This window comes from Pan troglodytes, chromosome 19 (genome assembly GCF_028858775.2).
Source record: "Pan troglodytes isolate AG18354 chromosome 19, NHGRI_mPanTro3-v2.0_pri, whole genome shotgun sequence".
NCBI lineage: Eukaryota > Metazoa > Chordata > Mammalia > Primates > Hominidae > Pan > Pan troglodytes.
In genome coordinates this window covers 45,706,126-45,778,214 of record NC_072417.2, presented here as the reverse complement: position 1 = coordinate 45,778,214, position 72,089 = coordinate 45,706,126, and the positions used below count along the sequence as shown (strand labels likewise).

Below are 72,089 nucleotides of genomic sequence, written 5' to 3'. Positions count from 1 at the left end.
CCTCCTGCAAGCACTGGGGATGCTGCCTCCCACCTGCCTTAGAACACTGCTCCTCCTCCCTCTCTGCAGGGGGCATTTTGTAGGCCTCAGTCGCTGGGCTTGCTGTCCTCTCACCTGCCTCTCAGCACGGGGCTCAGAGCACACATTCTTCACCTTTGCAAGAAGCTTCTCTACGCATCCCTGCCCCCAGGCGTGCTGAGTGCATTCACCTATTGTCTTATTTATAATCAGTACAGAGTTGCTCCCTACTGTGTAGATGAGGAAATGGAGACCTAGAAAGGGAAGGAAAGACCAACACTTTGAGCACCTGCAATGTGCCTGAGGCAATGTACCAATTAGCTCTGCTTCACAGCAGCCCAAGAGGGAGGTATTATTCTTTCTCTGTGTAAATGTGGGTGTTGAGGCTCAGAGAAGGGCAGCGACTTGTCCAAGGTCACATAGCAAGCAACCGTCAGTGGCTGAGGGCAAACCCAGGTCTTTCTGACTTCAGAGTGTGGGATTTAGAACAAACATTTGCAACGTGAGGTTGACAGATCCATCTCCCAGTGCTGTTCCAAGGACCAGATGGGGTCATAAGTGTGTGAGTACCTGACATGGTGCCCAAGGACTGGGAGTAGAAGCAGAATCCCATCCACCTCCACCTAATCATACAGAGAAAAGAGGCAGAAGCCCAGGGAAGGCAGTGCTGTGCCCAAGCTGTCAGCAAGCAGTAGGCAGAGCCCAGGCCCTTGCTTTCCCATGCCCACCCCTTCCCAGTTCAGGGCAAGGCCACCTCTCCAGGGCCTTTCCCTCCCCTAGAGAGGAAACTCCCCAAGTTCCTCTGACCAGGCAGGAGAGCGAATGAGAGCAGAATATTCCACTTCGGCACACACACCTGGAGCCTGAGGCTGAAAGCTGGAATCCCAGACTTTGACACTCAAGAAGGCACCTCCACACTCTTTCAGCACCTCCACCTGGGACCTTCATGAGCACCTTGCTTCCCTCCCAGGGGAGAGGGGGTGTCCCAGAGACACTGGGGCCCTTAGAAGGCACTATGAGTTGGCAGTGACTGCAGCAGCGTGGTGGGATCGGGGGTGGTGTAGGAAGAAGGGGAAGCAGATCACAGCACTCAGGATGGCCAGAGCTGAAGACATCAGAGTCTCCTGCCCTTGCTCTGCAAAAAAAACCCCACAGCATATTCCCCTCCCACTCCACACCTCCCAAGGTCAGCAGTCAGCCCCAGAGGAGGAGCAGCGAGGCCTCAGGAGGACGGCAGCCACTGCTGGCAAGGCGTTGGTGTTCTCTTGTTGAACTGCACAGGTTGTCAGCATCAGACAGGGTCGCTCTGTGACCATGATGGGTCAAGACAAAGCAAGGTCACTTGGTAGCTATCATGGCTCAGCTCATGCAAAACATGGACAAAAATGACCTCACACCCCCTCCCCTGTGTCTATGTCATGACCACTACCTCTTTGTCAATTGCAGCATTAGCTTCGGTCTTGTCTTCTTCCTTCCTTCTAGGTAAGATTGGGGAAGATGCCAGGTGATAGAATCCACCCTGCCTCTGACAGCATCCAATCTGGAGCAAAGGCTTCTTTCAACCCTCCCCCAAGCTCCCAATACAAGCCCAAATTCTGGAACAAGTCTTTTCCAACACCTCCTTCAGAGAAACTCCCTGGCTCCAGGCAGGGCTTGCTCCCCTCACTGCAGCAGGAAGCCCAGCTTGCGAACTGCAGGTGTGCTCCAGGTGGTCGCTGGATGCAGGGTATTGACAGATGGATCCCATCAATACCCCCACTGCATAACCATGTAAGCATATCATCCCCCACTTGCACATGAGGAAACAGAGGTCCACAGGGTGGGGAAGGGAAGACATAATTTGTCCTTCAAATGCGATACCAGTGAGATGTGAGAGGCAGCACCCCTCATAACTCAGCGAGGCAGTGGGCACACCAGGACCCTCCCAGGCAGATCGGGTGTGTGGTCGCCCCCATTGCATAGCATGGGCGGGATTTGGGGGACCACACATGGGTCTCGCCACCTCTCCACTGGCCCGACCTCCCTGCAGACCCCCCGGAAAGGGTTAGCATCTGCTTGCTGGCTGGCGTGGCCGCCAGAGGTCTTTGCTTATGTCTAATGTCCCTGTAGTTGTTCACAGGATGGGAGCTGCTCCTGAGATTCAGCACCACACAGGCACTGCACAGCACTGTGCCATGGTGGTGGGCACTCGCTTTCCAGATAGGGCCCATGTTGCCAGCAGGCATGATGCATCATTTACCCTATCCTGAGTGCAATAGGTGGTTTTATAGAAAAAAACTTGGGCCAGGAGCGGTGGCTCACACCTGTAATCCCAGCACTTTAGGAGGCCAAGGCAGGCGGATCACAAGGTCAGGAGCTCAAGACCAGCCTGGCTAATATAGTGAAACCTTGTCTCTATGAAAAATACAAAAATTAGCCAGATGTGGTGGTGGGCGCCTGTAGTCCCAGCTACTTGGGAGGCTGAGGCAGGAGAATCGCTTGAACCCAGGAGGCAGAGATTGCGGTGAGACAAGATCAGGCCACTGCACTCCAGCCTAGGCAACAGAGCAAGACTCCATCTCAAAAAAAAAAAAAAAAAAAAAAAGAAAAGAAAAGGAAAAGTATTTGTAGATGAATGAAGGTGACTCCTTTGAATATTGGAGATGATTTTATTGTAGCCATTGGTCTGGCACTCATTCTGATGGGGTGACATGTGCCCCTGCCTTAGTCAGCAGAACACAGGAGTGTGCTACACCTCCCCTCATCTGAAGATTCAGCCCACGAGCAGGAACGCCTGTCTTTGTGTCATACCAACAGAGAGGATGTGTCTGGTTTCACCATTCACTGCAGAGGCAGAAATTACCCAGAAAGAAGAGACAGTCTGTTCCCGGGAGTGTGTCCTTTTGACCTAGCATGGGGGTCATCTCCCTTCCTTGGCCAGGACCCCCAACCTGAACACAGAGGCAGAGAACATGTGAAGGGCTCCCATTCCCAGGCGGTCCAGGGTGCAAGCTCTGAGCCTGTGGTCCTTGTCACTGCCCTTTTATCCACAGCATGGCTGCCACCATCCTGGGCTGGGGCACAGAGGGGCTTTGCAGAGATCAGCATAACAAAAGCAACACTGAGATGCTGCAATAGGAAACCGTGATACCTTCGTGGGCTGCCAAGGCAGCCTAAGCTATTTGTTGCTGCACTCAGTGTCCCCAGACAGCTGTGTGGCTGTCACTGCCTCTGGTGTGTCCATTTTACTTCTCTTCTCCTGCCTGAGCTTCTGCTCTGAACTCTGTCTCTAACTTACAAGAAATCAAGCTCACTGGATTCTGAGCTCTTCGGGGTCAGGGACTGTGTCAGTAGTTCATGTCTCTTTCTAGAGATCACAGCTTAGTATCTGGCACAGAGCAGATACTCAGCCAATGCCAAATGATTCATTTGCCAGAAAGCTGAATTTCATCCATAATCCTAGTCAATGCAAATACATTCTGCCGGTGGGGTGTGTTTGTCCTCTGAAGGCTTTTTCCCAGGCATTGTAAATACATACAGGCCATTTAGAAATTTGAATGTCAAAGAGTAAAGGAGCTTAGAAAGTAAACATTGGAGAAGTGTGGGAGGGTGGTATTATTTGCAAAACATTCCTGGGTCCTTGTGAGTTCTTTACACCCTCGATGAGCACCAATTCTGGGCCAGGCCAGACACCCAGCTGGACCCAGGAGATACTGAGGTGAGTAAAGCCAAAATGCCTCCCTTCAGCAGGAGTTAGGCAGTCACACCAAAGTGATAAAGGCACAAAACCCAGAGGCAGCAGAGGAACAAGGACTACCTTGTTCCTGGACTGTGTGACCTCAGGGAGAGCTTTCAGAGGAGGACATCTGTGCAGGGCTTGGAAGGATGAACACAAATTTACCTAGCAGAAAAGGGAGCCAAGGAAATCCTGATGGAGAACAGCTTGGGTGAGAGTGTGAGCCACAGGATTGAGGGGCACAGGCATGGAACTGGAGGAGCAGAAAGAATGAGGGGGGATAAAGTTGGGAGGTCAGCAGAGGTCAGTCACAGAAGGTTTTGAATCCTGGTGAGGCAGCAGTGGGTGCTGCACAAGGGACATGGGCCTGGAGGAGATGCAGTTAGCTCTGAGTGAAGACGGAGCACGCCATCCACTAGGGAACCACAAGATGCAAGAGAAATAAGAACCCCGAGAAGACTGCGCAAAGGATGAGGGGCCCAGGGGTAGCACCAAGAAGGTCCCTGTCAGAGGCCAGCTTTGAACGGAGACAGAAAAGACTCTTGAGGGCCTCAGCTGCTGCAAACCTCCTCAGCAAATCATATTTTACCTTCAAATATTTGCTAAAGAATACTAACTACTGGAAGAGCAATGGTCCATTGATAATAATTATTCCCTCACTGTACATTTTTTACAATTCTCAAAATGCTTTCGGTCCAATGTCTCATTGGAACCCCCATAAAATCCCATTTTACAAATAGGGAAACGAGGCCCTGTGATGTCACACCGAGGTTTGCAGCAGTTCCAGGATAGAAAATAGGGAGCACTTTCATCTCAGCCCTGGGTATAAATCTCAAAGTTCCTTTTCTGGGAGGGGGTCCTTGAGGCCATCCAGCAGCCCATAGTCCAAGTCTTCTTCTTCCTCTTGGGCTTCTCCACACCTGTGTCCAAAGCCTCCTTCTCCTCCTTTGTTCTCAGGTACCACTACCGGTTGTTGAGCAGGGAGACCTCCTGCTGCTGCCCATCCTAGGGTGCATCGTCCAACATGGGTGCATTGTGGTTCAGCCAGCACCTACACCACCTGCAGCCAGGGCTCCTGTGGTGGGCCTGAGGTTCCTCCCTATCAAATGGAGATGTGCTGGGGTCGCTGCCTTTGCTGAAGCCCATGTCCAGGTCATCTTGGGGGTGGCCAAGGGTACAGGGCCCTGGGGACATGCCAGAGGGCTACAGGGGCAAAAACCAAGAGGATGAGGGGATCTCTGAGTCAGACCACCTGGATCCACATCCCAGAGACTAGCTGCAAGGCCTGGGGAAGACTGGTTTACCTCTCTGGGCATCAGTTTCCTCCCCTGTAAAGTGGGAGGTATAACAGATTCACTCCTACAGTTGTCTCTGAGCTTTACAGCCAGTAATGTGTGCAAAGTACTTCGCACAATGCCTGGCACATGGTAGGTGATAATAAACAGGGTTACTATGATATCATCATCTGAGCTAGGTCACTCATGCACTTCTCCAGTGCCTCAGGGTTCCCCTCCATCCCTCACAGGGTAGCAGCAAGTGAAAGGGATGCCCCTGGCCTTGAGGAGCTCACATCTTCTCATTTCCCAGGGGTCTCCATCCAGTGCCCACACATGCCTGGCATGCAGTAGGTGCCTCATCCACATCTGGTGAAAGAGTGGAAAGCAGGTCATTGTCATGTATTGTTTGGCACAGAATCTGCAGTAGGGGACAGATAAGTGAGTGACTGTAGTTGTGCCCACCAGTTCCTGTCCCTGAACTTTCAGGGATCAAGAGGCCTTAGCAAGTCTAGTACCAGGGAGTGGGCACTGTGTGGTGGAGCAGGAGGCAGGTCCTAAGAAAGGTAGTGGGGTGAGGAGAGGAGCTCTGCCTTTGTGGTCTAGGAGATCCTCCACCAGGACTTCACCAAAGGCCCTGGGCAGGTCATCCCTCCTCCCAGAATCTCTCTATGCTCTTCTGTATAATGGGGCTAGCCTGGAAGAGATACTTGCACAACCATGTTCAGAGCAGCATCATCCACAATAACCAAAAGGTGGAAGCAACCCAAGTATCCATGGATGGATGGACGGATCAACAAAATGCTTTCTATGCATATAGTGGAATAGTGTTCAGCCTTGAAAAGGAAGGAGATTCTGACACCTGCTGCGTCAAGAATGAACCTTGAGGACATTAGGCTGAGCAAAACAAGCCAGACCAAAAAGACAAATGCTGTATTATTCCACTTTTCCAAGGCACCTAGAGTAGTCAAATCCATAGAGACAGACAGGAGAATGGTGGCTACCAGGTCCCGGGGAGGGTGGTGATTGGGGAGTTGTTTTTAAATGAGTTACAGAATTGTAGTTTTACAAGATGAAAAGCATTCTGGAAATTGGTTGCACAACATTGCGAATGTATTTAATGCCACTGAAATGTAAACTTAAACATAGTTAGATAGTAAATTTTAGTTTATTTTACCACAATTTTTAAAATGGGGTAGTTATGCCTGTCACCTTGTGTTGCTGTAGGATTTCATGAGATAACATATAAGGAACCACCCAACATGTTGCCTGGCACATAGTAACTGCTCAATAAATCACAACTGGATGCTATTGAAGATACAGTTACCTGAGTTCTCTGAAGCTTTCTCTCTTCAGCTGAAAATCCTCCCAAAATATATGAGATGAAACCCTACTGTATTATACAGGGTTCAAAAATAGCACTCCCCCTTTTCCCTTCCCACAGAGTGCAGTGAATAGAAGACACTTCTCTGCACCCCAAAAGCTCCATGCTGATTGCAAGAAGGAAATGCTGGATGGAGGGGTTCCTGGAACTACTGTGAGGGGTGAGCTTTCCCCAGATGTCTAGAAATGAGGCAGGGGCCTGACATCTTCCACCCCCACTAAGGTTGCCTTGCAGTTCCCAGCTGGCTCTATACTTCCTAGAAACTGCCATTTTTCTGCCTCCATTACCTCATAGCCCAGTCAGCACTATCATCATCACCACCATGATCGCCATCACCATCTTTACAATCACGAACACTATCATCGTCGCCATCACCATTCTTACCCTCGCCATTCTCACCATCATCAACACCAGCATCTTCACCATAACTATCACTATCGTTGTCACCACCTTCACCATCACCATCCTCACCATAATAATTATTGTCACCCTCCCCATCCTCATAATCACCATCATTATCACCATTACCATCACTATCATCATCACTATCACCATTCTCACCATCATCATCCTCATCATCATCACCATTATCCTCACCATAAATATCACTATTATCATCACCACCTTCGCCATCACCATCCTTACCATCACCATCACAATCACCACCATCACCATTCTCACCATCACCATGTTCACCTTTACCATTCTCACCATCATCATCACCTTCATCATCCTCAACATAACTATCACTTCATTATCACCACCTCCACCTTCACCATCACCATCCTCACCATCATCATCACCACCATCACAATGATCCTTGCAACATGGAACCATGCATTCTGGGTAGGAGGGATCTTGGGTCAGGGCATCTAACACATCTTGTAGGATAGAAACCCAGCCCCTCAGGGTCTCACAGTTGGTGAAGTGACTGATTCTTGTGAGGTCATGTTCCTCTGGGTGATGTGGGATGTCACAAGACCAATAAATATGGGCTGAAGCCCATGGCATCACTTCTTTTTTTGTAAAATAAGCTCCATCATCAGTAGTAATTGTATGATAGCAGAGAATAAGAACTCAGCAAATGTAAATAATTTGATGCTATGAGAAGCATATGAAGTGGAGTCCATATTCCGATATGCATCTATTCCAGTGAGGGCAATTCTTTACCACTTCCATGAAGGAAGGGAAAAAATATTATTACAACATTACCAGAAATCTGTCTGGTCTAGGCAAGGTAGTTCCTCTTTCCAGGGTCTCAGCATTGCTCATTGTCGGCAGTCAGGGCACTCATCTGGGCAGTAGGCAGCACTGCTGCAGGGAAGTTCATGTTATTGGAAACATGTAGCATCTTCTCCTGCTATCATCGCCACATTGTCCATGAACCCACTGGGCAAATCATGAGGAATCTGGGAAAAGTTCTCATAACCAGAATATAATCATCCACATCAGGATATCAGCATTCACCCAACACTACGGTCCAATCAACAGATGCTATAATCTCATCCAAATTTTCTCAGGTGTGCCCTAAATACATTTTTTTTGAACTTTGTAATCCAGGATCCAATCCAGGATTTCCCATTGCATTAATTGTCATGTCTCTTAAGCTCCTTCAACTTCAAACAGTTCCTCTGTTTTGCCCTATTTTTCATAACCTTTAGAGTTTTAAAGAGCATAAGCATTTAAGAAGGATGTGTTCACCTTTTTCCATCTGATGTGTTTCCACATCCAGACTTAGGTCATGTATCTTTCACAAGAAAACCACAGAAATAATGCTGTGGTCTTCCTAGGACATCACAGCAGGAGGCACATGATCAAGTTTGTGCCAGATTTCTCCACTGCAAAGTCATCATTCTTCCAATTGTAATTGATAAGTATTTCATATGAAGATATTAATTATGCATACACATGAATGTATTTTATATGTAAAATACATAAAAATATTATTTCAATGTCTAACCAATATAAAAGTTATTAATTAGATATGTTTAATTTTATTTCCTACTAAGTCTTCAAAATCTGGTGTGTGTTTTACCCTGACAGCACATCTCGGTCCAGCCTAGCCACATTTCAAATGCTCAATATTCACATGGCTGTGGCTACCATATTTGTCAGGGCAGCACTAAAGCACTAAAGAACTTCTTCCTTGGAGAAGTTCTAAGCTTTCAAAAAGTTTGGCAAATACATTTTATAAAATTCTTCAGAATCCATAAATAGGCAATGACACATTTAGTAAGCCATAGAATCCAACATGACATTAAAAATGAATCCCTCGACAAAAAAGAAGGTAGGCAAAATGTTCTTCAGACCAAATGGACAAATCAGTTATGATTACCTAACATGCCCATTATTATTTATTAACATCCTTCATTAATACCCCCAAACCCCATCAACAGGTAAATGAATAAATGCATTGAGGCCTATCTGAACAATGTCCCAATGTAAGTAAGAATGGTAATTCTTACTTCTTTTGCAAGCAGAAAAGACTCAGTATTAGCAAAGACTATTCAGATAGTTTGTTCTTATGCCAGTAGTTGTAATTTCCTGGAGGTCTATGTGACATCAATTATGTACTTCAATACCTCTCACAAGTACTTTTCCTGTTTGGCCATTTTCTGCTATCCATGCTCCCATTTTCTCTATTCTTTTATTTCTAGCCTAGACTTTTCTTTCATCCTATAATTCTTTATCCTAAAAATATTAATTTAAGGATAACATCACAAAATAGTATATTTCTTCAGATGATACTCCAAATTGATACCTAATATACAGAAATGACTATCATGGACATAACCCACAACATGTGAAATATATGGCTCATTCTACTGACATTATAAAGGAAAGTTAATGACAACTGAATTTCCAGTCATTGTTCACCCAACCAGTTGCTTATAAAATGGCAAGGAATTGTAGGTATGTACACAGTGGCTATTTTTTGGTGGAGTGTTCAGCACCTCTCCTCTTGAGAGCCCCCCTTTTCTTCGGGGACCATTTCAATGAGCACCAACTGGGCCTGACCCAACCTACCAGCCCCAGCCCTAGAGGTGATCATGATGCCCAGCTCTGGCAAAAGACTCTACCCTTGGATCATAGCAACTGTTTCAGTACTTTTTTTTTTGGAATCATCAGGAAGGACTCTTGCTTTTTCTACCACTGTGGTCTGTGAGGAAAAAGTAAAGTGGGTTATTTGTAGCACTATCTCTTGCTACAGAGAGAGAAGAGAGTCATCTTCAGAAGGAAAAAGTGAGGCTAAAACAAAAGGAAAAGTGTCAAGAGAAAGAAGGAGAACATTTCTTGATGATTTTATATAAGCCCCTGGGTCCAGCTATGCATGACAGCGACTTGGGTTAAAGCTCTGTCACTTATAGGATCATTGACTTAAATATAAAATAAAGCATTAAAAGCTATGAAGTTTTAGATGAAAATACAGAAAAAAAATCTTTGTAATATTCAATTAATCAAAAAGTCTTAGATGAAGCCCCAAAAACCAAATGCACAAGAACAATTAATAAATTGGACCCCATCAAAATTAAGAGCATCTGCTATTTGAAAGATAATGTTATGAGAACAAAAAAGAAAACTCAAGGGGAAAATACTGGCAAATCTCATGTCTAATAAGGGATTTGAATCCAGAGTATATAAAGAAACTATTAAAATTTAATAATGAGAAAATAAGCAAAGAAAAAAACAAAAAAGGGAGAAGCAAAAAAAAATGTGAACATACACTTTACCAAATATATACAGATGGCATGTAAGTATATAAAGAGATACTACATATTATTAGGCATTATGGAACCACAATAAAATACTATTGTACACACGTGAAAATGTCTAAAATTTTAAAAGAAAGCCCATACAAAGTGTTGGCAAGAGTGTGGAATTCTTATATAGTGCTGATAAAAATATAAAATGGTACAACCATTTTGGCAAACATTTTGACAGTCTCTTAAAACTAAACCTAAACCTATTAGCTATTACACTCCTAATATTTACTCAAAGTTAGAAGAACTTATGTACATGAATGTTCATTGCAAATGTATTTGTATAAGTCCAAAACCGGAAGCAATGCAAAAACCCATCAACAGGCAAATGGATATATTAAGTTGTGATCGATCTGCACAATAGAATACTCCTCAGTAATAAAATTAATGACCTCTTGATGCCTGCAATATAGCTGAATCTCAAAATAATTATGCTGTGTGAAAGATGCCAGACACCTCCAAAAAAGGGTCCGTACTACACTTCATTTATATAAATGTCTAGACAAGGCAAACTATTTTATAGTGACAGATTGGTGATTGCCAGGGAGAGTGGTAAGGTAGGAAGATACAGAAAGTTTGGGATTATAAAAGGGCAAGGGGAAACTTTTATGAGTGCTGGATATGTTCATTATTTTTATTTTGGTGATGGATTTGCAAGTACATATAATAACACACAATGGAAGTAGAAACAGTTTTTTTGTTTCTTTCTTAAAAAAGCACAATTTACTTACTAATGGGATGTGTGTGCCTGTTGGCACACAGCACAACTTTTCAAATCTTAAAATCAGACTGGATCTCAACCACTGGACCTTATTCCTCTTCCACACTGACTTTAGCACAATACTTGCTTTCTTCGCGGTAATTAACAACACCCACCTTAAAGGTAAAGAAATGCACTTCTAACTACTTTTGAAACTATAAACTGCCTCAGCTAGTAGTTCTTAAGGTCTCCAGCAAATGTTGCTTTGTTTCCCTCGAAAATATACAGCCTGGGCAACATGGCAAAACCCCGTCTCTACTAAAATTACAAAACTTAGCCAGGCATGGTGGTGCATGCCTGTTGTCCCAGCTACTCAGGGAGGCAGAGGCTGCAGTGAGCCTAGACCTCACACTCCACTCCAGTCTGGGGGACAGAGTGAGACCCCCATCTCGAATATACACACACACATACACAGACTCACACGCTATCCGCTGGTGCCCCTGTCAGTTAAACACAGCATCTCAGGGCACCTTAGCATACAGTGTGAGAGCCGTGGTTCTAAACACTTCAATTAGAAGTGAAACATCTCTGGCTGGATTTTTAGAATATTTACTTTTTAATGTTTTATATTATATTTATTTTTTATGTTTTAATTAATTTATCTGAATACAAGATTCCAGACATTTGGAAGTAAAACAATGGAAAACATGCCTGCAAACACTAATCAGCACAAAGCTCATGTTGCTATGTTATTATTGACAGTTTAGACTTAAGCAAAGAAATATTGCTAAGATAAAAAAGATTTTACAATGTCAGTCACTAGAAAAGTATGCCAATTTTAAATATGTATAAATATAAAATATCCCTTCAAATTATTTACTACAGAAACTGATATAACTAAAAGAAAAATGGACTAATCTACAATATAGATTTTAACATACCTTTCAATTACCGATGGAACCAACAGAAAAAAAATCCATAAGAGAAAGGGAGATTTGATGAACACAATGAACAAACTTGACATAAACTGACATATACAGAACGCGACACTCAACGACTACTGAATACACATCCTTTTCCAGTGCACGTATCATATTTACCAACATAGATTATACGTTGGAATTTAAAGGGACTCATCACAGAGTATTCAGTCATGGGATTTTGCCTAAACTTGTCTGGCCTTCAACAGGGTTCAAATACAGTTAAATTCTTGTTTTATCTAAAGAGTCCTATCCTTTTTTTTGGAAATTTTACCGCAACAATCTAAATTTGCATAACAACTGAACCCAGCCCTTGGAACTTGAAGTTTATTCTAGCCAAAGGCAGATTAAACTGTCTAAGTAGTAATGTCCTTCAAATTGTTGTCCCCTGCTCCAGTAACGGAGTATAGCTCCAAGAAGCTAACAGACTATTTGTCCTTCAGAGTATACATTCTATGTTACATCAAAACGTGGTATAAAGCCTTGAAATCAGCAGCAGAGAGAAAATGAGATCAACAACCATCTAGCCATGACCTCACTACTTAGTAATTACGCTTTTAGCTGTCTCCTTTACTTGATTCCTAACTGCTTATTTCTGGCAGGGTAGCACTAATCTCTGACCAAGCTGACCTTTTAAGAAACGAGCAGAACGAAAAGGCTCTACCACCAGTGATCAGTTTAACAAGCTGCAACACTAGTCACTGGCTGCAACTCTAGTCACTGGCTGCAACTCTAGTCACTGGCTGCAACTCATATTGTGGGTTTTAAGAGCTCAGAATTAACATGGAAATACTATTGACTCGAAAAGAAACCCAGAAATCTCTGGGAATCCAGCAAAGATAGAAAGGGTCCTCTCAATAGTCACCACTCACACTTTGCTTTGTTTTGGTAACTATTTTATTACATACGGAGAATATCAAAAAAGTATGCCTTTTCCTCATTGTTAATGCTAACCCTAAAATGGTAAGGCTCTTGCAGGTTGAAACCCCCAGGCTCTCACTGGCCCTTCAACAGAAGGCAGTGAAGTCACCTGCAAGAGCGATCACCCAAAAGCTTCCAGGCTGGACGAGTTTGGACTCAGTTCTTGCAGTTCCCAAATTCACAGTTCTCTTGGGACATGGTTATTTACGGAGCTCCTGAAGATGAGAAATTCCACCCAGGAAATTCTGTTTATAAAAGATTATTCACATCTAATTATCTCAGGAGACATTAACACAGCAATGTTGAAAATTTCCCATTGTTAATCCATGGAGAAAAACTGGACAAATATTTTTTAAAATATGAAAAGCTTCATATAATACAAATTATACTTCCACATGTGATTCAATTTCTATTCATTAATGCCAGAGAAGTTAATAATTATGAATTTCCAGTGGTTAAAAAAAAACATTCATCATTGGAGAGGTGCAGAAGGTTTAAAAGAGATAAGAATTAGTTTTTGGCTTTGGGGCGTTTTATGCTTTCCAAAAGGTTTTGCTCTTTTTTTTTTTTTTTTTTTTTGCGCATAGCTTTCTCTCTCTCTCTCTCTCTCTCTCTCTCTCTCTCTCTTTCTTTCTGATTTCAGTTTCTTTTGATTTCTCCTGCTTAGAAATGGTGAGAGAACTTTGGATGTGGAATGTGGAGTAGGAGGAACACGAAGTGGGGATCTGCACTTGGGGTGGTCAGCACTGCGGATGCCCAGCAAAGGCACTGCCTGGTCCACATCCCGGAGTGGTCTCTGCGCCCGAGTCGACATCGCAGCTGATGGTGAAACTTTTGGTGTGGCAGAAGAGTGTCCACAAACTTTGGAAGGTATCCGTTGCCTCCTCCATAGCCGTGTATCCCTGCCGAGGGCGATCATCTCGGGGAGCCGAAAGTCCGGCTCATGGGCCAGGGCTGGCTGGCTGGAGCCACTTGCGCGGCGCAGCCCTGGCGGAGGTTCAGGCGGCCCCGGTGTCGCAAGCGGCTGTGAGTGATGCCTCCTTGGTGCCGGAGGGGTCCCAGGAAGTCTGCAGACCAGGGCTGACCAGCGGGCAGCATGGTGGCCGCGATGGAAGGTGACGGGGTTCGCAGCGCCAGGGGACCCAGCAGAGCCAGAGCCCGGGCATCCCGCATCTCCAGCAGCACCGCGGGAAGGCCTGGCGCTGGTGACGTGGCGGCCAGTGCACAAGGCCCACGACCCAGTCCCAGAGGCCAGCCCATCGTCAGCTAACTTCAGGAACCCCGGGCCAGCTGAGGCCCTGGGCCCCACGGGCAAGACAAAGGGCAGAGGGTCCGCAGGCGGGGCCGAGAGCAGGCAGTGCAGGCCTGGCTCCACAACCGCGGAGCTCGCAGGGCGCAGCAGGCACCGGGCAGCAACCAGGGCTTCCAGAGGAGGCTGTGCACCCCCGCAAAGGCTCCTGCCCGGCGTCCAGCCTATCCGCGGGGACTCCACGTGCACCCCCTCCTCATTGTCCTTGTCTAGGGCCGCAGCAAGGTCCTCGCTCCCATGGCGTGACTCCGGTGACGCAGGAGCCTGGGCTGAGCAGGTGGAGTAGGGTGAGCACCGCCAAGAACCCAGCGAGAGTGGCGCCCCAGGGCGGCACAGGAGGCCTCATTTAACGTATAAATCATCTCAAAGATTTTATGGCATCTTCTTTCTTTTGACATCTTATAATATCTATAATGTCTATTATATCTTGTGATATAATTATTAACACCACTTCATTGTGATTATTATGATTATTTTTATACCAACACATCTTCGATTATTAATATTCCCAGTTGCTAGAGAAAAATGAAAACGACTAGTTTTGAAAGCCTTACTTCTGCCAATGGAAGCACATTCCAGCATGTCGCCAACGCAATCCACTTTCCACCACTTTCACAAGAAACGTTACTGCACAATTTTACTATCCTACCCTTATATACTTTTTGTGTGTGTGTGTACTTGTATGTATGTATGTTACATATGTAATATATATATATATATAAAGTATGCCAGAGATGAACAAGTATTAGAAAATCAAATGCACACAGGTCATGTCAGTGCTATGTATAATGTGGTGTACTAAGTATAGATGTTCAACAGTGTGGGATCCAGGCCAGAACAAGACTCCTAGTCTTAAGCAATTCTTTCTAGGTTCAGTCTCTGGAAATAATGCTTTGTATCAAATGTGCGAGAAAATTAATGGGTTTTAAAGACTATTCTATGTCAACTATAACATTTCATTTGGGGATTTCTGTCCCTTATAATATCTACTTCATTTTGGATGGATTCCTTGAGGCCTGGTTTATTTTTCTTTTCCTTTCTATACATCGCTGCTCAGAGTGATGAATGGAGTTGTATTTTGAATAAAATATCTAAGCATCCTTTTGTGAGCAAGGAGCATGATGGTTGGTACTTAGACCTACCATTTCTCGTTACAGTGGTTATGGTTACAGTGGGGCTGGGGTGTTTACCTGGAGCCTGGACGTCCACTGGGACATGATACTCACTGGGATTTTTTTGTGTCAACCTGGTCTATGATGTCCACCTGGGGACTGGGTATCCACCTAAGGCCTGATGTTTACCTGGAGCCAGATGTGCACCTGAGGCCTGATGTCTATCTGTGGCTTATGTTCACCTGGGGACCGATGCACATCTGAAGCATAGGTATTCACCTGGGGCCTGATATCCACCTGTAGTATGGGTGTCAACCTTGGGGCTGATGTTCAGCTGGCGTCCACTGTCTACCTGGGGCCTGGTGTACACATGGGGCCTGGGCATCCACCTGAGACTTGATGTTTAATATGGTCTGGAGTTTTCTTGGGGCCTGTTCTCCCCTGGAGCCTGGGTGTATACCTGGAGCCTGATGTCCCAGGTGGACACCTGGGTCCCAGGTGATCTTCAAGCCCTAGGTGAAAACTCCAGGCTCTAAGTGGACAACCAGGCCCCAGGCTGATGTTTACTGGGGCCAGATGTCTACCAGGCCCCAGGTGAAAACTCCAGGCTCCAAGTGGACAACATGGCTCCAGGTTCCAGGTAGACACTGGAATCCAAATCAACACCAGGCCCCAGATGGACACCCAGGCCTGTGGTGGACATCAGACTTCAGAAGGTCATCTGGCTCGAGGTGGACATCAAGCCCCAGGTGGATACCTAGTCCCCAGGTGGATATCAGGCCCCACTTTGACACCAGTCCCTGGGTAGATACCTAGGCCTCAGGTGGATATCCAGTCTCTAGCTAAGCATCAGGCTCCAGGGGGACCCAGGCCCCAGCTGACTGGGGACTAGTGTTCATATGGGGCTACATGTCCATCTGGGCCCTAGGTGTCAACTTGTAGCCTGATGTCAACCTGGGAGCTGGCGTTCACCAGAGGACTAAAGTCTTCCTGGTGGCTGATGTCCAACTTGGGATTTTGTGTCCACCTGGAGACTGATGTCCACTTGGGACCAGATGTCCAACTGGAGCAAGATGTCCACCTGTAGCCTAGAACTTCACCTAAGGCCTGATGTTCCCCAGGGCCTACAGGGCCTATGTATCTACCTAGGGACTTGTGTCCAGGTGGGGCCTGAGTTCCATCTGGGGTCTGGAATTAACCTGGGACCTGATGTCCACCTGAGGCCTTGGTGTTCCTCTGGAGTCTGATATCTATCTGGGGCCTAGGTGTCCTCCTATGGTCTGATGTCCACTTGTAGGCTGGTGTCCACCTGGGGCCTGGGTGTCCACCTAGGAACCTGATGTATACCTGAAGTCCAGTATCTACCTGGGTACTGATGTCTACCAGGAAAGTGATATAAACCTGGGGCCTGATAGCCACCTGGGCCCTGAGTGTCCACATATGTTCTGATTTCTGCTTTTGGCCTGAGTGTAGGGCCTGAGTGCCACCTGGGTCCTGATATTCACCAGGAACCTAGGTATTCACTTGGGGCTTGATGTTCACCTGGGGCCTAATGTCCACGTGAGACCTGGTATTCAGCTAGAGCCTGGGCATCCACCTGTGGCCTGATGTTCAGTTGGTGACTGGGAATTCCACTAAGGCTTGATGTCCGTCCACCTGGGGCATAGGTGACCACTTGTGGCCTAGTGTTCCCCTGAAGCCTAGGTGTCAACCCAGGGCATAATGTCTTCTTGGGGCCTGCTGTCCACCTGCAGACTGGTGTCTGCATAGGGCCTGGTATCCACCCGGGGTCTGGTGTCTGCGTGGGGCCTAGTGTCCACCTGAAGACTGAGTATAGACCTCAGACCTGATGTATGCCTGGGGCCTATTTATCCACCTGGGGGCTAGCATTCATCTGGGGCCTCATGTCCACTTAAGCCCTGGGTGTCAACCTGGTGCCTAATGGCCACCAGGGATCTATGTACTCACTTGGGGCCTGGTGCTCCCACAGGGCCTAGGTATACACCTGGGGAATGATGTGCAGGTGGAGGTGGATGTCTTCCTGGGTGCTGCTGTTCACCTGGGGACAAGGGTCTCCTTGGGGACCGGTGTTTATCGGGAGCCTCATATGCACCTTGAACCTGCTGTCTACCTAGGGCCTGATGTCCATGTTAAGGCTGGGTGTCCACCTGGGACCTGGTTGTCCACTTGGGGCCTAATGTCCACCTAAGACCTAGTGTTCACCTAGGGCCTGGGTGTCCACCTGGAGCCTGATGTTCAGCTGGAGATGCATCCACCCAAGACCTAGGTACCACCCAGGGTCTGGTGTCGAGCTGGGGCCTTATGTCCACCGGGGGACTAGATATCTACCCGAGGCTTGATGTCCACCTGGAGCCCGATATCCACCTCAGAGCTGGGTGTCCACTCAGGTTCTGGTATCCACCCGGAGCCTGGTGTTCATCTGGGGCCCAGTGCCCACCTGGAACCTGGGTATCACCATGGGGCCTGGGTGTCCACTTGGAGCGTGATGTGCACCTGGGACCTGAGTTTCCACCTAGGGCCTGATGAGCACCTGAGACCCAGGTGTCCACCTGGGGTCTGATGTCTACCTGAAGCCTAGGTAACCACCTAGGGCATGGTGTTACCTGTGCCTTGATTTCCACCTGAGCCTGGTGTACACCTGGGGCCTGGGTGTCCATCTGAGGCCTGATGTACACCTCAAGTCCAGTGTCCACTTGTGGCCTGATGTCAACTTGGAAGCTGATATCCACCAGGGGACTGATGTTCTCCTGGGGCCTGATATCCAACTGGGATCAGATGTTCACCTAAGGCCTGGAGTTAATCTGGGGCCTGATGGTCACCAGGGTCCCAGGTGTCCACCTAGGGCCTAGTGTCCAACTAGGGCCTGATGTCCACCTGGAGTCTAGTATCCGCCTTGGCCTTGATGCTACTTGAGGCCTGGGTGTCTTCCTAGAACCTGAGTCCCCAATTGGGCCCTGATGTCCACCTGAGGCCTGGTGTCCTTACAGGGTCTGATATCTACCTAAGGCCTGGGTATCCTCCTGCAGCCTGATGCTCACCTGTAGGCTGGTGTCCATATGGGGCCTGGGTGTCTACCTGTGAGCCTGATGTACACCTGGAGTCCAGTGTCCCCTTGGTTACTAATACGTACCAGGAAAATGGTATATACCTGGGGCCTGATATACACCTGGAGCCTGCATGTCCACTTGAGCCCTGATGTCCACCTGGGGCCTATATTCACCCACTACCCAAAGTCAAGTTGGGAAAAGGGCCCAGAATAGGTGAGGAGCACAAGTCAAAACCTCTCAGTCCTGCTTGTATTTCTCCAAGAGTGATCTGGAGACCAACTGCATCAGAACTGTGGGGTGAGGTCACAGCCCCTGCCTGTGAGAAGTACAGATTCCTCTTCCTGGACCAGAATCCCTGGGAACTGGACCCAGGAATTTCCCAAGATCTCTGGGGGACTCTGAGACAGCCCAAAGTATGGGAACTGCAGATTTCCTCCTGAAAAGGGAGCACTGTCTCAAGGGGTCCAGGTCACCCAGCTCTACCTTGTAGCCACCAGACCAGTCTGAGCCTTGGAGAATGCTGCTCTTTCCTCCTGGAATGCCCTTCCCAGCGTTCCTTGCCTGGTAACTCTCACACATCCCTCAAGACCCAACTCAAGGGCCACCTCCTCCTGTCTTCACTCTCTGAACTTTCTCCTGTGTTTCCACTCTCCTCTTCACCAAGTGATGTTGACATTTCTATGGGACCATCTCTCTCTAGACAAGAAACGCCTACAGTTGCAGCCCCCTGTAGTGCAATTTGTGTCAGTCTGGGGAGAGTGGATTTGGAGCCCAACCATCGTTGAGGAAAATCCGTCTGATGGACATGGCGGGTTCCAGGCCAGACGCAGGGATCAGCGAGGGGTGATGTGACAGTGAGCACAGACCCTGGGTGGTGGTGACAGTGGCTGTCATGGGGAGGAAAGGAATGGAAAAGGGACCTCATGGGAGCAGAAAGACAGGCCTTAGCTGCAGATGGGCCAGGACCCCGCAAGGAATCCAGAACCCGCATCCTAATCCCAGCTCCGCTGTAAGTCCACAGCGGAACCCTGGCAATGACTTTCCCCTTTCTGAGCCTCATTTTACTCATCAGTAAAATGGTGACGATAACTCCAACTTCACCAAGGAGATGCAAGGCTCAATGAGATGATGGATCTGAAAATGCCTTATGTTTCATGGCACAAAGGAGAGGGATTCCTGACATGCGACAAGCACAGGGAGAGAGGAAGGATGGGGTCTGTAAATGGCCAGGTGGCAGCCCACCCCTCCACACACACAAACACCCACCATGTCACCCACACTGGTGATTTTCCCAGGAGCTCCCCTGGCCTGGAATTAGCACTGTCAGGTGGGCAGGGAGGACTGTCGTGCCATTACAGGGGTGAGGATACAGGCTGTGGATGGTCCCACAGGGAATAAGGAGCAGGGTCTAGCTCCCCATGGCAGGCAGGGAAGATTGAAGTTGCTCCCTGGGAAGAGGAAGGGAGGCATTGACTGGCACTCCGTGATTTAGATGAGAAGCCCTGGCTCAGCCCGGTGACTTGAGCTTCCTGATGTAGAAGGTGAAGGATGCAGAGGAGACAGAGGGCAGGAGGAAGAAGATAAGGAAGAGAGCAGCAAACTGGAGTCACTACAGGACACTAGCTGCTCCAGGCTGCTCTGTCCCATTCTAAGAAAAAAGGAAAAGTGGGAGAGGGGCTCACAGATCATGTCCAGATTTCTCACTGGCATGGATGCTGCTATGGAAACATCCCTGATGGTCCAGGTTTGTGGTGGGAGAGATTGCAACACTCTGCTTCCTGGAAATCTGTGTTTACAGCCAACACAGTTGCTGCCCGAGACAGCCCCACCTGAAAACCCCAGAGCTGCCCCAGCTTGCCAGGCTTCCCCTCCTCTTATTATCACCCCATGCTGCTGAGAACCTGCCTGGCAGGCTGCCCAGCCAAGGCCGGGGCCTAATCTCAAGTGAAACTGACATGTCCTTGTGAGGACTGAGGAACATCCTCTCTCCCCACAGAGCCTCACTCAGGTTCTCATCTACTTCCTTGGGGTCTGCCCCACCTCCCTCAGGAGTTTGGAACCACATACTGTTCTGGAGGGGACCTCTCACTGCTGCAGAACCTGTCCTCCAGGATACCCACAAGTGTTCATCTCGGTCGTTGCCAATTAACTTACCATATGGTAGTGAACTACCTTCTGGGGCCCCAATATTTTGTTTATTTTTTAAAAATAAAATTAGTACCATTGTTTATTTTCTGAATGTACAGAAATATTTGTCTGATTATTATTTACATGCCCTTTGGGAAAACTTTCTAAAATAAAAAAAGAAGGAGAATCCTACCACACAGAGATAATCACTTTAATTATTTTTCTATTCATACTTGCACATACAGGTATATATGGGATCATGCTCTGTATCTGTTGGGAATGCATTAATCTGAAAGTTCAGTCACTTAAACAAAGACAGGTTCATTTTTCTTACATAGTTAGGGTATCTATGGTTCCTGGCTATGGTTCACTGGTTCAACAGTGTTAGGCCCAGCATCTTTGTGAGTCTATTGGAATTTAGCTCATGGCTGTAAGACGGCTACTGCAGCTCCAACCACTACATGAGTTTACAAAGCCAGCAAAAGCAGTCACTTCTGTAATCTTATTAGAAAAGCAGGAACTTCAGAGGTGACCCCCAGAGGATTTCTTTTTAGGTCTGGAAATCTGTGTTTAGATTGGCCAGAACCTGATCTCATGACCATCCCTAGCAGTAGAGAATAGCATTGTCATGATTGACTTTGGATCAATCATAATTTATTGACTGAGAGTGCACAAGTGGTCACCCAAAGAAGATCAAGAAAGGAGGGAATTAGCAGTGTGTACTACAGCATGCATGCTGTTTTATGATCTGCTCCTTCTCTTAATTGCATATTTCAAACATCTTTCTATACTAAGAAATACAGATTCAGTCATTCATTTAACAACAAATTATTGAGAGTGTACTGTGTTCCAGGAACTTAACTTGGCATGGAGGACACAATAATGAACATAGTATACTCCTTGCCTCCATGGAGCTTAGGATCTAATGAGGGATACAGAAAGTCATCAAAGAGGTTCACAAAGAAATGTAAAATTACGATTGTAACTTGTGCTGAAAAGGAGGGAGGTGTGTGGTGTGTGAGAGCAGTGACAGGAGATTTGACTCAATCAGGAGGGTCTGTGTTCTGAATGGCCATAAGCCAGCCCCTTGCCTAGCTGTAGCACAACTATTTAGCCAATCTCTTATTGCTGGACATTTACATTCTTCCCACATCTTACCTACTATCATCAATGCAACAATAAATACCCTTCTCTAAGTACCGCTTGGCACACTTGTCTGATTATTTCCTCAGGATAAATTCCTAGGGTAAAGCCAGGCACCATGGTTCATGCCTGTAATCACAGCTACTCAGGAGGCCAAAGTGGGAGGATCACTCGTGGCCAGTAGTTTGTGGCCAGCCTGGGCAGCATAGGGAAGTCTTGACTCAAAAAAAAAAATCCTAGAAGAAATGAACAATTCTTAGATGTCAAATTGCCAAATCAAGGGGTGCACCATCACCATCCCCATACTCACCATCACCATCCTCATTATTATCATCAGTCTCACCCTCACCATTCTCACCAGCATCAGCAGCAGCATCCTCACCATAACTATCAGTATCTATCACCACCTTCACCATACCATCCTCACCATCACCATCATCTTCATTATCACCACCACCATTTTCACCATCACCATCCTGACCATCACCATCATTATCACCTCATCACCATCCTTACCATCACCATCACCATGCTCACCTTCACCATTCTCACCATTATCATCCTCATCCTCAGCATAACTATCACTATCATTATCACCACCTTCACCATCACCATCCTCATCATCACCTTACCATCACCATCCTTATCATCACCATCACCATGCTCACCTTCACCATTCTCACCATCATCATCATCATCCTCAGCATAACTATCACTATCATCAGCACCTTCACCGTCACCTTCCTCACCATCACCAACATTATCACCATCACTATCCTCATCATCATCCTCAACATAACTATCACTATCATTATCACCACCTTCACCATCACCATCCTCACCATCATCATCATCATCACAACCACAATTATGAAAATCTTGGAGGAAAAGGAGAGGAGGTAGCATATTAAAATACAGGTACTTTGATGAGGAGGAACAGGCAGAGTTGAAGCTGGGGAGGCGATATCAAACAATGGAGACCCCCAGAACATAAAACTAAGAAGCTCAGGCTTTGCCCAGAATCAGAGGCATCCTTGAAGATTTATCAGCAGGAGAGTATGCAGTCAGATTCCTGTTTAGCCAGAACATTGAGCAGTCCTCAGAAGGAAGAAGCAGAGGGAGGGAGGCCCACAGAGGAGACAGAACCTTCAACACCAACCAGAGTCCTGGTCCTGGGTCCAGCAGATCTGGCAGGAATGAGGAATGGGAGGCTCATGGGTAAAGTCTGCAGCCAGGCAGGGAAAGCCCTCACTCTCCCTGCCACTCCTTTCCCTGCTCCCCACTTTCCTGTCCCATCTTTGCTAATAGGCTCAGCATCTCCAACTGCACCCACCCACTAGATTTGCCTCAATTCCTCCTCCTCTCTCATGTCTGAGGCCCAGGTGGCTTCCAGAGCTGACCAGGTCTACTTTAGAATTTTAATGAGATAATCTGGGTAGAAGTGCTGGTGCCCTGCCAGCCACAGCAGGTACTCCTCATATGGTAAACTGGAACTGTCTTCTCAGTTCCTACAGCCTTGGGTTCAAATTCTGCCTAGTCCAGATGACCACTGTCTCTCACCTGAGCAGAGAAGCCTCCCATTGGTCTCGCTGTCCCAGACCTTCTTCTTTCCAGGTATCAGCCTGACAATTTTCTCAAACTGCAAACCTGGACATGTCCCTCCCTTGTCCCTTTGATTAAAGGGTAAGATCCAAATTCCTTAGCATGACACCCCAGGCACTGAGGAGCTGAGGCCCCTCCATTTCCACCTTGACTTGTTCCCCTCCCCGTCTAGTAGCATTGCTGACCCACTTGTTCTTTCACCACATGGCTTTGATCCTGTTGCTCTTCTGCCTGGAGCATCTTCCTACGTCTTCTCTGCCTGGTGAATTTCTACTTAACCTACAAAGCCAAGCTCACCTTCTCTGTGAATCCTACTTCCTCCCCATCATGCCGCAAATTGTCTCTCTCACTAGACCTCCAGCCCCTAAACATCAGGGACAGGTTAATGCATGTTGGAAATGGCTACTCCTCACTTAATTACCCTAATTAGCTAGTTATATTCCCTTATATTTTTGTGTTTCCCCATTTATTGAAGCTTTCCACAAGCCAGGCACTGAGATCCAGGGGAGGACAGGGGAGGACCCTGAGGGTAGGACAAGCCTGAGCACTGAGGGCTACAATGGCACAGGCACCAACAGACCATGTGGGGTGCAGGAAGCCTCATCTCTAGAGTGTCTTCCTGGTTTACCATACGCTTTCTTCCCTTCCCTTATTGGAGTCACCTTGTGCTGACTTTGATAGCCTGTGTCCCTGAAACATGCACTCCCACACACACAAACCGACCCACACCTATCCACATGTACCTGCCCATACACACACAGACCTCTCTGTGTATCCCCCAGAGCTACAAATGCCAATCTTGAGAATGAAGATTTTGCAAGTGCTCTGTGCCAGGCATGATGCCAGGTCCCTGACAACAAAAGACCCCTCTGGTTTCTCCCACTTAGCTGTGCAAGGTTCGGGGTTGAGGAGCTCCCCCTGCCAAGGTCACAGATGTGGAACATGAGGTAACAGCTATTTGAATGTAAGCCTGTAGGTCACCAAAACATAAGCCATCTGCACCCCACCACACTGCCTCCAAAGCACATGAAGCCATGAGTCTATCAACTGTGACTCATTAGTACCCAGCAATATTTCCTCCTCCACTTCGCTTCCCACTGCCACTCCAGTATCTCTGCCCACAGTCCCAGAGCCACCTCTGCTTAACGGGGAGGTCAGGACAGATGCTCCATTCCACCCGATGCCATCTCCCACGGTGCAGCCTCCTCACAGGAAAGAGGACTACCGTGGCTAGTGGTGACATGGGTGGCTCTGGCCTCCAGGACTTCTCCCCGGGACCTCTGCTCAGGACATGGCACGGACAGAGGTGAGGTTGCCATAAAACTGCCTCAGAAATGACTACAAACCAGCTCAGACCATTCCAGCACCTAACATGCTGACAGCCCATGGTGGGCCCACAGAAGGGGAAGGGCTAGGGAGTCCAGGGCCACAAGAGTTCCCCCTCCCTAAGCCCTTGAGCACAGCCACCCAGGTGTAAAGAACAATATGGGGGTTCTGGGGATTCCCAAGCCTGGGCCCTAGAGGTGAGTTCTAGCAGGGCCCCCAGATATCCTCCCCATCCATCCCCTCGTCCTGTCTCACATATTGTAAAAACAAGGAAACTGAGGCCTAGAGAGGGAAGGGGCTTGAGCAGTCTCCCAGGCAGTTAGAGACAGAGCCCAAGTGAGAATCTGTGTTTCTCTCATTTTTTTCCCCTAGGTCTGTCTCTGACTAGCTATGTGACCTTGGAAGAGTCACTCCACCTCTCTGGGCATTGAAGGTTTACAACTTCTGACATGTTCATTCCAGAGGGTTGTCAGGACCTGACAGCCCTTCACCTAAACAAAACACTCTACAGTCTACAAATATTCGTATATCTCTTCTCTTCTCTGACCTCTGTAATACCCCTATGAGGCTGTGAAAATTGGTGCTTGTGTCAGAAAGACAAAGATCACGCAGAAAATTTGGGACAGGACTGGAACTAGAACCCAGGTCTCTCAAAGCAGGGTCCTTGCCATCACTAAGGCTAGGAATACATTAAGACCCCAAAATATGGAGAGTTGCTCAATGCATGCCACCAAGGTTAGAGCTGACCAACCCCAGAATGCTCAGCGGCTCTGAGACTCTGGAGTGGAGGACTCAAGGCAGAGGGTGATGCCGAAATCACACACATCTGAGCTCCAATCCAAACTCCACTACGCAGCTGTGTGACCCCACTTTATGAGGCTAAGCATTCTCTAGTACAAAATGAAACTACAGAAGGTACCAAAAAGCTCAGGATGAGGGGAGAACTGCACCCTGAATGCAGGACTGCCAGGCAGGTGGTAAGCACTCATTAGCTTCTGTTTCAAGCACGCAATCATATGTTGTTTTTCATCATATCTCCCCATGGTGTCTGGTCTATGGCTCCAGAACCAGGAGGCTTCTGATCAATCCTTATGCTAAATGATAGACAGATAGATGGGTGGGTGGTTAGACAAATAAATGGATGGATGCATGGATTGATAGATTGATGCTGGGATGAATGGATGGATGAATAGATGGATGAATGGATAAATGAATGGATAGGTGCTCAGAAGACAGAATAAAACAGGGAGTCAAAATGAAAATAACAAGATGATTGAAGGATGGGGCTGACACATGGAAGAGAGGTACAAGATCCAGCCCTTCTGGCTCCACTCAGCCCCACAACCACATACCTTGGGGTAGCACTGGCACATGCTCCAGATGATACCCCTGGACACCATGATGCTGCCACAGAAGGTTTCATTGAACTGGGGCCCATCATGGCTCAGGAGGAATGTACTGAGAGCCAGGAGAAGACCCATACATTGAAGCTGAAGCAAAAGGTCTTCTCGTCTGCCAAAGTCTCCTCACCTGCTATGGCTGCCAGCCAGGCCCTGACCTGTGCACCCCTGCCAGAAGGGGCTTGTGCCATCCAACATAAACATCCAGACGGGCTCACAGGAAGAGATGAAGCTCTTGGATCACTGCAAATCAAGGCTTAAAGTTAAAGGGAGGGCAAGACCCCTTCAGCTCCAGGCCCATTCCCTGGCCCCACCAGTGCAGCAGGGCTGGAGGCAGCATGCTTCGGTGGACCAGTGAACCCACTCCCCACCCTCTCTCCTTCCCTTGGGGCCCAGAAGGCCTGGAGTACATGTGTGAACATGGGTGAGGGAGCATGCAAGGGAGGAACAAGGGGAGGTTACAGGGGCTGGGCCCCAGGCAAGCCTGTGACAAAACCTTCTTTGCCTACTTTGGGGCTGAACTGAGTAAACAGCTGATCCCACACCTTCTAGCCCCGGGAAACAGGGTACAATTCTGCAGCCAAAATATGTTAGAATGCTGCCAGAGGATTTCAGGATCCCACTGCCAGGCATTTCAGGATCCTAGATTTTAGACCCTTCGAGGATATGTGTCCATCTGGGATTCAGGCATGATGGCCCATATGTAGTGGATGCTGATGATGGGCATGACATCATTCTAAGCATGTTACAGCTGTTAACTCACTTAAGGGACTCCATGAGGCAGGTATTGCTACACCCACTATGCAGAGGACACTGAGCACAGACAACTAACTTGCCCAAGGTCACACAGCTGGAAATGTTAGAGAAGCTGGAACGTGAACCCAGAAGCTGTGCCCCTGGCCACAGGGCAATCCTGCTTAAAGGCAGCATGAGGTTATGGGTGAGAGCTCTGATGGCAAGGCAGGCTGCCTGGGTTTAGATCCTGGCTCCTGTACTGCGGGGCAGCGTGGTCTTGATCACATTACCTGCCTGTGTCTGTTTCCTCCTCTGTAAAACGGGGATAATAACGGTACCTCCCAGCATTGGCGCTGTCTCCAGGCCTAGGTGTCCTGGATCCTTCTGCCCCCTTTACACTCTGTGCAGCATCCAGACCTGCTTGTAATGAGCTCCTCTACTCCCCCACCAAAGCTCTGGTGAATTAATGTCCCTGTGGGGTATAAGTGACTGATAGTAACTTCCTCAATCTCCTTGCAGCCTAATCTAAGAAGATGCCTTCTAAAGAATAGCATTCTAATGTGAAATTTTAGTCCTGTGAAAGGCTAATGGGAGAAATCAGATTCCTTTACAAGATTACAGAAAAAACAGGACAATGAGTATCTCTAAAAGAGAATGTTCACTTGGAGTGTCGATGGGGTTAGGTGGCCAATACAGGATGAAAGGCTTTCATTTGGCTCCCTGACTTGCTGGATTTGGGGATTTCCCTGGTCCTGGTCATTACCTCTTTCCTCCTGCCCAGCATGTGCTCACACCAGCCCCTCTGCCTCATAGTCCTTCCCACAGGCCTTTTTTCTTACATTTTTTTAGAGAAGGTAAGCTCAGAGGGACTTTTAATATGCCAATCGATGTTAAGAAAACACAAGCCAAAGACAAGTGCAAACATGCTTTCAACCAACATTAATGAGGAAACAAGACACAAATGCTTTTTCTTTTTATATTTTATTTTATTTTTGAGATGGAATCTCGCTCTGTCGCCCAAGCTGTAGTGCAGTGGCGTGATCTCCACTCACCACAAGCTCCTCCTTCTGGGTTCACGCCATTCTCCTGCCTCACACTCCTGAGTAGCTGGGACTACAGGCGCCTGCAACCATGCCCAGCTAATTTTTTGTATTATGGTAAAGATGGGGTTTCACCGTGTTAGCCAGGATGGTCTCAATCTCCTGACCTTGTGATATGCCCACCTCAGCCTCCCAAAGTGCTGGGATTACAGGTTGAGCCACAGAGCCTGGCCCTCTTTGTTCTTTTACATTAACTTTACAATGTATTTGCCATGTTTTAGAAATAAATTTAATTGGAATTTTATTGAAATTGTATGAGACATGATTTAGTCCAAGATGAACACACAACATTATTATTACTGTTTCCATCCAGCTATGGCATATTTGTTTTCTCTAGTTGTCTTTTATATCGCTCAATAAAATTTGTGGCTCTGCTACACTTCCTAATAATCATACATTATATTTCATTATTTCTAATTATTATAATGGATTGCATGTACATTTACTATGTACCATATATTATGCAATATATTCATTATCTCAATTCATAAAACGATCATGTGATTTAGTTGGTGTTATTACTAGATTATTACCATTGTACAAGTAAAGAAAATAAAGACAAAAGAAAAAAGAAAAGAGACTCAGCAAAATCAAACCAATAAAGACTTAATTAGAATTGTTGGGTATATAATAAAAATTTAATACAACTCAATGAAAGCAAAAAAACATTTTAAAAAATGACCAGGCAGATTTGAGAAGGAGCCAAACAGAAATTCCAGAAATAAAAACATAATTGTTGAAATTGAAGACAGATTTGACAGCAGATTACATATAATTGAAAAGGAAGATGCAAACTGGAAGACAGGCTGAAGAAATTGCTTAGAATGAAGCCCAAAGAAGTAAAAAAATAAGAAAGAAACAAGAGACATGGAAGACAAGAGTGATATTACGACTAACAGGATTTCATAAGTAGAACAATAAACCTTTAGAAAGGTTTTGTAAAAAAGATAATGGCTTGGAATTTTCCCAAAGTGATGAAAAACTCCACCCTTCATATTCAGGAAGCTCAAGTTGGACAGATTTAAAAAGTGAAAAAAAACACCTAAATGTATCATCATAAAAATAACGGAACCCTGAAGAAAAGAATATATTGAAAATAAGCAGAGAGAAAATTCAGTTTATCCATGAAAGAATACGGACTTAGACCAAGAGTTAATGTCTTAAAAATGGAAGCAAGAAGACAATGTACTAAGAAAAAATAATCACATATGAAATTAATATATCTTTTAATAAACAGGCCAAATATAAGACAATATTTAAGTCATAAAAACCAAACAAATACTGAATTTGCTAACTAAGAGACCTTCACTAAAGGAAATTCTAAGAGATGTTCTTCAGTAGAAGGGTGTTCCCCTAGATGGAAGACTTGAGTTGTGAGAAGAAATGGTGAGCACTTAAGAAGACAAATATCTGAGTAAATATAAATGAACACTGACTATACAATATGTAGTTTCCAGTGGATTAAGAATAAGATGAGAAGCAAAACTATAAAACTTCTACAAATAATACAGTAAAACTACCTTAATAACCCCAGTGGGTTTTCATATAAAACCTAGACAAATTCTGTTCACCAGAAAAACACTATCAGGATCAAAGACCCAAATATAAGGGGTAAAACTATAAAATTTGTAGAAGAAAACATAGGTATGAATCTGTGACCCTGAATTAGGCAATGGGTCTTAGATACAACACCAAATGCAAGAGTGACAAAAGGAAAAAACAAACTGGACTTCAACAAAATTCAAAACTTTTGTACATCAAAGGATACCATCAGGAAAGTGAAAAGAACCCACAGAATGAGAGAAAATATCTATTAAGTCATACATCTGATGAAGAACTAACGTCCAGAATATATAAATAATTCTTAGAATAACAAAAAGACAACCCAATTAAATGAGCAAACAATCTAAATGAACATTTCTCTAAAAAGATATACAAATGGCCAATCAGCACATGAAAAGATGCTCAACATCATTAGTCATTAAGGATATGCAAATGAAAACTACAACTAGATACCACTTCACATCTACAAGAATAGCTATTTTTTTTTTAAAAAAAGGAAAATAACAGATGTTGGCAAGGAGATAGGAAAAAATGGAACCTCCATACACTGCTGGTAAGAATATAAAATGGTACAGAGACTTTGGAAAACAGTTTTGAAGTTTTTCAAAAATTTAAACATAGATTTACCATATGCCCACTCCTAGATATATAAAGAAAATTGTAAAAATACATCCACACAAAAACGAGTACATGAATCTCATCACTATTAATCATAGTCAAAAAATGAACACAACTCAAATATCCATCAACTAATGAATGGATAAACAAAACATAGTATACTCACACAATGGGATTCAGGCATATAAAGTAATGAAGTGCTGAGACAAGATACAACATGGATGAATCAGGACAACATGCTACATAAATGAAGCCAAACACAAAAGGTCACATATGAATCTCTTTTTTCTGATATTTGGCATATGCTAGTCCATAGAGACAGAGAATAGTCTAGTGGTTGCCAGGGGCTGGGGAAAGGGGGAAATGGGGAGTAACTGCTAGTAAGTATGGAATTTCTTTTTGAAACGATAAAAATGTTCTAGAGTTAGAGAGTGGTGATAGCTGTACAACTTTATGAATACATTAAAAGCACTTATAGCACCTATATTCCCAGCTACTCAGGAGGCTGTTGCAGGAGAATCACTTGAACCTGGGAGGCAGAGGTTGCAGTGAGCCAAGATCGCACCACTGCACTCCAGCCTGGGTGACAGAGTGAGACTCGAAATGTGGAAAAAAAAAATGCACTTAGTGTACACTTAGAGTGGATACTGGGCTAAAAGTGAAGTGACAGGCCACAAACTAGGCAAATCTTCTATACACATACCTGACAAGGGACTTCAGGGAATCCTAAAAATTTCAATGACAAAATAGGAGACTACAGACAAAAGACATGAACAATGCACATAAGGAACCCAAATAACCCATAAACAAATGAAAATAAGTTCAGCCTCCTTCCAAACCACAGAGAAGACTATTTCATATCCAAATGAAAAAATGATATCAAGTAAAGGCAAGAATGTGCACAAACCAGTACCCATGTAAGTTGCCAGTGGGAATGTAAAATGGTGTTACTTCTTAGCAAATTTAGTATCATCTATTAAATAGTTCACTGTGCATAATCTTGGGCCAAGCACTGCCATTCCTGGGCACATGCCCTAGAAAATCTCTACACGTGAACCAAAAACCAGCACCATTGTATGGAATAGAAAAAAAAATCAAAAACAGAATGGACAAACAAATTTCACTCTCTACAATCATATGATCAGACAGTGCAGCAAGGAAAATGAATGAATGAAAGAAAACCACAATAGCAGCAAAAAACAGCAAGTCAGAATATATAAGGCATGATTCCTTTTATGTACAGTTTCAAAATATGGAAAACTCAAAAATATCTTCTGTAGGGAGAAAAACACACATTCTTAGGATATTATAAGCAAAGACTTTTACTTGTTTCTTTTTCAGTTTAAGGATCTGCTGTTCTACTTTTGCAATTTCTCGATTTATACGATCCATACTCTGTATTAACTCTTCCTTTGAAAGTTTTGAAGGTGAAGCATTTTGATCATCTCCACATGGTTGCCTCGAAATTGGAGAGGATGGAGCTTCATGTTTGCCTCCAAATGTTGGATCCTTTAGAGAATAAAACCAAGAAAAACAATTTATTTCTCACTAATAGAGTCCAGATTGCCTTAAATGAAAAAGCCAGTTTTAAACCACAGCAGAACCATGTGTACTATGTGTCTAATGTTTAGTAGTAACTTTCATATTTATCTATATGCAAATTCTCACCTCACTTTTGTAGTTTAGATATACCATGTACTATTTTGAAGAGCCTAAAAGCTATACAAAGTCAGGTGAGTTAGTGCTGATCAGCCTCTAGTGTAACAATACTGAAATTATAGAGAATTTATAGGTAAATAATGCAATCATGACAAAGGAAGATACCAACTTCTCAGCCATTTCCTTGCAATGGCTCTTCAAATGGTCTGAACAACTGGCTGGGAAATAGTATTATTCCAGGTAAAACCTGTGTGTCCACCCAACTTAACAACTATAACATGGCCAAGTGTTCCTATCAAAAGTTTTCAGGCTTTCCAAACCAAAACTGAGGTACACGAGTCAGAGAAGTGACCTAGGAACTTCAGTTGCTACTATCTCTGGGCCTACTTTCATAAAGCCCACACTACAGCATACGTAACATTTCCTTAGCCAAAAACATCCCATTGCACCTCCAAAGCAGCAGAGCTGTAGCAGAATGAAAGCCCTTTCACCCAAAATCCACTACCCTCCAACACACATCCACACACACCCTATTAATTTCCAGTCTGCTGTAAAGACATAAGCAATATTATAAAACAGATAAATTTTAGAGTACTAATTTTACTTAGACTATGAGAAACCTACAATGAGGGTAGTTCACAGGATTACAGAACCCTAAAATGTATTAAATAATGATTAAGGAACTGTGAAAAGTCAATAGTTCTGAGCCAAGAATGCATACAGGAGATAACTGGACAGTTGCTTCAAAACACCTTAGTACAGATATTTCAGCTAATATACATTGATGAAAAGCCTCATATTCTGTAATAGTATGCACTGAATCTAAGAGGCCTTCTGGGAAAATAAGATTATGGCTATACCCTAAAACCTGTACAATTCTGTAAGGAAAGCACCAATAAAAGCAATAACAATTCTAATAGACTTAATAGAGTTAAAGCTCCAGTATCCTTTGCATCTGGCCTACAGTCAATCTTTGGCAGCTTTAAGCCCTACAGTTTATGATTCCTCTCTTAAGATGTAAATCCTTGAGGTCATTGGCTTCCAAAATAAACCAGTATGTTTCATCTAAATAAAATATCAGTGGCCGGGCATGGTGGCTCATGCCTGTAATCCCAGCACTTTGGGATGCCAAGGTGGGCAGATCACAAGTTCAGGAGTTCGAGACCAGCCTGACCAACATGGTGAAACCCCGTCTCTACTAAAAAATACAAAAATTAGCTGGGCATGGTGGCGGGCACCTGTAGTCCCACTTACTCGGGAGGCTGAGGCAGGAGAACGGCTTGAACCCAGGAGGGAGAGGTTGCAGTGAGCTGATATTGCACTATTGCACTCCAGCACGGGTGACAGAGCGAGAGTCCATCTCAAAAAAAAAGAAAAAAAAAGTCAGATTTGGCATATAACCATCTGTATCAACCTCTTTTTCTCCCCCTCCCTCCTTTATCATCGTTAAAAAACACACAAGAAAATTTGTCTTCACGTTGTCTTTTCAATGCTCCAATCTTCAGTAACACCATGAAAAGCACAACAGTTCTTAAATTCACTAAACCAGTTACTACTTGCACTAAATGAAAACTAAATGCAGAATGTTCAAATATTTTTAAGTCTTCATGCATTCTGAAGCCTTTTCCTTTCATTATGAGACAGCGTACTCCTGAGAACTTAGAAATGTTAATGCGTAAAGAAAGATCTTTGGTGAACCACCAGGACTTTCATGATACATTAATTTCATTCTCCCACTATATGCATATGAGTAAATCTGTGTTACAGAAGCATATATAATAGCAAAAGAGATTACATTTTGATTCAGCAGACTTCAAAAGTGCTCCTCTGGTGATTCTGATGCATGCCCAAAGAATTAATATTACAAATAAATATTTTCCACTGACTTCCTTTCTAAATATTAAATATTTAATAAGAAACCAAATCCTCAAGTGCCTACTTATATAACAGGAATAGGGTGGTGGATCAAAACACACAAGATATCTGCCTTCATGAAGCTTACAATCTTGGGTTGAAACAGCCAGATACCAATCCTTAAGAAAAAAAATTAGATTCTTACCTCATATCTTACATCAAAAAAAAAGCCAAGTAATAGCAAACATTTATAAGAGGCTTATTAGCAAATCACAAAAAGCCTCAAGTTAAAAAAAAAAAAGATTCACATTATCTTGGGTTCAGGAAAGCCAAAAGCAAAAGATATAAAAGACATTAGTTTTTAAAAAAGAAAAATTGATGGATAAAATAAAAAACAATCTTCTGCTGGGCACGATGGCTCACACCTGTAATCCCAGCATTTTGGGAGGCCGAGGCAGGCAGATCACTTGAGGTGAGGAGTCCGAGACCAGCCTGGCCAACATGGTAAAACCCATCTCTACTAAAAATACAAAAATCAGCCAGGTGTGGTGGTGCGAGCCTGTAATCCCAGCTACTCGGGAGGCTGAGGCAGGAGAATGGCTTGAAACCGGGAGGCGGAGGTTGCCGTGAGCAGAGATGGCACCACTGCACTCCAACCTGGGTGACAGAGGAAGACTCCGTCTCAAAAAAAAAAAAAAAAAAAAAAAAACACACATGCAAAAACACAATCTACTGCTTATCAAAACAGTAATAACAAATTAAAAAGGCAAATGATTAAATAGGGAAACCATTTGCAAAACATGCACTCTAACAACTCAATATAAAATAAACCAACAGAAAAATGGGCAACATATATGAAAAAACAATTTACAAAACAAGAAAAATAACCAATAAACAAATAAAAAAAGTTAAATTTTACTAACAAATAATAAGTATAAGTTAAAAACAATCATTCATCAAATTAACAATCTTTTTGTTAAACAATAAACGTGGTGTCAGCAAGGATACAGAAGGAGTGGGTACCTTTATTGATTTTTATTTTTATTTTTTATTTTTTGAGACAAAGTCTCACTCTTGTCACCCAGGCTGGAGTGCAATGGCACAATCTCAGCTCACTGCAACCTCTGCCTCCCAGGTTCAAACGATTCTCTTGCCTCAGCCTCCTGAGTAGCTGGGATTACAGGTGCCTGCCACCACACCCAGCTAATTTTTGTATTTTTAGTAGAGATGGGGGTTTCACCAGGTTGGCTAGGCTGGTCTCGAACTCCTGACCTCTGGTGATCTGCCTGCCTCAGCCTCCCAAAGTGTTGGGATTACAGGCGTGAACCACTGCACCCGGTCAAGAAGTGGGTACCTTTATACACTGTTGCCAGGAGTTAAGAACTGGCCCTAGTCTTTTGCAAGACAATCTGGAAATACCCACTGAACCTTAAAAATCAACCTGGTCTGTAATTAATTATACTAAAAGAAATCTACCTTAAGGAAATAAGTAAGAATGCATACAAAAAAAAAAACAACCTGAATAATATATGGGCCAGCTGCAGTGGCTCATGCCTATAATCCCAGCACTTTGGGGGGCCAAGGTGTGCAGATCACCTGAGGTCAGGAGTTCGAGACCAGCCTGACCAACATGGTGAAACCTCGTCTCCACTAAAAATACAAAAATTAGCTGAACTTGGTGGCATGCGCCTGTAGTCCCAGCTACTCGGGAGCCTGAGGCAGGAAAATAGCTGGGAGATACAGGTTGCAGTGAGCCAAGATCGTGCCACTGCACTCCAGCCTGGGCAACAAAAGTGAGACTCTGTCTCAAAAAAAAAAAAAAAAAAAAAATACATGTCACAACACTGTACTTCTGAACAAACAGGCAACCTAAATGTATGACAATTGATTAAATAAATAACTTTATTTAATCAGTGAACTTTATTTATTCATATGTGGAATACTAAGTAGCCACTAACAATACAGTTGTAAACTTATTGGCACAAAAAGAAGCTAAGCACATATTTAAGCAAAAGTAAAGTTAAACAGAATGTACAAAGTGAGCACATTAAAATATTCGTACGGGCTGACTCTGGACACACTGCCTATGGGTTAGCCCTGTTCCACAAGGAGCAGCAGCAAAAAAAAAAAAAAAAAAGAAAAAGAAAAAAAGAACCTATAAAATTAAATTAAATTAAATTAAATTAAAATAATACACACACAAATAGGGAAGAATCAACATGAAAATGTTAATTAATAACTTTTAACTGGTAAAACTATAGGTAATTTTTTCTTTCAAGCTTATTTAATTCTTCTATAAATGATATACCTAGGCTTAACATTTAAAAAAAAAATCTAACAAATGTTAGTTCTTTTTAAATCCTTACTTCTGGAGGTGCGCAGCTGGGAGAGAATGGGGAGAGGGAGATGGAAAGAGTATTAGTTAGTAGTAGTAGTCATGGTTTACACTTTAGAGGAGAAAAAGCAGGACTAGAGTCGGGGGTCCTAGGTTAATTCCAACTCAGGAGGTACTACCTAGGTCACTTAATTCTTCTGAACATCCAGTTTCTCAACTATAACATGGAAATGGGTCACACTACAACACAACACACTCATTTTAATGAATGAGTTTTTAAGACACTTTTCTGCTAAAAAACGAAATTCTATAAATTACATTTGTGGTAATGTATTCAGCCATGGAAGATGACCTTTATTCACTATAGTTTTAAATTTCATTTTTTTAATGCAGCAGAACATTTCTTATAAACCCCACAGACTACTGTATGATAAAGATATTTCACATGATAAGGTGGGTCACAAAACACCTAGAAGCTTAGCTAATTTCTAGCTTACAGCAAAGAATTTTTCCCCATCCAACTTACTATTTTGAAAAATTTCAAATTCACTTAAAAGTTGAAGGAACAGTATAATGGACACTCATTTATCCTTCATCTGGATTCACCAGTAGTTAACATTTTAACATATTTGCTTTCTGTGTGTGTCTCTGTATGTGTATAAAACTTCATTTTGGCTGAACTATTTGAAAATAAATTGTAGATACATTTATTATCTTTTAAATTACTCTTCATTGCATGAAAACTCAAAGAAAATGTGTGGGTACTTATTTATCTGATATCAGGGAAGAAAGGCCAATTAGGCATAAAGGTTAATAAACACTATAGAAAAAAGATTTGATGGCAGTAAAAACATTTTAAACTTCAGTATGCTTTTAAAAAAAAAAGAAAAATTGAAACAAAAAGACACTGGAAAAATATTAGAATATGTTAGGCAGGCAGATTGCTTGAGGCCAGGAGTTCGAGACCAGCCTGGCCAACATAGTGAAAACTTGGCCCTACTAAAAATACAAAAAAATTAGCTGGGGCCGGGCACAGTGGCTCACGCCTGTAATCCCAGCACTTTGGGATCCTGAGGCAGATGGATCACCTGAGGTCAGGAATTCGAGACCAGCCTGACCAACATGGAGAAACCCCGTCTCTAATAAAAATACAAAATTAGCTGGGTATGGTGGCGCATGCCTGTAATCCCAGCTACTCGGGAGGCTGAGGCAGTAGAATCGCTTGAACCCGGGAGATGGAGGTTGCAGTGAGCCGAGATCGCACCACTGCACTCCAGCCTGGATGACAAAGCGAGACTCCATCTCAAAGAAAAGTACCAATCCTACACAAACCCCTTAAGAAAACAGGAGTAAAGAGCACTCCCCAAGCTAACATCATTCTTAATGCAGAAAGACTGAAACTCAATGCTTACCACACCACATATAAAACTTTAATTCAAAATAGGTAATTTACCTAAATGAAAGACCTATAATTATAAAACTTAGAGAAGAAAACATAAGTGAAAATTGGTCGGGCGCGATGGCTCACACCTGATATCCCAGCACTTTGGGAGGCCGAGGCGGGTGGGTCACGAGGTCAGGAGATTGAGACCATCCTGGCTAACAGGGTGAAACCTCATCTCTACTAAAGATACAAAAAAAATTAGCTGGGCGTGGTGATGGGCGCCTGTAGTCCCAGCTACTCAGGAGGCTGAGGCAGGAGAATGGTGTGAACCCGGGAGGCAGAGCTTGCAGTGAGCCGAGATTGCACCACTACACTCCAGCCTGGGCAACAGAGTAAGACTTCATCTCAAAAAAAAAAAAAAAAACCCAAAAGCAAAACAAAACAAAAATAGAAAAAAAGAAAACGTAAGTGTAAATCTTAGTGACCTTGAATTTCGCAAAAACGTCTTAGGTTTGACACAAAAAAGCACAAAAAATGAACAATAAAAATAATACATCAGGGCTGGATGCAGTGGCTAACACCTGTAATCCCAGCATTTTGGAAGGCCAAGGAGGGCGGATCACCTGAGGTCAGGAGTTCGAGGCCAGCCTGGCCAACATGATGAAACTCCATCTCTACTAAAAATACAAAAATTACCTGGGCGTGGTGGCACATGCCTGTAATTCCAGCTACTCAGGAGGCTGAGGCAGGAGAATTGCTTGAACCTGGGAGGCAGAGGTTGCAGTGAGCTGAGATGGCACCATAGCACTCCAGCCTAGGCAACAGAGCAAGACTCTGTCTCAAAAAAAAAAGTACATTGGACTTGATAAAAATAAAAAATGTATGCTCCCCAAAGGATACTGTTAAGAAAATGAGGCAATACTTCTTTTAATAATCTAGATACAACAGATATATAGATATATGTTTTCTAAGTAATTTTACCTATAATAATCAAAAACTGGAATATGTGACTAGATAAACAAATTGTGTTATACCCATCTCAACAATAAAAAGGAATGAACTGAGACATGCCAGACATGGATAGATCACAGAAGTATTATGGGAAGCAAAAGAGGTCACAGACAAAAGAATTCCCATGAAGCTCAGAACGTATACAATGTTTGATGATAGATAGCAGATCAGTGGTTTCCTAGGAGCTGAGGTTAGTAGGAAGTGGGGGAGGAGGACTGACACGGGTGGGTGCCAAGGAGGATGGGGTGCCAAGGAACGTGCTGGAGTGTTAGAAATGTTGTTCATCTTCATTTTGGTGATGGTTCTGTGAGTTTATGAATTTGTCAAAATTTGTTACAATGTACACATATACTGAGTGCATTCTAATATAGATATATGTGTATATATATATAAACTAAACTGCAAAGTTAATTTTGTTTTTTTTTTAAGACAGGGTTTCACTCTTGCCCAGGCTGGAGTCCACCGGCACGATTTTGGCTCACTGCAACCTCTGCCTCCTGGGTTCAAGCGATTCTCCAACCTCAGCCTCCCAAGTAGCTGGGATTACAGGTGCCTGGCTAATTTTTTCATATTTTTAGTAGAGATGGAGTTTCACCATGTTGGCCAGGCTGGTCTCAAACTCCTGACCTCAAGTGATCCACCCACCTCAGCCTCCCAAAGTGCTGGGATTACAGGCGTGAGCCACTGCGCCCGGCCTGATTTTATGAAAAAAACAGCAGCAACAATAATCTGGAAAATTGGTAATCAGATGAATAACACTGGTGTAGGAGGGGGACAACACAAGCAAAATTCAACATCCAATCATCACAGAAATTCTCAAACTAGGAACAGAAAGCAACCTCTTCAACCAAAAAAAGAATCAACAAAAACGTGCAACTAACATTACACGTAATGGTGAAAGACTAAATGCCTCCCTACACAGGAACAACGTAAGAATGTCCATTCTAACTCTGTAATCATGACTGCACTTCAAAGGAGTCCTCAATAAGACCCCGTACTACATTCTGATGACAAATCTGCTTTCTGAGTCTCTGAGAGGACCGTTTTATCCCATCCTTTCCTATTTTTCTTTAAACCTCTTACACCCATATCCTTGGTCTACTCTGAGATGATTATTTCACCTCATACTTTATTTTTCACAAGGTAAATCAATCTCTTACAAACTCTTCCTATGATAAAGTCTTCCTTCCTATCTACCATCCCTTCCTTCCTTCCTACCTACTATACAAATCTTCGTACCATCAATCTCTCAAGAAGACAGAGGTCTTTATCCTGGTCTTTATCCAGACATGCCAAGTTATCTGGCCAGCTTAAAACTCAACCACAACTTGGGAGTATAAATATAGGTCTTACCCTAGAAATTCTAGAGAATTGATAAGTTTTCTATTTATCATCAACTCCTGTCATCAAAAGCAAAGACAAGTTCAACTCCTGAAATTGGCATAAAGCCACAGTAAGAAGACAGAAATAATTAATTCCCAACCTTTGGTTCCTCGTCTCTGTAAATAGCTCTTGCCACTTAAAAAAAAAGGTAAATTTGGTGGTTTCTACCAACATGTGTATTAAATAGGAAAAGTAAAGAAAAACACAAAAAACACGTGCAATTTGCATAGTATTTGTTCCTTACCTGCTGGTGGCAGGTGCTGGGAAACGTATACTTTACAGAATGAGGAGGATAACGACTTTGTTCTGTGCTGAATGCTCCTTGGTTGGGAGGGTAACCTGAACTTGACATTATCAGTAAAGAAGTCCTCACCAGACTGAGATCAACGCCAATAAACAATCATGTTTCTAGGAAACCACCTAAACAGGATGGGAAAAAAATAGAACTAATAAGAACTAAAACACCAAGTGTACTTCTAATAAATTATAACTATAGCTACATAAATAAAACCACAATTACCAGTAAAAGCTTCCTCTCAAGTATTTACTTAATAAAAGTTACCAAGGTTTGAAAACATTAATGTGTCATTTCTTTTTATATTTAAAATAGGTTAATATGTGACAAATAATATAATTAGCTATATAAAGTAAAAACAGTATATAAAAACAGCATAATATCTGGCACATAGTAACTGCTCAGTAAATAACTTTCTATAAATGTCTGAGGAATATAAAGACAAAAATACATGGTTTTAAATTTGGGAGTTGATAAGTCAATCGTGAAAATAATTCAAGAGTAGTTTTAAGGTAAGCATTTGTGCAGAGGAAGTATTGTCTTTATTAAATAATTCTGAAGCAAGGATGATAAAATACTAAGTTTTGTAATCACAGATGGTAGGTAGATGGACATTTGTTATGTCACTCTTCGCATGCTTCTATGGAACTGAAATAGCAAATAAAGAAAAAGAAGGTCAGAAGTAATGGCTCCTCCTGTAATCCCAGCACTCCCGGAGGCTGAGGCAGGCAGATCACTTGAGGTCAGGAGTTCGAGACCAGCCTGGCCAACATGGTGAAACTTCTTTTCTACTAAAAATACAAAAATTAGCCGGGCATGGTGACATGCGCCTGTAATCCCAGCTACTTGGGAGGCTGAGGCAAGAGAATCGCTTGAGCCTGGGAGGCAGAGGTTCAGTGAGCCGAGATCACGCCATTGCACACCAGCCAGGGCAACAGAGTAAGACTCCATCTCAAAAAAAAAAAAAAGAAAGAAAAAGCCATCTTCATCATAAAGTATATTCCTACTTGTCCACAATTCTAGACTAATTTGGTTTGTCTGTCTTTTCTTGTGCCACTGCCACACTTTTCAAATTACTCTAGTATTATGAGGTTTCATATCCAGCAGGGCAAGTTTCACCTCACTGTGCTTTGTTGTTGCTGCTACTTTCACCACCTTCCCAGCTATTCTAGCACATTTCCTCTTACACACAAGCATCACAGTCAGCTTGTCAGGTCCCAGAGAAATTCTGGATGAGAACACATAAATATTGAATTCACAGACTGACTAATGGGAGAACAGGTACCCTTATACTCCTGAGTATTCCCATCCTAAAACATGATTATCTATGTTTATGTTTCAGGATAACACAAATATTTATGTTATACATAATTAATATGGGAGTATTTTACATATATATGGTAGAGAATATTACATATGTATAAAAATGTGTGCCATAATATATAATTTCTATCTTAATTATATATAAAACTCCCATGACAAAAATTTTATATACACATATGCACATGTGCATGTGTGTACATACACTCTTACTTTAAGACCGGAGTTCTATTATTACCTAATTCGGTGGTTTTAAAAAAATAGAATTTAAATATAAGATGAAAATTACATAATTGTATACATAAAAATATAAAGATATAATTTTATGTATATAAAATCTCCACCCATTTAATACTTTATTATGAAAGTTTTAATTTTCTTTCCATCATTTCAATGTATTTGGGAAGAGGGCAAATTCAAAAAATAATTCAGTATGACAAATTGATCAATTTCCCAGTTTTTATCAATATATTTTTTATCTAGTTAGGTTTAGAAAATAAAATTTTCTAGGGAATTATCATTCAATCTAACTTTAAAACAAAACTTAAAGGCTGGCCACAGTGGCTCACATCTGTAATCCCAGCACTTTGGGAAGTCAAGATCGGAGGATCTCCTAAGGCCAGGTGTTCAAGACCAGCCTGGGCAATGAAGCCAGACCTCTCTCTACAAGAAAATTAAAATAATAATAATAATAATTAGTTAGGCGGCCAGGTGTGGTGGCTCATGCCTATAATCCCAGCACTTTGGGAGGCCGAGGCGGGCGGATTGCGAGGTCAGGAGATCAAGACCATCCTGGCTAACACGGTGAAACCCCGTCTCTATTAAAAATACAAAAAAGTAGCTGGGCGTGGTGGTGGGTGCCTGTAGTCCCAGCTACTCGGGAAACTGAGGCAGGAGAATGGCATGAACCCGGGAGTTGGAGCTTGCAGTGAGCCGAGATCGGGCCACTGCACTCCAGCCTGGGCGACAGAGCAAGCCTCTGTCTCAAAAAAAAAAAAAAAAAGAAAAAAATAATTAGGCATGGCGGTACACACCCATGGTCCCAGCTACCTGGGAGGCTGAGGCAGGAGGATCACTTGAGCCCAGGAGGTCAAGACTGCAGTGAGCCATGATTGTGCCACTGCACTCCAGCCTGGGTGATACAATGAAACTCTGACTCAAAAAATAAAAGAAAAAATGTATAGAAAGAACTTTAAGGCCAGGTGTGGTGGCTCACACACTTTAGGAGGCCAACGCGGGCAGATCACGAGGTCAGGAGTTCAAGGCCAGCCTGGCCAACATGGCGAAACCCAGTCTCTACTAAAGATACAAAAAATTAGCCAGGCATGGTGGCACATGCCTGTAAACCCAGCTACTCGGGAGACTGAGGCAGGAGAATCACTTGAAGCTGGGAGGCGGAGGTTGCAGTGAGCTGAGATGGTGCCACTGCACTCCAGCCTGGGTGAGGGGTCCAGACTCCAGCTCAAAAAAAAAAAAAAAAAAAAGAAAGAAAGAACTTTAAAAACTGCATGTGGTACCATGTAATATATAAATATTTTAAATAAATATATCATCCTTTCTCCTGATGTCACGTTTCCTGCTGTTGTGAAAGCTGAACAGGAGAAGAGTCAGAAGACTGACCAGCTGTCCCTCAGTCTGTTTTCTCCCTGCTCCCTTCCAAGGCCCGAGGCATGGAGGTCAGCACATCTTAAGGATTGGAAGGTTGAGATTACCCAACTAACACTGATTTGACAGGTGAGAAACGTGAAGATCAGAGAAAGTCAATAATTCCTCCAGTATCACAAAATTGTCTGCGACAAAATGGGAAAAACTAATGTTTTCTGCAATGCTTTGCGGCTTTCTCAGCAAGTAGTGAACTAGGAGGAGCTGAGATGTTCTGTGAGACCACACATTAAAACCACCTGAGGAGCTTTCACCTCATTTATACATCTGCAGCTGCTCCAGGTGGAAAGGGAAAAGCCAACATGTGGCATTGTGGGGAGGGTTGATCTTTTTAGAAATAAACATTATATGCAGGACTTAAGAGTTTTTAAAAGTACCACAAGAATACAAAGTGAAAAATCTCCTCGCCCTTCTCCTCCAGCTGCTACCCAGTTACCCTCCCAGAAGGCAACCAAAGTTACTAGTTTCTAGAGTGTCCTTTAGAAATATCCTACACATACATACACTCACACTTTTTCCCCTATGTAAATGGTGGCATACTAGAAACACACTGTTCTGTATCTTGCTTTTATTACTTAATACATCTTGGTTGGCCTGGCGCAGTGGCTCACACCTGTAATCCCAGCACTTTGGGAGGCTGAGGTGGGTGGATCATGAGGTCAGGAGATCAAGATCATCCTCGCTAACACAGTGAAACCCCGTCTCTATTAAAAATACAAAAAAGTCAGCCAGGCATGGTGGCGGGTGCCTGTAGTCCCAGCTACTCAGGAGGCTGAGGTGGGGAGAATGGCATGAACCCAGGAGGCAGAGCTTGCAGTGAGCCGAGATCACATCACCAACCTCCAGCCTGGGCGACAGAGCGAGACTCCGTCCCCCCCACAAAAAAAAAATACATTTTGGCAATTATTCTCATGCATCTATGGTTCTTTCTATTGCTAAAGAGTATTTCACTATATGGGCCAGGCGTGGTGGCTCACGCCTGTAATCCCAGCACTTTGGGAGGCTAAGGCGGGTGGATCACCTGAGGTCGAGAGTTCGAGACCAGCCTGATCAACAAGCTGAAACCCCCGTCTCTACTGAAAATACAAAAATTAGCCAGGCATGGTGGCACATGCCTGTAATCCCAGCTACTCCAGAGGCTGAGGAAGGATAATTGCTTGAACCCGGGAGGCAGAGGTTGCGGTGAGCCGAAATCATGCCATTGCACTCCAGCCTGGGCAACAATAATGAAACTCTGTCCAAAAACAAGAGTATTTCACTATATGAACGTTCATGCATTTTGTAAAAGTTTTCCAACTAATTCTGATCTGCTGTCCTAAAACATGCTTTAAGTGATCTACCTCTGCGCTCTCCTCCCAACTCAGACATCCCAAATAAATAAAGCTATAAATGGAATGCAGAGGCAAAAAAAAAAAAAGAAAAGATTTTAACCCAGGGTCATCCCATTTTTTTCTAACAGTGGCCGAAATGATTAGAAACCCATGAGGTACAATTTTTTAATGCACATTGTTTAACTTTCAGCTATGGTGAGTCTTGAGTTCAACAATTACACTCAATGTCACTCAAAGTCACAAGTTAAGTGACTTCTCCATTTTTTCCCTCATCTCAGTAATCCTTCCTGTGTCCTAGTTTTGTGGTATGACTTTAATGAAGTTTAACTTTATTATCTCAAAAAAAAAAACCCAAAAAAGTCAGTTTTATTTAAAAGTACTATTCGCCCAATACAGAAGGGGAAAAAAAAAAAAAAAACACTAGCAAATTCAGGAAATTAGCCCCTACTGGCATACAAATTTACAGGTCAAAGCAAGTCCTTCCTTTCCTCACATGAACTGCAGCCTGGAGACCACTACAACCTCCTTCCTCAAAAGTTATCCACGAGATACAGGGCAACAGTGCTCAGATCTTGTTTTTTAACCAGAAGGTTTTCCTCAAAAGTCTTAAATGAAAGCTAAATGTACAAAAGGTACAATGGAGAAACATTCTGATCTAGTGAGAATGGGAGACCTAGGATTCATCTTTTCAGTCTCCCCCTGCCCTTCCCCATCCCTCCCTCCACCCTTCACTCCAGTCCTGGCTCACTAAGATACCTTGGCAGAATACTTTACATTTGAAACCCACTGAAATGAAAGAATCTAAAGTTCAGACTGAAGGGGAAGGGAGCACCTTAAGTGGCAGTATCAAATTATGATATCAGTTCTTAGCACCAAAACTCATTAACTCAGGGTAGTTACATGGTTGACTCATGAACTAAAAAAATTCTATGAATTGTTTAAGAAATCTGATCAAGATTTTATAAGCAACTTCCTCATCTCTTAAATATCAACATATAATGTTTTAGGATGAGAATAATATAGTAATAATTACATGTCACTGTCATAAAAGACAATAGCACTTCTAACTGAATTATACAGATAAACCCAGAACTAGCCTCTTACATATGCAAACAGGTAATACAATACTGCAAAATGAAATTGATCTATTTAAGTTCCTTTTTAAATCTTCTCATATTAAATAAACACACACATATTTACTCAACAGGAAAATCTTGCAACAACAGAATTTCAAATACTATCCTGCCAAAAAACAAGCAATTTTTCCTCTCAGCAGGAACTCCTGGCTTTTGGCCCACAACATTTGCATAACCAAAATGTGTTATGCAAAGGTGTTCAAGGTGGCCTAAGCCATCTTGGAAAAAAAGCTAAAAATGGCCGGGCACAGTGGCTCACGCCTGTTATTCCAGCACTTTGGGAGGCCAAGGCCGGCAGATCACAAGGTCAGGAAATCAAGACCATCCTGGCCAACATGGTGAAACTCCATCTCTACTAAAATACAAAAAAAAAATTAGCCGGACATGGTGGTGCACACCTGTAGTCCCAGCTACTCGGGAGGCTGAGGCAGGGGAATCGCTTGAATCCGGGAAGCGGAGGTTGTAGTGAGCTGGCATCATGCCACCACACTCCAGCTTGACAATAGAGCGAGACTCCATCTCAAAAAAAAAAAAAAAAAAAAAAGCTAAAAATATACTTCACTGTGGCAGGACCGCAGATGCCACTTCAGATGAGCAAGAATGAATCCACCAAGCATCACAATAGAGGTGAAGCCTACATTTCACCAAAGCAGAAAAAGGATCCTACAAAACATGCAATTTTTTACTGATAAAATAATAAAACCTCCTGATACAAAAGTATGTGATAGGGCAATGCCTCTATGACATTCAAATGCTAAAATATTAGTTATTAAACTGAAGCAAATTAGGTCACACCAGTTCCCACAAAGCTGTCCAGCTCTAGACCAATTTTAAAAGTATGTTAGGCAAGACAAGGCTAAGAAGGACCACCACACTGGGCATCCCGACACCTAAAATCCTCCAACCTGGGGATAATTTAAAGAAAGCTGACCTCCTAAACTTATTACAGAGTCCAGCATCCAGGAGAGGAAAGACTAGAAATTACCTAAGTGAATTCTGTAATTTGTACAAGACCAGAGTGGTGCTATACTGGAATAAATTTTCTCCTGTAAAATAAACTAAAGCATTCTTCCCTTTGGGGGGAAAAAAGCTACTGCTTCTCAGACTTTTGGTTAAGATCTAATCTGGGGGAATGCCATTGACAAGGTATTTTATTTGCAGCCTCTTCTGACATCATGACATCTTACTTAAAGACAGAGAAACAAATGGAAGCTAAAAAAAAGCTTTTTAGTTAACCTATCCTACCTCTTATAAAGTATGATATTGAAAGAAAAATTTTAATAAGGATACAATTATTTGATAAATCTATGGGTACACATATTCAATAAGTAATTCTGGCCAGGCACAGTGGCTTATGCCTGTAATCCCAACACTTTGGGAGGCCGAGGCAAGTGGATCACTAGAAGCCAGGAGTTTGAGACCAGCCTGGCCAAAAAGGCGAAACCCCTTCTACGCTAAAAATACAAAAACTAACTGGGCGCGGTGGCACATGTCTGTAATCCCAGCTACTCAGGAGACTGAGCATGAGAATCACTTGAACTCAGGAGGTAGAGGTTGCAGTGAGACAAGATCGTGCCACTGCACTCCAGCCTGAGCAACAGAACAAGACTCTATCTCAAAAAATAATAAATACATAATTCTTAAATGAAAGAAAAATGATGCTACTTTACCTCTACATAAAGTGCTGTCCCAAGACAGGAGTACAATGTAACAATATCCAACTGAGAACTCTGTGGTATGTCGGCACTACACCGAACTAATTCTCTGAACTGAACAACACTCACTCACTCAACTTATAAGAACAAATATATTTCAAAACCAGCCAAGCACAGTGGCTCACGTCTCTAATCCCAGCACTTTGGGAAGCAGAAGAAGGTGGATCACTTGAGGTCAGGAGTTCAAGACCAGTCTGGCCAACCTGGTGAAACCTTGTCTCTACTAAAAATACAAAAAATATGGCTGGGCATGGTGGCTCACACCTGTCATCCCAGCACTTTGGGAGGCTGAGGCGGGAGGATCACGAGGTCAAGAGTTCGAGACCAGCCTGACCAACATGTGAAACCCCATCTCTACTAAAAATACAAAAATTAGCCGGGTGTAGTGGCGTGCACCTGTAATCCCAGCTACTTGGGAGGCTGGGGCAGGAGATTCACTTGGACCTGGGAGGCAGAGGTTGCAGTGAGCAGAGATCACACCACTGCATTCCAGCCTGGGTGACAGGGTGAGACTCCGTCTCAATAAAAAAAAAAAAAAAAAAAAAAAATTAGGCAGGCGTGGTGGTGCACACCTGTAATCCCACCTACTCAGGAAGCTGAGGCATGAGAATCACTTGAACCTGGGAGGCAGAGGTTGCAGTGATCCGAAATCGCACCCCTGCACTCCAGGCTGACCGACAGAGCAAGATTTCATCTCAAAACAAACAAACAAAACAAGAACAAATAAATTTCACAAGCAAAATGGATGACTACATGCCAATTCCCTCCTTGATTAACACAAAAGAAGAACAAAGAAATTAAGATAAGAAAAATTTTAATGTAGATATTTGGCCTGAATTAATAGATATAACAATATCTAAGTGGATATTACTAAAAGAGTTACCATTTACTGAGCTCTAGATATATACTAGGCAGTGTGCTAAGACTTGGTGTGTGCATGAGCTCACCTAAAAGTCTGGTTCCACTATTAGCTCTAAGGCTGTAGGGAAGCTGCATAACTTCCTCAAGCTATGTTTTTCTAACTCAGAGACAGATACCTTAAAGATCATCTGCTGCTGCCTCCCCTTTGACCCACTAACAGAGACTACATGTTATTAAGCAATATAAAACAAGGGTTAACAGACTCTGCTTTTTGCTGCACCCCCCTCAACACCCCCGAGCTCCATAAATCTTAAAGTCAAATGCTCTTAGCCTACTTTGTTTTGGTACACACCTTAGAAACAAACAGAACTATCAAACACCTGTGAAGGCAAAGATCAGCTCTGTTCTGCTCTACACGGCCTCTGCAGCAGCTAGCAGTACTTAGCTCTCAGTAGCACCCACTCCAACAGCAAGTTGTTTAGCTGTTCCTTACACACGCACACACACACACACACACACGCACAGACTCTGAAGCTTCCCAGGCCTCTCCATCTAACTACCACCCTCCTTACCTCTTGCTGCAAAAACTCCTAACTGGGCTTCCCACTTCAATACTTTCTCAACTCAAAAAGCCAAGTGTTCTTTTTAAACCTTAAATCAGAACATGTCACTCTCCTGCTTCAGATTCCCCAAGAATTTCCTACGCACTGCAAATAAAGTCTCAACTACTTACCATGACCCAAGGCCCTACTTGATTTGGCCTGCTTACTTTCTAGATTGCTCACTAGGCCCCAGCAACATGAGTTTCCTTTCAGTTTCTTTAGGAGCCCTTCTCTGCCAGGTCCTTCCTAGCTGGGCCTTCGTCCTCCTTTACTCTCTGCCAGGAACGCTGTTCCTGGCTCATTCAGGTGGCTAGCTCCTCCTCAAACTTAAGGTCTCAGTTCAAATGTCATCTCAGAAGAGTCTTTCGAACCATCCTACATATAAGGTAAGTTCCCACTAGTTACTCTGAATCACATCACCCTTTTGGTTCCTTTACAGGTTTATCATAATCTGAAATGGATTACGTACTTCATTTTATTTGAGTATATTCTGTCTTCTCTCACTAGAATAAAAACTACCTGTTTGATTCTCTATAATATTTGTTGAATAAAATAAACAAACTCCCATTCATGGGTCTGATGTTTTTTAAAATAAATAAACAAGAAATATACAAGACTTATTTGTACAGGACTTATTTGAAGCAAAGTTTGAAAATCTACTGAGAGACATAAAAATCTATTAGAACACAGGACAGAAAGTACATAAAGATGTCAATTTCCCCAAACTTCTACAATTTCAGTACTCCCAATCAATATTCAGTATTCAATAAAAATCTCTATGATTTCTTTTTGAATGTCACAGAATGATTCTAAAGTTCATCTAGAAGAACACATAGACCAGAAATGTCAAAGTCTGAAAAAAAAGAGTAACGAACAGGTAACTAACCCCATCTGTATTAAAATTATAAAATGATAGTAATTTAAAGTGTATGGTAATACACAAGAGACCAAAATAACAAGACCAATCAGAAATAGTCCCAAACACATTTAGTAAATGACAAAAGCTGCAATTCTAACAGTGGGGCAAAAAACAGATTATTCACTAAATGGTGCTGACACAACTAGCTAGTTGGGGTAGAATTCACACACAATTTTATCCCCCAAAATATGTTTCACTTCTTATACCAGAAGTAAATTCCAGATGGATCAAAGAATTAGAAGTTTTAAAAAGAGAAGGAAAAGGAAAAAAAGAAACCACTGAAGTATTAAATACAATCTGGGGACTTCTTTGTTTTAAAAATACAAAAACGCATGCAGTTAAAAAGTCTTCCTCTCACTCATTCTTCTTACTATGACAACCAATATTTCCAAGTATCATATATCCTGTGATATACAAGCAAAAATATATACGTTGTTTTTCATCTTTAAAGCAAAGACACATAGAGGCATATAATGTTCCTCACTTTGTTTTTCTAGTTTAGTAGATAGGTGAATATTTTACATTTTGGAGCAAGGAAAGTCTTAAATAGAGCACAAAACACAAAAGTCACATAAATAAATTAATAAGAGCCACAGCTAACATTTATTATTTACTTACTTTGTGCCATCCACTATGCCTAATGCTATTCACATTATCTCCATTTTACAAACAAGGAAATGAAGGTGTACAGAGGTTAAATAATGTGCCCAAGTTCCCACAGCAGCACAGTGCTGGGTTTGGATTTATCTGGCTACATAACATTACAAAAGAATAGCTAGGGGGATATGTGCACACGTATGAAAAAAGTGAATAAAGCCAGGCACGTTGGCTCACGCCTGTAATCCCAACACTTTGGGAGGCCCAGGCGGGCGGATCACCTGAAGTCGGGAGTTTCAGACCAGCCTGACCAACATGGAGAAACCCCACGTCTAGTAAAAATACAGAATTAGCCAGGCATGGTGGCGCAGGCCTGTAACCCCAGCTACTCAGGAGGCTGAGGCAGGAGAATCACTTGAACCTGGGAGACGGAGGTTGAGGTGAGCTGAAATCACGCCATTACACTCTAGCCTGGGCAACAAGAGCAAAATTCTGTCTCAAAAAAAAAAAAAAAAAGAAAAGAAAAAAAGAAAAAAAAAGTGAATATGTAGTTGACACACACCTGTAATCCCAGCACTTCGGGAGGCTGAGGTGGGTGGATCACCTGAGGTCAGGAGTACAAGACCAGCCTGACTAACATGGTGAAATCCCATCTCTACTAAATACATAAATTAGCTGGGAGTGGTGGCAGATGCCTGTAATCCCAGCTACTTGGGAGGCTGAGGCAGGAGAATTGCTTGAACATGGGAGGCGGAGTCTGCAGTGAGATCGTGCCACTGCACTCCAGCCTGGGTAACAAGAGCGAGTCTCTGTCTTTAAAAAAAAAAAAAAAAAGGCCAGGCGCGGTGGCTTACGTCTGTAATCCCAGCACTTTGGGAGGCCAAGGTGGGTAGATCACCTGAGGTTGAGAGTTTGAGAACAGCCTGGCCAACATGGAGAAACCCCATCTCTACTAAAAATATAAAATTAGCCAGGAGTGGTGGTGCATGCCTATAATCCCAGCTACTATGGAGGATGAGGCAGGAGAATTGCTTGAACCCAGGATTCAGAGGTTGCAGTGAGCTGAGATCAAGCCATTGCACTCTAGCCTGGACAACAAGAGCAACACTCCGTTTCAAAAAAAAAAAAAAAAGAAAGAAAGAAAGAAATACAACTCTCTCCATATTAAAAAAAGTTCAGCCTCAATAGTGATTGATAAAACACCAATCAGAATCACATTTTTTCAGTTCCTAAATTGTCAAAATGTTTTAAACTGTAATATCTAGTATTGGCCAGAGTATGGGGCATACCTGAATACTATTGGTAGCTTTACAAATTGGTACAACAATGTTTTGGAAGGAAAATGTATAAATATCTATCCATATCTACATTATTCACAACTTTTGATTTGAATTCAAATCAAAAGTGGAGTTGATTTCAGCAACTCCACTTCTAGGAATCTATCCTACAAAGCTGTTTGTACAAGTACACAAAATACATATACATATGTACATGTGCATAAATATTCATACACACACACACAATTGTTTACAGGTTTGTTTTTCTGGCAAAAAAAAAAAAATCCAGTGACCATAAGTTGATTAAGCAAATTATGGTATTTTCTTTTTTTTTGTTTGAAACAGAGTCTCACTCTGTCGCCCAGGCTGGAGTTCAGAGGCATGGCTCACTGCAATCTCCTCCTCCCAGTTTCAAGTGATTCTCCTGCCTCAGCCTCCAGCCTCCCAAGTAGCTGCGATTACAGGCACATGCCACCATGCCTTGCTAATTTTTGTATTTTTAGTAGAAATGGAGTTTCACCATGTTGGCCAGGCTGGTCTTGAACTCCTGACCTCCGGTGATCCAGCCACCTCAGCCTCCCAAAGTACTGGGACAACAGGAAGGAGTCACCGTGCCTGGCAAATTATGGTATCTTCATGTACTAGAAATGGGGTATTAAGTTGCTGTTAATGATTGATAGAGGTAACTGAAATAAATAGACAACCTTGGAACAGTAGTATACAAAAGAATAGTACATTATGATTCCATAATATAGAAAATTATACAAACACAGAAAAAAAAACTGGAAGAATATGCAACAAACTCAGTAGATTACATCCAGGAAGTGGTTCTTTCAATTTCAGTATATATAAAAAATAATGTATTGCTTATAATTAGTGAAAGATAAGATTTTAAAACAGCATATCCTCCTTCATGCATTCAAATGATTTTGTGTGAATATAAAGTAACTGCTTTCTCCCCCCTCAACAGGATGTATATACTCCTACATCAGGTATATTTACGTTCTGCATATTTTAGGTTATAACTCCCAGATAGCATAAGTTTTGATTTCATTCCAAATACCTCCAAATACATAAAAGTTATTCTAATTAAAAATGAATTTAAAAATCTTAAAAGTAATGCGAAGTTAAACATCTTTGAACAGAAACTCAAAGTCATGATGATGACTACTTAAACATTTTCAAAATTACATAAATCTCTATGTTATTGCCAAGGGAAATGAACTGCCTAAAACAAATTACTCTGAATGTGAACAGTGTATGGCAGTGATAATGGCAAGAAGAATGTCTGTCAGCTCAACCAAGTATGGGGTAAAGGGGCAATCTATAAGCATAAAGGTGACTCTCATCATAAATCTGAGTCGAATTTTCCTAGAAAAATGTAACCTTTGCCGGGCGCGGTGGCTCAATCCTGTAATCCCAGCACTTTGGGAGGCCGAGGCAGGCAGATCACGAGGTCAGGAGACCAAGACCATCCTGGCTAACATGGTGAAACCCTGTCTCTACTACAAATAGAAAAAAATTAGCCGGGCATGGTGGCGGGCACCTGTAGTACCAGCTACTCTGGAGGCTGAGGCAGGAGAATGGCATGAACCTGGGAGGTGGAGCTTGCAGTGAGCCGAGACCATGCCACTGCACTCCAGCCTGGGTGAGAGCGAGACTCCGTCTCAAAAAAAAATAAGAAAGGAAAGAAAAATATAACCTCAATATATTTGGTTTTCATATCAGTTTGTGTATAACAAAGAATAAAAACAGCCAAACAGCCCAAATTTTGTTCCTCGAGTATGCTGTAATGGGGGAAAGAAATCCAAATAAGTTGGGAATCTTGACTTTTCCTTTACTCCTGACTAATCTACTTAAGAATTTAATTTTTTATATAAACTAGTTGATATTATTCTTTCAAAGAGAGTCCTAAATTCTATTATAATCAACCAACTGTTCCATATTTCTTTCTTTTTTTTTTTTTGAGATGGGAGTCTCGCTCTGTCGCCAGGCTGGAGTGCAGTGGCACAATCTCGGTTCACTGCAACCTCTGCCTCCCAGGTTTAAGCGATTCTCCTGCCTCAGCCTCCCGAGTAGCTGGGACTATAGGCGCGTGCCACCATGCACAGCTAGTTTTGTTTCGTTTTGTTTTTTGTATTTTTAGTAGAGACGGGGTTTCACCATGTTGGCCAGAATGGTCTCGATCTCTTGACCTCGTGATCCGCCTGCCTCGGCCTCCCAAAGTGCTGGGATTACAGGCATGAGCCACCGTGCTGGCCAATCTTCCCATATTTCTAACTCCCAGTTTTTTCCTAGGAATGAAACTACTCCAAAATTCCCTGCATATATAAATTAAAACATTATTGCATTCTAATATTATCTAGAACCATGAGTGCTGTCTAGGATGAACCAATCCCATATTTAGTTTCTCTTCCTCCCCCAAATCCCAATAAACAGAATTTTTTTTTCTTTTTTAAAGAAATGCTTTTAACTGGGCTCAGTGGCCCACACCTATAATCCCAGCACTTCAGGAGGCCAAGGTGGGAGGATCACTTGAGCCCAGCAATTTGAGGTCGGCCTGGGCAACATAATGAGACTCCGTTTCTACAAAATAAAAGAAATTGACCAGGTGTGGTGGCACACACCTGTAGTCCCAGCTACTCGGGAGGACCGTGTGAGCCCAGGACTCGGAGGCTGCATTGAACTATGATCACACCACTACTCTCCAGCCTGGGCAACAGAGAGAGACTTTCTCTGTAAAAAAGAAAAAAAAAGAAATATTTTGATAATTTACTAATTACAGCTATGTTAGTCACTGACATTGGTGAAATTTCTACCTGTTTTTTAATTTCCAAAAACTATTCAGCATCAAACTGCCGTTATGTGTATCAGACATATTCTACTGCATCCACACTAACTCCAGCTGCTAAGCTCTTTTATGCATTCAACAAGTATCTGCTACTCCCGGGCACAGGGTGTTATTCTGGGAGTGGGAAAAGAAGAAAAGAGATTTAAAAACTCAGATACAGACATGCCTACAAAGGGCTTATGGTCTAGAGGCAAAGGATCAAGAGTTTCTAGAAAAAAAATATACATTTTGGAGAAGAGGGAACAGGAGAGACACTTCCTGGATGATGTAATATGTGATCAAATCCTTGAAAAATAGGATACATTTAGATGTAGTAGAGTTTGGAAGATAAGGGAGGAAAGGAGTATTCCAGAAACAAGCATAGTAAGAAGAAAAAACAAACAAAAAATTCTTCTTAATGCAACACAAAATAGCCCAAGTAGAATAAAGAAATATGCCATGCTTCAGTATTTATGTAAAGATTATCAGCTTAATAAAAATATGCCTTTTCCTTTACAATAAATTTTATAGGCCGGGCATGGTGGCTCATGCCCGTAATCCCAGAACTTTGGGAGGCCACGGTGGGAGGATTACTTGAGCCCAGAATTCAAGACCAGGCTGGGCAAAACAATCAGACCCCATCTCTATTTTTTAAAAGTTAAAATAAAACAAAATAAATTTTATAGCATGAATACATACAGAAAATATTACAAATGAGCTTTTTGATGTAAAAAAATTCATAAAGAATACAGTCGGCCAAGTGCGATGGCTCACGCCTGTAATCCCAACACTTTGGGAGACCAAGGTGGGCAGATCACTTGAGGCCAGGAGTTCGAGATCAGCCTGGACAACATGACGAAACTCCGTCTCTAAAAATACAAAAATTAGCCAGGCATGGTGTCATATGCCTGTAATCCCAGCTACTTGGGAGGCTGAGCACGAGAATAGCTTGAACCTGGGAAGTGGAGGTTGCAGTGAGCTGAGATTGTGCCACTGCACTCCAGCTTGGGCAACAGAGCAAGACTCTGTCAAAAAAAAATTCATGTTTGTGCTATTTATCTAAGCTTTTATATTAATATAACAATTGAAATCCCTCATACTTAAAAAAAATCCAGAAGTCTGAAAGTAGGCAAAACAAACAACAGCTAATTTATAAAATAATTTAACCTATTTGTAGGCCGGGTGCGGTGGCTCATGCCTGTAATCCCACCACTCTGGGAGGCCGAGGCGGGAGGATCACCTGAGGTCAGGAGTTTGAGACCAGCCTGACCAATACAGAGAAACGCTGTTTCTACTAAAAAATGATTTTAACACTGTCTTCATTTCCCAAAGATTACTGAAGTCATGTGAAATAAAAGGCATTAGAGATTCTATTTTTCTGACAAAATATTTAAGAGCCTTCGTTTTCTTCTAACCCAAGTAATTAGGGCTCCTTTATATATACATCACATACACAACACTTCTAGACAGGAAAAGATCTAGCAGTGGTAAGTTTTTCTTTCTCATTTTATGAACCCTAACACAAATTCCACAGACCATCTACGACATGAACTTTCTGACTTTTCCTGTATTTCCCTCTTTCATAATTAGTCATTCTACTTTAGGACAGAAATTTGCCATACAAGATCCTGTCTCATATAACATTTCTTTCCATCATAACTTTTCTTACCATCCATAAATACATCTTCATATCCACAACTTTCTTTAGATCTCTCTCCCCGACTGATTTCTGATGCCCACCCAAACCTAAAAGGTCAGATAATGCAAAACAAAACAGAGGAGAGCCTTAGATTTTGAGAGAGACCTGTCTGCCTGAAGTTCTTGGGGTTCCATGAGGACAATAGAGGTTTCTCCTAAGATGGGTTTTGTAGCACCTTCTGTTTTTCTTTAAGGAGTCCCAGGCTGTCAGAAATTACCTTAGATCCTCTCATGTGGGCACTGAGTGGCAACAAGACAGACTAGAGAACAGTGGCAACAAGGCAGACTAGGGAACAGCTGGCAACAAGACACACAACTGAGCAGAAAAAGAAAAACTTACTACAGTCCCCACTGTAAAGATGGATAAACTGAGGCACCATGCAGTTTAAAAATTCATGTTACATAGAGTTGGGCTCCACAGCTCACTCTCTTAACCATCCTGTAATTTTTCTGAATCTATGCCCAGTCACTGATGCACCTGTATGGTACCTCATGGCCCCCTTAGAGCTTAGAACCTGGGTTTCATTCCTGCTCTACAGCTATAGAATTTAACAATTTTCCTCCGAATTTGTTGGATTCTAACCCTATATTTCTAAAATTTTATTAACATTACTGAATCTTAAAGGGAGCTGTGATGTCTTTAGTCTTTAGAAATATTAAATCTATAAACAAAGAACTATATGCAGTTTAACTGTATTCAAATTTCTACATGCTTTAAAACATTGAGGCCAAGTATTAAGAAACACACCTAAGAAACTGCAACCAATCTACTGTGGACAAAAATCTAGATACTATCTCTTCAAAATAAGCTACCTAGTGATATTTATACATATTCTTCCATACACCAACAGTATCTTACATGTTCATAGCCTTAAAAATAACTAAAGTGTCAGAATTATAGGCAGTACACATTTCTGTTGGCTTGAAAAATTATACAAAATGCATAAACTTCTAGAGTGATCAGTTTAATAAAAGAGTTCATACCAAAGGTAATAATACTAGGAATCAAAGAGGGCTAAACACTGCAGGTTCTTAAAGGCGAAAGTTAATAAAACCTTGTTTTTGGTTGTGAATGTTTGCCTTTCAACATTATACACGATTCTCCCCTCTTCTTTTTCCTCTTGAAAAGATGTGGTGATGAACCCTTTGCCATGCAGATGACAATACTCTTGAAAATAGTGGCAGAAAAAAAATGAAGGGAATATGGTTCACTTAATCATCTCATAAATTAGAACTTACTTATTACCCGTGACTCTTGCATAGCTCCAGAAAAAAATATGTGAGAGAGATGAAATGGCTGTTTGCTACCAATACTTTATGTGATGCTTCATTTTTTGATTCCTTGAATCAAAACACATTAGTCCATTTATGCCAGAGGTTGCAATTTTTTGAATTTTTGCATAAGTGAAAAATCAGACCTTGCCGATGACATTTAACAGTAGGATATAAATAATTTCCACATGCTTAGCGTGGAACACTAGGCATAAGTGGGCTAACACAATTATGAAAACATGGCTATTCAAGTAACTAATTTTACAACTGATTTTTTTTTCCTCATCTCTAAAACATAGTAAGGGATCAGTTATTTAAAAAACACAACAGTGACAAGTATTTCATTTTTAACTCAGTTTTGGTTTGTTAAGGCTATTGCTTGGCATAAAAATACAAAAACAGGAGGAGAAACAAGAATACAAACACGAAATAGAAGCAGTAGCAAAATAAAATGAAGCGGAACAAGATAATGCAAAGAAAATACACAATGGAAGAAAGAAAAAAGAACAGGTGTGGGAATTAGAAGGCCTATCATATGACACTTTTTATCCCCATCTCGATTCATAAAATTTGAGTAACTCCAAGAGCATCACAACAAAAAACAAGCAAAAGGATACACAAACAGTCACCCTCTAAATTTTGTTAAGAATGAGATAATGCTGCCACTCACGCCTAGCTCAGGCACCAACAGGAGGAGGGCACACTCCAGAGATTGCAGGAGAAGGGGGAGGACTCCTCTTTGTCCTAGGTGTACCACCACCACTGCCACCGAGGCCTTCGTTACAGCACCCACAGGTTCCTCCCCACCCCAGAACGGGATGGGCCCTGCAGTGCTCCTACTCCCCCTTCCCAGCCCCTAGACTTCCTACTGCTACCACCACTAGCGCCAATGCCAATACAAGCAGTCATCCTCAACGTACCAGCCCACCCTACCAGGATCCTACCACCAGGCCCCCGTGGGTGCCCTCCTACCGCTCCAGTCGAGCTGTGGTCTCCATCTCCAACACCAACTGCATGAGGCAAGCTGCAGAGCCACGTCATCTGCTCGACCTTACCACAGGCGGCGACTCCTTCTCCTCCTTCAGCCTGGCTTGGAGCAGCTGGGCAGGCAAAGCAAGAAAAGCCCAAAACAGGACTCAGGGATTGGAACCATTAGAGCCTCACCTCGTTGTGCTGGTGACTGGGTGTCAGGGATCAGTTTCATTGAAGGCACTCACACCCACCTTCCAAAGTCCAACCTCTCCTTCTGGCAAAAGCTGGCCAGGAACTGGGGCCTGGGGTGGGAGTGAGTGCCTTCACTGAAACCGGCCCCTGGCCAAGTCCAGCTGGCCAGGAATTGCTGGGCCCACCAAGGCTGCCCTCCTCCAGGAGCCTGAGTAGGAGAAACTCAGACCCAGCCAGCCCTCCCCACCCAAGGGCTGATTCCCATTCCTGACACCTCCACCCACAGTGCCCTGTCTCCCACTTCCCCCATGGTGCATACTACTCCCTGCCCGGTAGTCCCAGGTGGTCTTCGCAACACAAAGCATGAGGGCAGACCGGGAGACCACAGTGGGTGTGGAGACCCTAACGTGCAATCCAGCTCGAGCGGAGAAAATCGCCTTCTAGAGTCTGGAGTCCGAGAAGAGGAAAATGATCCCTTACTTGGAAGCTACGAGAAGGAGGCCACTGCTGTCGCTGCCGCTGCCACCTCCTCACCTCGCCAATGCTGCTGGCAGTGTAGCCCCCATGGCACCCCTAATCTGCCCCTTGCCACTAGCAGTGTAGCCCCCGGATAGCACATCCAACACACCCTACAGTTTCAGGCAATGTAACCCCAATACCCCCCGGCAAAAGGCCCCCCACACACACCTCAGGGAGCATACCACCCAATAGTGCCCACAATCTGACCCAGCCACAGGCAGTTCAGCTCCTAATGGTGCACCCCCCAGTCACAGACAGTGCAGCACCCAACAATGCCCCTAAACCAGCCCCCACTGCAAGCATTGTAGCCCTGGATAACTCCACCCAACCCACTCCCTGCCGCGGGCAGTGCAGCAGAAGATAGCGCCCCTAATCCTTCCCCAGCCACCAGCAATACAAGCTAGTGTACACAATCTGCCTCCCCCCACCACCCCTGCCACCACAGGCAGTATAGCCCCAGATAGCCAGGCAACCTGCCCCACCACCAGCAATGCAACCCCAGAGAGTGCCCCAAACCAGACCACTGCCACAGGCAGGGTAGCCTCTAGCGGTGAACCCCAATAGGACACCCAACCCTTGCCCCCAGAGACATACAGGGCAGGCCCAGAAAACTCACCTACCCCATCACATGTCTACCACCGTGGCTGAGCTGCAGTCTCCGACGTCACCACCAACCACAGCGAGGCGAGCCATGGTGGCACAGGTTCCAGCCTCCAGCATGTGGCAGTGCCTCTTCCTTCTAGTCCTCCTGCTGCTGACCACTCTCCTACTGCTGTATCGCCACCACCAACCGCAGCAAGGTAATGACCTAGGCTCCAGGCTCCATCCATCCTCCACCCTCCAGCAAACGGAAGGTTGCAGCTTCTTCCAGTCCTCTAAGCTGGACACAGAGTTGCTCCTCCGCTCGACACAAAAGAGCCTGAAATGACCTGACGCTACCTCAGCATCCTTTATATGTGAGGTTATGCAAATGCAGTTCCTGGAGTACATGTTCTGATTGGATGAGAGAAAAACCTCTAGGCCTACTCTGATTGGACTTTATTTTCATGCTGTGATTGGTTGTGTTAAGACTTGCTCTCATCCAATCAGAACATGATCATAAAGTCCAATCAGAGTAAGCCTGGAGGTTTTTTTCTCATCCAATCAAGACATGCAGTCCAGGAACCTCCGTGGGCATTACCGCAGTATATAAATGATGCTGAAGCGGGAACACGTTTTTTCAAGTTCCTGGATCTTATGTCGGGTTGCCTGCTGCCCAACGTAGAGAACTAGGAAGCAGGAGTCGGTGGCCGTATGCTGGAGGCTGGAGCAGCGGGAGCGCGGCTCGCCTCGCTGCGGTTGTTGGCAGTGACGGAGAGAGAGAGCAGCGCGCCTGGAGCGGGTAGGAGAAGGAAAACAGTTTTGGGATAGATAGAGGGGAGTAAAGAGGGTAGTTAGGGCCAAAGGGAAAAAAGGATAGCTTAGCCGGAGAAGGCGTTGCAAAAAGATGGCAGCGAAAAGATGGTGGGGAAAAAAGTTTTTGGGTAGATGGAGGTGTAAAAACAGGGTGGGGAGCGGGAGAGAAGGAAAGTTTTGCAGAAAGATGGTGGGTAAAAAGTTTAAGGGTAGATGGAGGGGGAAAAGAGGGTGGCAAGTGGGCGGAGCAAAGAGGGAGGTGATGGGGGAAAATGGGGCGAGCAGTAGGGAGAGAAGGTTTTGTGAAAAGATAGTGGGGAGAAAATACAGTGAGGGGGGAAAGTTTTTGGGTTGAGCAAAAGAGGGTAGCAAGTGGGAGAAGGAAAAAGAGGGTAACCAACAGGAGGAAGGCAAGGTTTTGTGAAAAGACTGGCAGAAAAGAAAGACGGTGAAGAAAGAAAAGATGGTGGGTGAAAAGTGTTGATAGATGGAGGGGGGAAAGAGGGTGATGGGGAGGAGGAAAGAGAGTGGCGAGAGGTAGCAGGGATGGGGGTTGGGAAAACAACGGAAAAATAGTTTGGGGTAGAGGGAGGGGAAAAAAGCACTAGTGGTAAAGGGGGGAGACTTTGAAAAGATGGTGGGGAAAGTTTTGGGGTGTAGATGGAGGGGGAAAGAGGGAGGTGAATAGGCGTGGGGAGAAGGCTTTGTGAAAAGACGGAGGGAAATGTTTTTGGGTAGATGGAGAAGGGAAAGAGAATGGCAAGGAGGAACGGGGAAAGACGATGAAGAAAACAGTTTTTGGTTGGATGAAGGAGGGAAAGAGGGTAGTGAGCAGCAGGAGTGGAGAGAGTTTTGGGAAAAGACGGGGGAAAATGTTTTTGCTTAGATAAAGGAGCAAAAGAGGGTGATGAGAGCGGGATGGGGAAAAAGAGGGTGGCCAGGGATAAGGGGAAAAGACGGTGGGAAGAAACTGGGGAAAGGGTTTGGGTAGATGGATGGGGAAAAGGGTGTTGAGCAGGAGAGTAGAGGCGGCTTTGTGAAATGAGGGTGGGCAAAAAATGATGAAGTTTGGGGGCAGATGGTGAAAGAAAAAGGGTGGTGAGAGGGAGGGGGCCAAAGGCCGTTTGGAAAAGAAAGTAGGGAAATAATGGTGGGGGACAAAGGTTTGGGGTAGATTTTTTTAATAAAATCATTTGTATGTTTGCTTTTCAGTAGTTTGAGTTCTTTATGTATTTTGTGTATGAACCCCTTGCCTGATGCATGGTTTGCAAATACTTGCTTCCATTATCTGGGTGGTTATATTTTTATTAAATTTTAATTCAATTTAATTTTTTTTAGACAGAGTCTTGGTCTGTCGCCCAGGTTGGAGTGCAGTGACACGATCTCTGCTCACTGCAAGCTTTGCCTCCTGGGTTCACGCCATTTTCCTGGCTTGGCCTCCCGAGTAGCTGGGACTACAGGCGCCTGCCACCACGCCAGGACACTTTTTTTGTATTTTTGGTAGAGACGGGGTTTCACCATGTTAGCCAGGATGGTCTTGATCTCCTGGCCTCATGATCGGCACGCCTCAGCCTCCCAAAGTGCTGGGTGTACAGGCGTGAGCCACCGCGCCCGGCCTGTTTTTTCATTCTACTGATTGCTTCCTCTGCTTTGCAGAAGGTTTTTTGTTTTTGTTTTTGGTTTTTTTTTTTTTTTTTTTTTTTTGAGACGGAGTCTCGCTTTGTCGCCCAGGCTGTGGAATGCAGTGGCATGGTCTCAGCTCACTGCAAGCTCCAACTCCCGGGTTCACGCCATTCTCCTGCCTCAGCCTCCCGAGTAGCTGGGACTGCAGGCACAGGCTACCAAGCCCGGCTAATTTTTTGTATTTTTAGTGGAGACGGGGTTTCACCGTGTTAGCCAGGATGGTCTCAATCTCGTGAACTCGTGATCCGCCCGCCTCGGCCTCAAAAAGTGCTGGGATTACAGGCGTGAGCCACTGAGCCCGGCCTGGAAACGTAACTTTATTTTTTAGTGTTGTATTTGCATATATACTTTAATAGCCCTGAGTTTTAATAAAGTTGCTTTTAAAAAATGTATCTTATATTTCAGAAATATACCCTAAGGCATGTGATTAGTTGGGTGGCATGTTGTTTAGTTTTTACAATTGAAGGATTGTCATTCCTTTGTACAAAAAAAAAAGTGAATTTTTATCATATACTAGAGGAAAGAAGGCAGATACTAAATAATAAATATTGTATGCTTCCACGTAAATAAAATTTGAAATTATATAAAGACAATGCATTAAACCTTTCTGGGGTTGAAGTGTGGAATTCATTGGCAAAGGTCGTGCAATAAATGTGTAGGTGAAGGGAATATTCTATATTTGATTGTGTTAGGTGGTTAGCTTTATAAACTTGTAAAACTGAACTGGACTAAAATATGTGCCGTATACGCAGATTATTCTATAAAATTGCTTAAAACTAGTTAGGAGAGAATCAGTCAAGGGGAAAAGAAAGAAAAGGCACGTGAAAAAATAATGCCGATGCACTAGAATTACCTTTGATGACATTAAATATAGCCTGGTCTTCTGTTAATTCTTTTTAAAATTTACGTAGATTTCTCAATCCTTTGATACTTTTTCCTCAACACATCTTATATTCCCATATATGTTAATGTATGGCTACATAAGAGAGGGCTCTCTTACAGTTGGACTTGGAACAGCTTGATATTTATATCTAGAGATGCATCGGAAGCATAACACTGACCCGTGAGCAAGATGAAAATGGCATGTGCTAGTTAGTGATTCATAATATGTTGCTCTAAGTTTAGTGCCAACTGGTCTACATCGTTGAGAGTGTTTAGTTTGATGGTTTACACAACTTGGCTTAGGAAGTATATAACCAACAATGTATGAGGGAGCCTGCTGTAAAGACTTTTCTGCACTTCCCTTTAATTATTATAGTAAGCTCAAATCTTGAAGGTTCATAATATACAGATAAACTGTGTCCGTGAGACTGAGAAAGGATCTTTAGGGAGAAAGCCTCTGTTCCTGAAAGACAGACATTCAATGATTTCCTGCATTTTATTTCTGTTGTACTTTACCTTTACCTTTATTAAACACTAATAAGGTGGTTCTTATAGGGCCTCATAGGCCTTTTTAGTTTTCCAACCTATTCATACTTGGTGCAAACCTAGTAATTTTTTGCGTGATAGTATTGGGATTTTACTCGGAGGCTAGGCTTCACACTGTAAAAACAGCTTTTTGGAATTGTATCATTTTCAGTCTTTGCATCGTGTTCCACTGTCCCAGCCACACACACACACACCAGATATGAAGACTACAAGCAACCTCAAAAGGTGTAACACATCTATAGTAGATGTTTTTACCTCTTGTAAAATCTAAGGAAAATATACTAAAAGTGAAGGCATCAGTAAAACAGTATCATTTTAGGTTGACCTCGAGTATTTCAACATCAGTCTAGCTTCAGAACAATACATTTGCAAGGGGAAATGGGGTACTTTTGTGGTTTTTTACACCTGTTATTTCCATTGAAATTGAAAAAAACTATTTTGAACTAACTATAACTGTGAAAAGAAGGTTTTATCAGTATTGAAATAAAATAACAAAATGCATTTGTGGGTCTGACCTCAAGACGCATTTTAAATAGTCAATACTACCTCTAACTCTCATTCCCATTTCTCTGAGCATCAGCTTTATTCTTATTCCATCTTACTTAATTTGGCACTGACAGATACAGACTCATTCTTACAACATATACCATCAGAAGTGAAACCTTCACACTCTCCAACTCTTGAAAAATCTGAGATGCACTTTGACTATTCTCAGATCATGGATCTATTACTTGGATCAAAAAGTACTGCACAGGGAAGTAGATACTATGATCTCTGACATTACAGTTTGAAGGCTGGAGCGAGAAAGGGATAGCTCCCTAATGAGGGAGTATCATAGAAATGATATTTTCATGGTCATACTTTTGTGAACTAGGCAGACATCCCTTCATGTCAACTACATCTCTACTTTGAACAGATAAATATCCATGCATATACAAAATTATATAGTAATATAAGCATGACTTTTCATTAAAATTTTAACCAAAACAGTCTATTTAGGTGAATAAATACCAATACAGGAGATAGTTTTGCTTGAATGATCTTTACCCTTGCGGAGACATACATAAAAGAATGTCATACTTTGTTATGAAATGACTGTCCACCATATTTATGAGTAAACTTCCATAATTTCTTTATTGTCTAAAGTAAGCACAAAACCCTTTTAATTAATATCCCTTTTTAATATATAGAATAAATATAAGAAAATAGCACAAATGGTATGCCAGCACACAAAGTTTCTGTTAAAAGTCAATCCTGTATTTTGAGAACTTGACAAAATCATAATTGAAAATAGTGTATTGTCTTACATGCAGATGTTGTGTAATCAGGAACATCCAAATCAACTTACATCCAAATATTTCACAATTAGTCTTATTTTGTGAAGTATTATAAAACCACGCTCTCAGGAATATAAAAGCACAAAGGGAGCCAGGACTCCAAATAGCCATTTATTCATTTCCTAAGGTTAGGTACAATGAGGACTGCATTTTCAACATTATCAGGGCCATAGAGACATTGGAGCTTAAGGATAAGATCCAATTTCATAGCAATCTGTTAAAGGATAAGCCAGTGTAATGACCCAAATGTTCACCGTAATAATTACCATCTTGAGTGATGATGCTATGAATAGAAAGGAACACTGCATCTCTAAAATAAACTATGTTTATATGACATGAGACCAATTTGATGGAAAGAAGGCCAACTGTGAATGGTAATTTGTTTTTTTAATTGTTTTCATTGTGTGTACTCATATCTGAAAATACAATACCATATAATTAGAAAAGTTATAACAAAATAAGACTGGAAGCCTTAACTTTTTATATCAAATGTTCTGCACACAAATATAGCCTTTTACTGATGATCTATGGCTCCAAAATATTGGTAGCTATAATTATGCTTTGTAAAACAGAAGCTATGAATGTCTTACTGCAGAAAGACACAAAGAATCATTTCCTTACTCACTCACTGCTAGTAGACCCTGAGGCACAGCATTTCCTGCCCAGATACCTGATTATTAATCCAGTTTTTGTTAGGGGTATACTAACTAACGGAGATTGGTGTTGAAACCAGTTAATGTAAAGAAATGCTGTAGGAACTGAAATATTCCTTTTAAATTAACAAAAGTGTTCTTTCTAAAGTTACATGAGGACCCAAATGTATACCAGAAAATCATTTGATGAATATGGAATTAATAAAAGAATGTTTTGTTATATGGTTTTAGTACTTTGTTGGTGCCAGGTTAAAGACATGTGGCCCTAGATAGGATAACTCTACAGAAGAGAATTTAATTTGTTTACCTGCTTCACTAGAAATCCAACAATTAAGGCAGTGACTCTATTTTCCAATATTCATTTCCTCCATTTTCTCATCTCTTTTTGATTGATGGTATCATTTCGTTATTTCATTTTCATTGACATGGAATTCATTTTGGCTAAAATGACTTTTTGACTATTTGTGTGTGTGTGTGTGTGTGTATATATATATATATGATTTTAAAATCAATGAACAATATTGTTTCTCTGTTTCCAAGATTATCCCTCTATATTCTCTAAAGTCGATACTGTGAAACAGTCTAGATAATGAGTCTAGGAATGGCAGTACGAAATGCTGTAAAACTGGAAGCAACTTAGTAGGTAATCAATAGGGAAAATGAAAATATAATTGACTCTAGTTAATGTAATGATGCATTTATTTTACATTTTTCTTGCCTTCCTGAGATAAGTCCTGCCTGGTTATAGTATATTATATGTTTCATGTATTGCTGAATTTTGATCATTAGCATTTTGCTGAGGATTTTTTCCATCTATTTTTGTTAAAGATATTGTTCTGTGTTTTTGTTTTTGTTTTTTTGTTTGTTTTTTTGATGCTATTTTCTGGTTTTGTTACTAGGGTAATGCTAGCTTCATAGAATAAACTGGGAAGTGTATTCTCTTTTTTTTGCAAGAGTTTGTAAATAATTGTATTAATTCAACTTTGAAAGTTTGGTAGAGGCATTCTTGGCTAGAATTTGTTGCTGTTGTCATTGTTTCCTGAGCTGGTGGTTTTGATTACTAACTTTATCTCTTTACTTGATAAGATTTTATATTTCTCCTTGACTCATTTTTGCTAATTTGAACCTTTCTTAGAATTTGTCCAGTTCTTTAAAAATATCTAAATTTTAGATATAATTGTTCATAGGTACTTTTATAATAATTTTTTATTTAAGTTTAGTGTCCTTTTAAAATTTTCATTAATACTTGAATAGTTTCTCTTTCTTGTTGGTCGGTCTGTCTAACTTGTGGCCACTGTTGATGTGTTCAAAGAAACAATTTTTGGCTTTGTTGAGGTTCTCAATTGTTTTTCTATTTTGTATTTCACTAATTTGTATATCCCTAATACTTTCTTGTGGTTGCTGTAGTTTTAATTTGCCCTTCTTTTTTCAGTGCCTTATGGTGGCAGGTTAGAGAATGTTATTTTTGAGTATGAGAACTACTTTTATTGCATCACGTAAGAGATATTATGCATTCTTAAAGTATTTTATCTTTTTTTAAAGTATTTTCTAATTTATCTTATTCTTTTTGGACCCATTGGTTATTTAATAGCATGTTGTTTAATTTCCACGTAATTCTGAGTTTCCCAAATTTTCCTATTGCTGATTTATTATTTTACTCAATTATTGTCTGAAAATATACTTTGTATGATTCCAATGTTTAAATTCATTGAGGTCTATTTTATGGCCTGGGATATGGTATTCCTGGATAATGTTGCGTGTGCACTTGAGAATCTACTGTTGTTACAGTGTTCTTTAAATGTCTAATCACTCTAGTTATTTTATAGTATTGTGTTCAAGTGTTCTATTTCTTTGTTGATATTTTGCCTAGTCATTTTATCCATTTGTGAAAGTATTAAAGGCTGCAAGAAGTATGTTAAATTATCTAATCTTCATTTTTGGAGGTTTCTATGTCAATGGATTTTGAAGTCTTTTCATTACACATGTATGCTTGTAATTATTTATTTTTGAGATATTGGCCCTTTTATTTTTATGAAATATCTCTCTTTACCTCTGTAACCCCTTTTGTTTTAAAGTCTATTTTTTTCTGATATTAATGTAACAATTCCAGCTTTCTTGTGGTTACTGCCTGCATCATATAACTTTTCTATCGTTTTTTTTCTATGAATTTTCATCTTTGGATCTGAAGTGTGTCTTCTGCAGACAACATGTAGATGAATCTTGTTTATTTAATTTGTTTTTCCTCCAGTCTGACAATCTTTTATTTGAATATTTAAATTCATTTTCACTTGAGGTTACTAGTATAGATTTACATCCATCATTTTACTTCAGTTTTCTGTATACCTTATGTGTTTTCATTCCTCTATTCCTCCTTTACTGCTTTCTTTTGAATTAGGTATTTTTTATAAAACATTTAATTTAAATTTAATAATATTTTATCTACATTTTTTCAATGTTTCCCTTAATTGTTACTTTAGGGTTTACTGTAGACATCTTATCACAATCAATTTTAGGTGCATAACAATTCTAGTGGCATATATGTATATATAAATTTTACTTTTGTTCACTTTTGTGTGTACTTTGGCTGTCCTTTTTGTGCTATTATGGCTGTACACATTACATCTATATATGCTATGTACCCAATAATTTATTGTTATAACTGTTACTTGATATGGTTTGTTTCATCCTCTCCAAAGTTCATGTTGAAACTTAATTTCAATGTGACAGCATTAAGAGCTGGAACCTTGAGGATATGATTAGGGTATTAGGGCTCTGTCCTCATGGATGGTATGAGTGTGTTATAGAAGGGCTGGAGGGAATTAGGACATTAGGACCCTTTGCCTTTTCATCCTTTTCACTGTATGAAAATACAGCATTCACTCCCTCTGGAGGATGGAGTATTCAAGGCACCTCAGCAGACACCAAACTTGCCAGCAAATTGATCTTTAAATTCCAGCCTGCAGAACTATGAGAAATAAATTTCTTTACAAATTTCTCAGTCTCTGGTATATATATGTATCAGCATGAACAGACTAACACACTTGAGATAATTTTATGTCTTAAAAAGATAGAAAGAAACGTACTATGTATTTACGGCTTTTGTTATATTGGCAGTCTTATTTATTATTTCAGGTCTTTTCTTTTGTTCAGCATTTGAAACTTCTTCCTGACACCAGAAGGGCTCTTAGCTGTCTTTTTCCTGGGTTGTTCCTGGTAAACTAGCTGACCTTTGTTTCAAAGCATATGTCTCTAATAAAGTGCCAGTCTCTCTTATTTGCTTTTTACCATCACTTCATTGTTTTTCGAAGTACCCTTATGGTTGAATTTCCCCAAACTCTTCTTTTGGGAAAAGCTTTACACTCTCTGCTGTATGTTCTGCCCCTTCCTTTGGGCAAAACTTCTGAGCTTTGGCTCTGGTGATTGCAGCAAAGAGAGCAGCATTCTCCTCTCAGACTGACAGCCCTACTTTGAGACTGGGTCACTGGGATGAGAAGTAGCCTTTGGTAATCTCAGCTTGCCACTCCTGGAATGAGAACTTTGCCTTACAGACAAACCAGAAAGAAGGCAATGAGGGCTCAGTGTTCTCAGTGTGTTGCACCTTAACAGTCCTCATTCCATCAATTAGAGCTGGTAGGAAGAAGTGACATCCTACTTCTTGGCCACATTCAACAAAAGCTTAACCTCAAGAAAAGGTAGTGGCAGCAGGTGGGGGTTGAAATGAAAAATTCTGATGTACTGCTACTCCCAGAAAACTCCGATATACTGTTACTCCCAGAAAGATACTATAGCCCCCCAATGGGGTCTAGTAAAAATCCTGTGTTCTTGGCTACATTGCCTTGAGTAGAGTTTATATCAAGATAGGCTGTGAGAAAGAGAGGTAAGAATGAGTTGTGGATCAAATGCAAAAAACTCTCACTGTTCTTAGTGAGTTTCAGTAGATTTTCTTGAATAAATACTTCATCATTTTCTATGTACCATTATGACTTTTCAAGTGACATAGGTGATGGTTGTTTTATAATTTTCAACAATTTTATAAAAGATCCATGGAACTCTTCACATTGCCTTTCTAGAGGTGGAACTTCTGCATTTATTTCTTATGCAAGGAAATTCTTCTGAAATATGCTTTGGAATCTCACTCTCTACAGCAAATTGGGTCTCAGTGTATTTCTTTCTCCAAGAGAAGTCTGCTAGATACTCAAATAATTTTTGTTTTATATTGTTATGTTTGAAAGGTTGTTTTGTTTTTAAACAAAAGACAATAGGAAGATCAACATGAAACCCTCACATTCATTGTATGAATATTATCTTTTCATTCAGGAAGAGTTAAAATATATTTGAGTGCTCATAAAGCTTTAAAAAGAAGTGGATTAAGTAATCAATCTCCCTAGGCAGATAAAAAAGCACATGATATTTTGGTATTCCCCAACTTTTATTATTTAACTTTCATGTTCTAGCAAATAACTTTCAACAATTTGTCAACTTATTTGCAGTCATTTATGTTTTATATTATTAATTCCATTATTTATGCATGTGTTGAATAGACTTAAATATATAGAGTAGATGTTGACACTCGAATTTGTAACAAAGTGAAAAATTACTTTGGTATGTATTTCTTTTTTTCTGACAAAATTCTGAAGTGCTTTTCCATCTCTTCTAAGACAACATATAGAAAACGTATTTTTTTCTCATTATTAAATATATGACTCGGAATACAGCAAAAATAATTGGCTATAAAGCAAACCTTTAAAAGAGAAGAGTTTGATGAAAAATACAAGCATTCTTAGTTATACGTAAGATCCCACAGAGCCAACTTTTTCCAGATTTATGTCCCAATTTTAAACTTTAATTCCTACTGTCTAAGCATTGTGGCTAAAAGTATGAGATAATTAATTACTCCTGACATCCAACTTTTGTGATCATAGTAGGTGACATTCCTTTAAAAAAAAACTTGAAAATTTTCTGGTAAATGTTACGTTTGTGTGTGGGTGCAGAGTTTCATTTTCATACCAAGCTCACGTATGAAAGTTGAGTGTTTTAATTATCTTTTAAGACTATGTCCTTGGATGCTATGCTATATGCCAATATTTATATATGTTGAATGTACTTAACTTTCGTTTAACTTACGTAGACATAGTGCTTAACTTTAATCAGAGATTCCTTACTAATTCTGATGAATGTTGGTAGAAAATATGCTGCAAATAAAATATGTTAGAATAATTTTTAATAAAAGGATAAAAAGAAAGAAGATAGCAGAAGAGCCGGCACCACAGAAAGCAGTCACATTCTGGATCCAAGCAATATTTCCATGAGCAAAGAACCAGCAAATTGAATTCACGAGACAGGGAGCCAGAAGCAAGAGAGTGAAGAGGAAGTAGACTTCTTTTTGTTTTTGTGTTTTACTTGTTTTCTCATGAGAAGAGTGTACTAGTAGTAGAAGTAAGTTCTATGAATGAGACCAGAAAGACATAGGTAGAATATCTGGACCCTCTGTATAGGATAGGTAGTTATTATATTGTGTGTTCTGAAGGTAAGATTTATATAATTTATATAATTTTATGAAATTTATGAATTTATATAAATTATATAAATTATATGAATTTACATAAATTATATAAATTATATGAATTTTTATAAATTATATAAATTATATGAATTTATATAAATTCAAGCCCACAATAGTATCAAGGCCTATTAAGGAAACATCCATTAGACAGCAAGAAAGACTAAGGCTTTCAAACAAGTGTCAATAGTTAAATGTGAAGCAAACATATAGACATTTGATACTATGACAAAAATAATGAGGTTTATCGTAATATTTTCTTGTTTAATAATTATATGTAGCTACATACTGGTTTTTCAAAACTTAACTAATTCTCTTTAAATATATTTCTATGAAATTTCTTGCTATACTTGGGATACAGTTGAGTGTAAACTCATTTTGTAGGATTTTTTTTTTTAAATCATGAAACAACATAGTGATAAATTTAAATAGTTTTGCCAGTTGAATCATGTATGTGATTAAAAGGCTTTATATTTCTGATTCCTAAATCAGGGCATGGCAGTACATATCATAAATCAAGTATTCTTATGTCCGTTGTATAATTATAGGAGAATAATGCCCAAACCTTTTTTGAATGAGGGTATGTCATGAGCATCAAAAGGGGAAAAAAAGTATGAAAATCTGTAAGAGTTTTACTCTGGAGAGTCATATAGATTGTGTGTTCTTTAGCTAACATTTTAAAACAAATATCTGAAATCACTTGCTTAACCCCTTTGAATAATATATATTATTGCCCTTAAGAGAAATTTGGTAATCTACTAAAGGTCCGTTTCATATAGCCCTGATTTCTCTCTCCAGTCGCGTGCCCTTACTGGTGTCTATGACCCAAACACACTAGTCGTCTCTCGATTTCACTAAGATGTTTTGCATTCTTCTCACAGCTTTTATGTCTGTTGCTGCTTCTTCAAGGCATACTTTTCTGATATTTACTAGCTACTGTCTATTATCTTGAATCAGCTTAGTGGTTTATTTTCGAGGAGACAAGGGCAAATTTTGCTGCTCTATATTCCCATAGTATTGTGGTCTTCTCTTTATTAAAAACTCATCGGGCTAAAAATTGTTTGTGATTCCCATTTATTTACTTGGTAGATTCTAAATTCCATGAGGACTGGAAATGCAACACTTTTATTTACCTGTGTATCTCAAACTTTGTATTCTTCCTGTGAGACAGTCATGTATTTATAAAAATGAATGAAATTTTTGTGTCTATAGACTGCATTACCAATACCTCTTGCACTATGAAATTTTCTTTAATTTCAAAAAATCCAAACATTATTTTTTTCTCGTTTATATAGTTTGAAATTCTTTTCTGGCAATAATGTTTCACCTATAAAAAGACCTATTAAAATTTAT

At 42.0% G+C, this 72,089-nt stretch overlaps 1 long non-coding RNA gene and 1 other non-coding gene across 3 annotated transcripts in view; one reads left to right on the top strand and one right to left on the bottom strand.

Annotated features, from left to right (window-relative positions):
• LOC129137677 (uncharacterized) overlaps nucleotides 1–15,162 on the top strand; it is an 18,618-nt gene extending 3,456 nt beyond the window's left edge. Inside the window, exons 4-6 of the long non-coding RNA XR_010153244.1 lie at nucleotides 1,646–1,788; nucleotides 6,452–6,551; nucleotides 13,421–15,162. This is a non-coding gene — a long non-coding RNA (uncharacterized LOC129137677). The remainder of the gene's footprint in view (nucleotides 1–1,645; nucleotides 1,789–6,451; nucleotides 6,552–13,420) is intronic.
• Nucleotides 15,163–27,540: 12,378 nt separating this feature from the next.
• Nucleotides 27,541–59,606, bottom strand: LOC112208090 (uncharacterized). Of its 2 annotated transcripts, none has more exons than XR_008540416.2 (5): nucleotides 59,297–59,606; nucleotides 57,970–58,097; nucleotides 39,727–39,902; nucleotides 32,770–32,875; nucleotides 27,541–31,365 (listed from the first exon to the last, which is right to left on the bottom strand). It is a non-coding gene; the product is annotated as an uncharacterized LOC112208090 (transcript). The 2 variants fall into 2 exon arrangements; XR_008540417.2 differs by having other exon boundaries at nucleotides 59,301–59,601.
• Between the last annotated feature and the right edge of the window lie 12,483 nt (nucleotides 59,607–72,089).